The sequence below is a fragment of the Desmodus rotundus genome, chromosome 10 (genome assembly GCF_022682495.2).
Source record: "Desmodus rotundus isolate HL8 chromosome 10, HLdesRot8A.1, whole genome shotgun sequence".
Classification (NCBI taxonomy): Eukaryota; Metazoa; Chordata; class Mammalia; order Chiroptera; family Phyllostomidae; genus Desmodus; species Desmodus rotundus.
This window is the reverse complement of record NC_071396.1, coordinates 4,295,298-4,367,386: the sequence shown is the minus strand read 5'-3', so window position 1 is coordinate 4,367,386 and position 72,089 is coordinate 4,295,298. Positions and strand designations below refer to the sequence as shown.

General features: G+C 43.5%; 1 protein-coding gene across 2 annotated transcripts; it reads left to right on the top strand.

The window, feature by feature from the left end:
* The first annotated feature begins 56,634 nt into the window (after positions 1 to 56,634).
* RGS1 (regulator of G protein signaling 1) lies at positions 56,635 to 61,232 on the top strand. 2 transcript variants are annotated; one of them, XM_045184516.3, is made up of 5 exons: positions 56,635 to 56,802; positions 57,180 to 57,257; positions 57,696 to 57,757; positions 59,059 to 59,222; positions 59,967 to 61,232. In XM_045184516.3, exons 1-5 carry the CDS (start codon positions 56,666 to 56,668, stop codon positions 60,150 to 60,152), a joined length of 627 nt encoding a protein of 208 aa, XP_045040451.2. In that variant the 5' UTR covers positions 56,635 to 56,665; the 3' UTR covers positions 60,153 to 61,232. The 2 variants fall into 2 exon arrangements, with proteins under 2 accessions (XP_045040451.2, XP_024431869.2); XM_024576101.4 differs by having other exon boundaries at positions 57,177 to 57,257.
* Positions 61,233 to 72,089: the final 10,857 nt, after the last annotated feature.

Here is a 72,089-nt window from a genome sequence, read left to right as displayed (position 1 = left end):
TATTACAGCACCCAATGAGGAAAGCAGAATCAAGATGCTTAATTGCCGAGAATACACATTTTATTAAACTTCATGCATTTATTTTAACTGTATGGTTTCATGAAATGAATAAGCACAATTTTCCTCCATGCACCTATATAAATTTTCAAGCCAAACCACTGAACAGCACATGCATGGGGTTTTCTTTTTAATCTAGAAGAGCACTAACCTGTCTCTCTGTTACGAGAACAAAGGCAGGAGTGCCCAGAGGCTTCAGAGCAAGAGCTCCACAGCCTGGGAGTGCAGAGTGCTGGGAGCACCTCAGAGGGGCGTTTCACCCAGCAAGTGCTTGGGGCTCATGAATTGTCCAAGATACTACAAACAGCGTATGAGACTTGCACGATAAATTCCCAGCTTTGAAGTGAAAACTGCGTTTCAATACACAAACACGCGGGCAGCAGCGAACAAACCAAGCCTCCCACACAACAAAACTCTGCTAGGATCTTGACTGAACAGCACTAATCAATTGTTTTAATATTGAATTGTACAGTCCATGAATTCAATATTATTCAGGCCTTATTTAATTCCTTCAAATGTTATTTTATAATTTTTACGGCATTCTTGCATATATTTAAAGTTAGGTATCTGGATTTTTTGTATTGCTTTAAATAGAAATAAAAACTTGAGAACAAGTAGTAACTATTTCTGGTACATATAAATGTAACCTTTTTTTGTAGACTGGCTGTAGTCAGTAAGCGTGCTAAATTCTGTTATTAATTAATACTAATTATGTGTAAAATCTCTTCAGTGTTCCATGTATATGATTATATTTTCTGCAAATAGTATCAATTTTATTTTCTACTTTGCTAACATTTTTTTTTCTTAGTGTATTGCCTGGGGCCTCCAGTACACGAGGGAATAAAGGAGCAATGTGAATGAAGAGATTTTCAGTCTTTCCCCGTTACAGATAACATTCGCTCAGGTTCGGCAATTTTATTCTTCTTGGACGGCTACTTTGACGCTATTGACCCTTCGACTGTGTTTCTTCTGTTCTGTTAGTTTTCTTCCCGCTACTGTATCACCTTCGTCCTCCCACATTCTCTGGATTAATTTGCTGTTCTTGGCGATGTGCTGTCTGGCATTGAAAGGGAAGCTTACTTGACTTTTTACACTTCCTCTTTAAATACATACATATAGGACTCTCAATATAAATTTTCTATTAAGTATGGAAAATGAGTTGGAGATAATCAACTGTAATTATTCAGCCTGAAGTCCTCAGCATCTTCATTCTGAAATTAAATTCTCAAAGTTTTTATAATATTATATAGATTAAAGATATTTTTCTAGATCTGTACATGTTGCCTTTCCTAATCACCCATGTCTATTGTCTTATGTGTTTGATACTCTGTCGAAAAACACTCGGTGCACCTGCCACAATTCTAGCTCCGGGACACTCCCCAGCTCAGCCCTGTCTGCCCTTCCCCTCCTGTCTCCACCCTGCCCCACACTTCAAGGCCAACAGAATGCTCAATCCACCTGCTAGTCAGCTTCTGAAATCCCTTCCTGTCTGTGGAAACTTTCCTCACGATTGGCAGTGTGTGTGGGGGGGGGTGCTGTTGGTCTTTTAGGGTTTTTGTTTTGTGTTTCTCTGTGCCCTATTTAAGGAAGATCTGAATGTTTTAAAGAAAATAATAACCTCCATATCCACTTTCTGATGAATCCTCTTTGGTTACCAGGTTTATATTATAAAGTGACCCACGATTTCAATTTACAATAATGCCAGTTTTGCTTTAATGTTGTGGCTGCATTATTTGGATCCTGTTGAATGCTGAGATGAATTTTCTATTAATGCTAACTTCCCCTCATGGAGGTAAAACCAGATGAAATAAACCAATGGTTCTCGTGAAAAATGGTGAAATTACTATTTAGAGGGTGGCAACTTCACAGCCACGCTTTCAGCTTGAGCCAAGTTTAACTTGGTGTGTTCATGTCGATAGGCTGGTACTGAACTGACGGGTCCTCATGTTCAAGTCCCAGTAGGGACAGGATAGGAAGGGGTGAGTGAGTCAGCAGTGCACGCCCACCAGCTCCTCTGGAAAAAGCATTTATTAGCTGTTTGAGCTGCTATTAATCATCTCAGGAGACGGAAAGACTATGAATAAATGAATCCTTTCAGATGCCCTCAGAGAGCAGGTTACCAAAGACCTCGTCTGACCAAACGCTCCTAACAGAGTGATTAAAGAGGGAAGCACGTAGCACAACTCTAAATAAGGAGAATCGCCGTTTCTGGGAGTTTCTGGAGGCCTTAATTCCTTGGGAACAACCCAAATCTCTGGCCACACTACAATTTACCCAAGCGTCTTTCTCCAAACCTCACTGTTACCAGAAAATCACACCAACTTTTCTCGTCATTCTTGAGACAGACAAAAACTCTTACTCCACCGTGGTGCGACATTTCCTGGAGTAAACTGGCTGGTCACACGTTACTAGTAACAGTGCAAGTTCCCTGAGAGAGAAACCGGCGCCTGCCCACGTTGGAGGCATGTAAAATATACACAATGTATTGAATGATCTCATGGCAAATTAGTGTGCAGTGTTTTATAAACACTGGAAAATTAAAAAATGAAGTGTTATCAAGAAAATGTGTCATAATATCGGCAAGGACATGGGCAGTTTTAGAAGACAATACACAAGGCTATCCTCAAGGACAACAGGGTGGCTGGTGACCCATGGCGGTCATTTCAGGCTCTACGCGGTCACGTAACATTACTACATGTGTTAATGATCATTAAAAAGCAAACATTTCTGCAAAAACGATTGCCACAAACCCAGGGCAATGCAGCCATGAGGTCATTTACTAACAGATGGTCTATGAGGATCAGATAAATAGAAGTGGTTGTAAAAATTCTGTGAACATCTAAACGTTACCAAGAAATTAATTTTCCTCCTCCTCATTTTGAAAATGTTGAAACCTGCCAAAAAGTTGCAGAAAGAGTAAAAGAAACACCCATGTGGCCTCGGTCTGGCTTCCCCGTCAACCGCTGGCTGCCTCTGCATCTCGTTGTGAGCGTTTGTGAGCACGCAGGACCGTCTGCGAATTCCTTCCCGATGTCGCAACACTTCATCCCTGACCACGTCAGTATGGACGTCCTCAGAACAAAGGCATTCTCCTGGATGACCCCCCTTCATCTCACCCAGGAAAAACATAACCGAATCCAACGCCATTATCAAGCATTCGGTCCATTTTCAAATGTCCCCAGTTAACCAATCGTGTTCTTTTAGCCTGCCATTTCTTTTTTTTCTCGAGGCCACTGCCAAGAACCACACATTGCTCTCAGTTGCCATGCCTTTTTGTCACTGAGAAAGTGACACCTTTAAAGGTTCAGACCAGTTGTCTTCCCAAATGTTCTACAATTTGGATTTTTCAGATGGTTAGATCCAGTTTACACATTCTGAACACACACACTACACCGATGAAAGTGTGTCCTCGGTGCACCACCAATCGATGTCAGCTTCCTACGCCAGACATCCCCGCACCTGTCCCAGTCAGGCTCATCGCTGCCTCTGTGGGATGACACAGCTTTCCTTGGGGCAAAGCGCTCTCTGTCCTTCTCCAGCCACCCAGGGTTTCTATGGGGCCACTGATGGACTCAAATACCATCACATACCGCAAAAATTTTCTAGCCAGCACTTCTCCAGGCTTCATACATATATACGTATGTATATACACACACGTACATATATGCAAAGTTCCCTTAGTTTTCTGAAGCGCATTATAATCTTACCATAGTCGTGTATGTACCTCGTCGTGACGCTAAATTGCCACACCACGGACCTTCATTTCTCCACGTGTGGCTTTTATTGCTCACGGAGCCCATCAGAATCCAGAGCACTTCATAAACAGTGATTCTGTGGCCCGTGGTGAATGAGAGCATTAAAATTACCTGAGGAAATTACCTGTCCTGCAATTAACTGCCCCACTGTTTTCATGAATTCCTCCAAACCCTGGCAGGGTGGCTCGGTTGGACCACCATCCCATACACCAAAAGGCTGGGGGTTCGATTCCCGGTTAGGGCACATACCTAGGTTGCAGGTTTGATCCCTGGTTGGGGTGCATATGGAAGGCAAGTGATCACTGTTTGTCTTTCACATCAGTGTCTCTCTCTCTCTCTCTCTCAAATCAATAAACACAGCCTCATGTGAGGATTAAAAAAAAAAGAATTCATCCAAGAAAGTGTTTTCAATTTAACCCCAGTGGTATAACAAATCCCCAGAGACTTTTACTACCTCTACATGTAACTGTACTTTTTTAAATGTTTACATTGTCAAGGAAATTTTTTTGCAATTAAAAATAGAGAAAAAATTCAATTAAAAAATTTATTTCTTAAAACATAAGTCAATGGCCTTGAAACGTTCATAATAAAGATAATAAAAAATTGAGGCGATAAAGAATAGCATCAGTTATCTGCAGTAATGGTGTTCATTTTTAACGACTTCATATACAAACTTCCCGAAAACTCAAGGCCACGTAGCTCCACATATACTGCTTGCGCTTACACTTACCTCTGTGTTAGTGGAGGGCGTGTTTCCCAGCGGTAAATATTTCGTTCTGTCTGCAGGCTCATTAATCTCTGGCATCCATGTGCCTTGTCACAGATGAAAAGATGCAGAAATGTCCTGTTCCAGAGCTGCTCTGTCGTGGGTGCTTGTTGCTAGGAACACAGAGACACGCCAGGCTGCTGCGCACTCTTCTGTCCGTTTGATAGCTAAACATGGGTGAAGTTTCCTATGGGAAAAACATTACCAATAAATTCTTTTAAACTACAACCTGATTTGAAGTTGCTAAAGGATTGACTCCATCAATTTACAGCACAAATGATCTTGAAAATTTGCCTCCTGACATGCCAGAAATGTCTGTCCAAACTGACTCTCATTCTCAAGCATGGTTTCTGTCAAAAAAAAAACCCTACTGAAGCTGTCATGAAATATTAGATTAATCACACTTTTAACAGGAACAATCCTTCCTGCTTGGACATGTTTGTGGACTTAGCTAGGTTGGAGTGGATGTGGTCTTAGAAAACCTTAAGAAACACAACATTAAACACATTTCAAAAACAGACATTTTCAGAGATGTCTCTTCATGTTATTTTGTATTGAGACTCTTCAGAAAGGGAATAGAGGGTTCCCCACTTTTCCAAACTTCTGTGGGGGAACTTAGGACAAGGACAGGAGACATGGATCACAACAGCACCGTCCCCTTTGTACTCAGAAGTGATTCAAGAGGCAACGTTGTCGCAACGCTGAGTTGGAGGCAGACGGCCTGAAGTTTTCTCACTTCTGTCGGTAGTTAGCTGTGTGACCTCGGCAAGGTCTGGGCAAAGCATCTCTGCCCCCATGCCTCGGTTTCTGACTTGTAAAACAGAGATGAATTCATAAGGATGTTGTAAACATCGAATTAACAGACTCTTAGTGAAATTGTTTTATAAACTGAAACCCTCCCTAGAAGAGAAATGACCCACACTGGCTTTCCTCTGAGAGGGAACAGGGTAGAAAGAGGGGGCATTTATCACGGTTCAGAGGAAGAAGAAGCCACCCAAACCTTTATTTACTTCTTGATGCCCGCATGAGGGCTGGAACAAGGAATCCCTAGGGACCCTGGCCTCAGAGCCAGTCCGCTCCCACCTGCCTTTTTCCCACAGACCTTCATCGCAGAGTGAATGCACTGTGGCTATCTGGGGACAGGAGCGAGAGACCTTCCAGGAGGGACACAGGGCCCCCCCTAAGAGAAGCAGCCCACTGAAGACTGGGGACACAGCAAGAAGAGTCTGCCAGAGGCACTTTGGTCTCTCCGTGGAAACAAGTAATGGCCGCTGAAGGCTCAATGTGAGGCAAGATTCCGGAAAGACATCTCCCAAAGGTCAGAAAGCCGGGAGTGTGAATGGATGACAGAGAGTGCTGTGAGCAACGCGAAGAGCTGACAGTCAGGCTTTGGGACAGAAAAAGCTCCAGGGTGCAGAGTCAGCATGGCCGTAAAGCATAAGAGAACCTGAGCTCTTGCCAGAGCTCAGGTCCAAGTTCTACTGAAGACGGAGGCCTCATCCTGCCTTCCAAAGAGTTGAAGCCACATGACGATCTCAGTCTTATAAATCTGCAGCAGAGCAGAGATAGCTGAAATCAATCAAACAGTCAGTCTGACTCAGCTGCCTCTGCTAGAACTGGCCTTTTTTTTGGGGGGGGGGAGGTGTTAATAATGTTTACTGCAGTCTGTACTGTTCTTTTACTTACAACCTCTGTCATCGTATCAAGAATTATGAGACACCCAAGTGACCAAAAGGTGGTCTATGTTTAAGAGGACCGTCCATAGAAACAAGCCCCCCGAGAGCAGAGATGTTGGAATTATCACAGGGACTTCAAAATACTACACTAAATATTATTAACAATCTAGTGGAAATGGTATTTATTCAACATGTGAAAACAGATGATGAATTATAGCCAAAAGATGGAAACTAAAAAACCAAATGGGAATGCTAAGGAAAAACTTATATACTTATACAAAATGTGTATACCACTAATGTATAATATCAGAAACAAAAAGTTTCTCCAACGGGCCAATCTGAACCTCTAATGTGTTACACATTTAAAATGCTAGGATTCCCATCACCAGTTTGCAATTTAACAAGGCAAAACCTTAGGCGAGGAAACTAGTCTTAACAATGCAACTTGGAGCACAATGGAGCAGAGGCAAAGACAGCCTACTTTCCTCGCAACCCTGAAACTCTGTCACATGGAGATTTGCTTAGCCTACCTGCTGAAAGCCCACAGCTGCTTGCCCGTGTGAATGTGGGACCTAACTCTCTTGCAGAATTCTGAGATAGTCCTGTTTGATTCTGAACAATAGTTGCTCTATCCGTTCCTGAGTCAACAATCAATGTACCTATAGACAGAGGCCCCCAAAAATGAAGAATAACACAGGACTTGCTAGTTATAAAACTCTAAAAAGTCCCTGACCATAGAGGCAATGGAACTGGTAAGATCGGACCCAGTAGCAGAGTTGTTCCCACTTCCATGTAGCCAACAGGGGGAGCTCTCGGGTCAGGTGGGCAGTATGAGACTAGCTTAGAAGTCCCACTTCAGTTTGGTGATCGATTCAGCCTGATCAGGCTCATTAAAGTCAATACGTAGATCCAACAGAGCACTCTCACTTGTGTGAAAGTTATCATTAATCTCCTCGTTATTTTAATATCAGTTACAGTTAAAGTTTAACACACTACTTATATCCATATGTTATCATATATTGCTAATGAGTTCACTTAAATATCCAGTGTCCAGTTGGAATATAAATTAGTTACAACCTAAGGTCATGTTTTATTATTCTTCTGTGTCTACCAAAAGCCTTACAACAGCTTAGATATATGAGTTTGGTAATTTGATTGATGAATAATCAGCTGTTTTGTATTGGTTTTGCCCAGAAAAAAGTTCCCTCCATCTACTAGGGCCACCCATCCTATATCACCAGACCGATGCATCAGCTTGATCTCAGCTCTCTAGAAGAACGTAATTCAAAGAGGAAAGCTTTCCTAGGGAGAAAGCATGAGTATGTACTTAAAAATAATAAAACAAGGAGTATATGCAGCAGGAGGAAGACAGGGAGGTGGTGGAGGAGGAGGAAGAAGAAAATGAAGAGAAGACAAAGGAGGAATAGAAAGAGAGGGAAGAGAATGGAGAATAAGAAATATAGAAAGTACACAACATCAGAATTTTTTTTTTAAAAAAACAGTTTTATCCTGTAAATATGTAGGCATTCATTGTGTTATCCGCATGCATTGTCTCATTAAATCTCCACCACAAGTGGATGGGCAGGTAGCTGCTATTGCCCAGTTTCCTACACAGAGAGACCAAAGAAGGTCAGGAAAGATTAAGACCCTTGTCCAAGGACCACAGCAGGGGTTTCACTGTGGCCTGTCTTTCGTCAATGCCCACCTCTAGGCCCGCACTCTGTTCTGGGACCTGATGACAGAGGGCAGGAAACACGGTCTGGACGGGAGAAGCCAGGTGACTGAAGGTTAGGGGCTCCCACGCTGCGTCGTGTGGGTGGGTGAATGGCTGGCCTGGAGCTGAAGGTTCGTGTCAGAGATAAACAGTGGAGCCAGGTAAGTGGGACCAGATTCCAGCCGTTCTGGAGAACGGGACAAAAGGACTTCAGTTCCATTCAGGAGCGAAGGAGAATCTCAGACGAGCATGGGGAGAAAAAAGTAACTCTGGATTATTCTGTCCACTGGGTGGGAGATGAATCAGAGGCAGTAAAGATCTAACGATTAGAATAGCCAGAAGCAAGAGTAATAATTCATGTATGAGGTCATAAGAGCTTTTAACAGTCCGAATTAAAAGGAAAAGATAAATCTCAGCAACATTTCTCAGGAAAATTTTTTTTTCAAAATCCAGCACAGAATTTGGTTCTGAGTTGTTTGCAAAAAATATAGAAGTGAGAATCCAGGCCACATATACAACGGGCTTAGTTGTATGAATTTGGGCAAGTTATTCATGCAGAAATTTCTTCCTCCATAAATGAAGTTGTATTAGATAGTCTCTAATTTGTCTCCCTTCACTACAGCACTAGGCTGAAGAGTTAATTTGTCTCTGAGCTCCAGCTTACAACAATACAGGACCTTTAGTATCTATTTCTTTTAAGGCATTAAGATTAGATTTCATCCACTGCCCTGACCCTATGTTTGTAACACAGAAGATGCTCAGAGTTATTTCCTGAATTCAATGAAATCAAGAAATCATTAAAAAAAAAAAATGAACTCTCATCTCGCACCTGCAGCTGCTAAAGCCTAAGAACGGAAAGGAAGCTGTTCCAAGTGTATCCCTGTTCTTCCACCGGCCTGCTCAGCCTGCAGCCGGACCCTCCTGGGCACGGTCACCGGCCAGGGCGTCAGCACAGGCTGCCCAGGCCTCCCAGACCAGGGCCCTGGAGGTGGCCCACGCACCTGCGTTCCAACCACCCCGCACCAGTGATCCTTAGCTACAGGGCCGCTTGAGAAGAACTGCTCTCACACTATCCTGAAAATCAACTCAGTTACTTAGTTATTCCCCAGAATGTAATCCTCACTTAGAACCAAAGGTTTTGATTAAGCTATTTTCTTAATGCAAAAGTTCATAACAATTTCTGTGTAGTAGAATCAGGTGAGACATACAGTATGCCTATATCATACTGTAAAGTGGGTTTACAGTGTGATGCCGGAAAGAGGGCTTATTCTTGTGTTATTACTTTTTAATTATAGTACACGTGTTGTTTTCCATACGAACAACTGCAAACCTACTTTAGCCCACCCTGTATGAATAGGGGTGTGTGTGTGTGTGTGTGTGTGTGTGTGTGTGTGTGTGTTGGACACTTATCCCTGGAACTCTTCTACACGGGAAGTCACCTTACGGCCCTAGGCAGCAAAGTCCTCCCTTTTATTACAACACCTTCTGAACCTCCCAAAATACCTTTTAGTCTAAGAATGTCTCCAAGAAGCATTAAGACAGCAGAGCTGGGCGGGAAGGTCTTGCTCTTTATCTTCTTCCTAAGCAAGTTATTACACAGACAGAAATACCACCAAGATTGGCTTGATTCCTTGGTTTTTAAACAGGAGAGACAATCCTTTATAATGGCTTTGCTTTTCATCTCTTTCTGCCCCCTACAGCCTAGTTCTGTCGGTGTCTGCTGTGAAACTGCAGACAAGTTCCCCAGTCCCTCCAAGCCTCGGTCCATACCAGGGAGCCAGAGCAGATGCCGAGGTAGTAGCACCACGTCTGACGTGAAGGACGATCTCACAGAACTTCCATTCCCTCCTTCCACCTCTATCTAACCTATCCATCACGTCTATTCCCACGCCCCTCTCCGGAACCCCAGAGCTGACACAGACAATTGCGTCCCTGCAACGTGGATGTGGGGAGGTGTGTATCTCTAGGGTCTCTCACCTGCATGCCATGGGCTCCGCCCCAAGACCCACCCACAGGGAAAAGGAAGAGAAACCACTTCCCATGGCTGGAGTTGCCTCATTGCAGAAACTGCAGAACAATCGCAGTTCCCAGAGGAGGCACCTGCCAGCCTTGGAGGTGCTTTGCTTCCAAGACAGCAAGTAACCGCTCTGTTGGTGTGACAGTGTCCCTATTACTTGTCTGTCACCTAGTACTTTAACTGAAGGCTCACCTTTACCAAGCGAAGAGCAGGAATCCTTTCCACCCCACACTCCTATGTTCTCAACTTCCAGGTCCTTTAAAGGAGAAGAGGGAGGGGGTAGAGTGAGCAGCTCTTGACCAGACCAGCACTCCTTCTCAACAGAATGCATCCTGGCTCCCCTAGGTCAGGACCACTGTTCTTATCTGAACTTGAGAAGTCTGCCCTTTTCTCTCCTTGTCTCAGTGAGAACAGGTGGGATGGCAGAGATGACAATGGCCAAGCACTGCCACGGCAGGCACATGTGGGAGGGTGAGTCCAGCAATTCCCTGCTGAAATTCTGTCACAGTATGCCTCTGTGGCACTGCACACATTAAACTTCCTGTTCTGCAGTCCACCACTTTGTTCCTGCATCAGGCTTGTAGAGTGAAGAATTACAGAAAATCGAGGAGTAAAGAAATCAGTGCCAAAGCCTTGTGATACCCATACCATGTGGGAAATGCTCTTGTTAGAAGAATACACTACTGAGACCTTTAGTTCAGTTAATACACCCATTTTCCAAAGAGAGGAAGAGGCCATCGGTGCACACATGTGGGCCAGTGGTGGAGAGCAGGGTGGCCATGGTTTTATACTGATTGTGGGACATCCGTGGGCTTAAAAAGAATAGCTAGCGGCTTCTGGCCAAGATGGAGGAGTAGGTAGACACACTGTGCCTCCTTGCACAACCAAAAGAAGGACAACAACAATTTAAAAACAAAAAGACAACCAGAACTGACAGAAAATCCAACTGTATGGAAGTCCGACAACCAAGGAGATAAAGAAGAAACATTCATCCAGACCAGTAGGAGGGGCGGAGACAGGAGATGGGCAGCCAGGGCAGAGAGGACTCGCGGCAAGAGGGAGGCTAGTGGACCCAGAGAGGTGGCAGATTGTGGAACAGGGCAGGCCAGGCTGCGGCTAGTAGACCCTTGCATAAATGCGGCCCCACATTTACGCATAGATAAACAGAGAGGAATGGCAGGGGAGTGAAGCAGACCACGCAACCCAGGGCTCCAGCACAGGGAAATAAAGCCTCAAAGCTCTGACTGAAAACACCTATAGGGTTTGAGGCGGCAGCAGGAGAAACTCCCAGCCTCACAGGAGAGGTCATTGGAGAGACCTACTCGGGAATCAGCACCAGCACAAGCCCACCTACTCGGGCATCAGAACCAGAGGGACCCAATTTGATTGTGGGTAGCAGAGGGAGTGACTGAAACCGGCAGAAAGTGGAACAAACTCCATTGCTCCCTCTCGGCTCCTCCCCCACATACAGTGTCACAGCCCAGCAACCAGCATTACCCTGCCCTGGTGAACACCTAAGGCTCCATCCCTTTACGTAACAGGCACACCAAGACAAAAAAAATGGCCCAAATGAAAGAATAGATCAAAGCTCCAGAAAAAATACAATTAAGCAACAAAGAGATAGCCAACCTATCAGATGCACAGCTCAAAACACTGGTAATCAGGAAGCTCACAGAATTGGTTGAATTTGGTCACAAATTAGATGAAAAAATGAAGGCTATCCTAAGAGAAACAAAGGAAAATGTACAGGGAACCAATAGTGATGCAAAGGAAACTGGAACTCAACTCAACGGTGTGGACCAGAAGGAAGAAAAAAACATCCAACCAGAAAAGAATGAAGAAACAAGAATTCAAAAAAATGAGAGGCTTAGGAACCTCCAGGACACCTTTAAACGTTCTAACATCTGAATTATAGGCATACCAGAGGAGAAGAGAAAGAACAAAAAATTGAAAACTTATTTGAACAAATAATGAAGGAGAACTTCCCCAATCTGGCAAAGGAAATAGACTTCCAGGAAGTCCAGGAAGCTCAGAGAGTCCCAAAGAAGCTGGACCCAAGGAGGAACACACCAAGGCACATCATCATTACATTACCCAAGATTAAACAGAAGGAGAGTATCTTAGAAGCAGCAAGAGAAAAGGACACAGTTACCTACAAAGGAGTTCCCATAGGACTGTTAGCTGATTTCTCAAAAGAGACCTTACGGGCAAGAAGGGGCTGGAAAGAAGTATTTGAAGTCATGAAAGGCAAGGGCCTACATCCAAGATTACTGTATCCAGCAAATCTATCATTTAGAATGGAAGGGAAGATAAAGTGCTTCTCAGATAAGGTCAAGTTAAAGGAGTTCATCATCACCAAGCCCTTATTATATGAAATCTTAAAGGGATTTATCTAAGAAAAAGAAGATAAAAAATATGAACAGTAAAAATGACAGCAAACTCACAGTTATTAACAACCACACCTAAAACCAAAACAAAAGCAAACTAAGCAAACAACTAGAACGGGAATAGAACCACAGAAATGGAGATCACATGGAGGGTTATCAACAGGGGAGTGGGAGGGGCAGAGAGGGGGGAAAGGTACAGAGAATAAGTAGCATAAATGGTAGGTAGAAAATAGACAGGGGGAGGGTAAGAATAGTATAGGAAATGTAGAAGCCAAAGAACTTATAAGTATGACCCATGGACATAAACTATAGGGGGCGAATGTGGGAGGGAGGGGGGGCAGGATGGAGTGGAGTGGGGAGGGGGATGGGACAACTGTAATAGCATAATCAATAAATATATTTAAAAATTAAAAAAATATAAAATAAATAAATAAAACTCCCAAAAAATAAAAATAAAAAAGAAAGAATAGCGAGCTCTATTTTAGTTTCCAGCTAAGTGAAATACAAAAATAAAACCATATACATCTCTCCTTAGACAGTAATGCACAAGCTGACAGGTAAAGAATCAATTTGATGTGATCTAACTTTAAATTCTTTAAAGTTACAGAAGAAAACCATTCTCTTGATATGTATCCCTTCCAAATCTAGAGACTCCTTCTCACACCACAGCACAAGTAATCACACCTGTTTTCCCGCCATCCACAGGTCGGCAGGCAGTGGGGCTGTCAGGCCCTTGTCAGTGTGGGAAGTAATATCACACACTCCACATCAAACTAATCAAATCAATTTTCTTCCCTGCATGGCCCTTTCTTTCTCGTTTCATCCCAGTGCCTGCCACCCAGTCAAGTTTATTCATTATCATAAAAGAAGAAACTGCACCTGTTTCTGAATATTTTACTTATTCTGTAAGAATGAATCAATTTTGGCTACATGCGTACCAGGGCAAAGCAAAACATGTTCCACAATTCCAAAAATGGGCTAAATGGCAGGGTTGGGGCCAGTAGTATTTGAGCTAATTCTATTTGAGAACAATTTGGGCTTGATCAATTTACAGAGATTTTTTTTTCCTGTTTTCCTTCTCCAGGATTCCTGAAGATGTTCCTGGTTTCCGAGAACAAAGGAGTTTATTATTTCAGTCTGTGTTAGCACCTTGGAGACCAAAGAGATTTGTTTTGGTGTCCTTTATAAATACATTCAGTAACATTATACAAAGATTTACGTTAGATGCTCTTTGTTATGATGATTCCTGCTGATACACTTAAGAGCTAGGTGGATTCCCGTCAGTCTGTGAAATAGCGACTATGTTATTTGACTGCTATAAGCTATGCTCCCAGCTCAATCCTTAAAACTAAAGGGGGAGGGGAGTTACCCGTCTATAGATGGATGCATAGATAGATACTTATAGATACATCCATATAGATTTAGATATATAGATATTTGCCTCCATAAAAGAAGTAACTCATATTTTATTAACTCTTTTAATCATTAAGTGTCTAAGGTTGTGAATTTGCCCAAATATGCAAATACAATAATTTTTTAAGGCAGTTACAAAGGGATCATGTCTTTGGTTTCATGCAAGGTGCTTTATATTTGTTATATGTTTTGAAATTTCCCATCATTCTAAATCTAACCTTGTTACTCACAGTTGATGTAAAGCTGTGATATCACCCATCCCATTTCTTGTGGAAGAAAAGACCCCCAAATCAACAGGGCCAATGGTGAGCTCCCTAAGTTTAGGATCAGAGAAACAAGGACACATAGTCTGCCTCCATCATATGTCCTTGAACTCCAAGTCTTTGTTTATCATTTATAAACTGAGAGTAATAAAACTACCACATGATGTCTTAGTGAAGATTTAAAGAGACCATGAAAACAGGGGTTTGGCGTAGCTAGGGCTTCTCCCTGCCTTCCTCTCTCTCTCTGCTGGTTTCTTTACTGTCTTATTCTCTACTTCTGATGGAAAATTAACTAAAGAGTCAGAAAATGGTAAAACGGGAAGCAGTCTAAGCAACCTTGTATAACAGACAAAGAGAATATGCCCAAGGTGTTTAAAAATATAAACATAGCTAAGCAGTGGCAAATTTAGTATAAAAGAATTCTAAATCCAGTGTCATTCCTGTTATACTTATTGAAAGTACACAGCTACATCAAAAATTAATTTGTTACTCATCCTCTATGACCCCCATCCTACTCTAAGCTTAATCAAGATCTCTTAAACACCTCTGCACAGTACTTCACAAACTGTGATTGCACAGTCCTATAAGCCTCAAAAAGGCATATAGTAGCAGCCTGCAAATATGACCCATGTGTCCGCTGCCCCATTTCAGGCAACTGCTCCTGATGCAGAAAGGCTGGCCCTCTGTTGCTAGATACTTTTCAAGAACAGACACACATCTCAATAATAATGTGAACATTTTCTACTTCTTAAACATCAGGAAGCCAAACAAGCCCTCAGGGAGCACCTTCTATAATGAAGGACAAAGTGAGAAAACAAGCATTCGACAGCGTAAGACCAGCCACCCAAGGTCTGCACTCAGTACAGGGACGAGGGAGAGTGGACTACTCTTGTCCTCCTTCTCTCTCCACATGCTTTGGTTTCGACAGGGGCACAAAGTGAGCCTTGATGAGGCTGTCCCGTCACATTTCTCTTTGTCATCTTCGAATGTCATGGCTCGCCGTGGGAGCTGAACAAACACTTATCAATTGATTCCTTGGCAGTGGAATTAATTCCATCCACTTCCTATGCATACTTCCTTGCTCACTTCAGTCGAATATCCATCCAATAAACATGCACTGAGCACCTGCTATCTTTCAGGCCCTGTGCTGGAGAACATAAAGGAATAAAATTTTTTTTTAAAGCCCCTGCCTTCAAAGAACTCCAAATCGGAAGTCAGACATGGAGAGACAGCCCAATAACTCTCTTTGATGGCACGTAGAAGTTATGCTGGGGATGCCTCCTTTAAAGTGGCATTTGCTTGACTTGCTACATATGACATCTGACATTGCCACAAAGAGCTCAGGAGCTTAGGGAAAAAATGCAGCTGTCAGTAATGATTAACATGATGGCGAGACTCGGTGTGTGAGAACGGATGTAGGTGGTTTTATAAGGTTGTGTGGGACACGCATGCTGAGCAGGGACTACCAACGCCACTCGGCCCGACACTTCCTTCAGCAGGGCGCGGATGTGAACGAGCCTCGAGTGGAAGTCTCTGCTTCCGGAATACAAACTTAGGCTAGCCAGTGAAGCTCAGTATTACTCATTGCAGTGATCATTTGCTTTTTCTGATGCAACATCTAAAACTTGTACAAGACACAGCCAAGGCACTCAGATAGGTCACCCACATTAATTTAGGACATGTTTCTGTTGAATAAGGATGGGGGTTCTACCTGCTAAAATTTATAACAAAGTCAAAAGACTCTGGGATTAAACAAACAGAATCTCTTAGAATCTAAGATCAAAGCTTACAATCAGGTGACAGTTTTGAGGGAAATGTTTCAGCAAGTTTTCTTTACATTAAATACCGCCCCCCCTGAAAAAAATGATTCTAAATTAATCATTTATATTCTGGATACCCAGTACTTGCATGGTGCTGTTACGGGTACTGTAGAGATGAAAAGAAAGATACAATAAGCTTCACATCATCAACGATTTGCAATCAGACTGGGAGGGGAACTTTCAAGCATGTGAAAAAATAAAAGAACGAGCAAAACGTGGCAGCAGCAGAAATCCACGGCCAGGGGACTGGCGTTTGATAATCAGCCATCCACACGGTTGGGTAACAGCGACTCCGAGTGAGTGCACCCCAGAAATCGTGTTTGATGTGAGCCTTGAAAAGAGCAGCACTTGGGTAAAACGAAGAGTGGGGGTGAGAGAGGAGGAGAGGAGAGTGGAGCAAGGGCACGGGATTTGGGAAGCTTAGGGGAAGTTCGGGGAGAAGGGCTCGGACCCAGACGGCCGCCTGCACAGAGGTGCCCTGGGGATGCAGGTTGCAGTCAGATGCGCAAGAACTTGAATGCAGAGCCAAGGGGTTCAGACCACCTTCCACGGGTAATGTCGAGCCACTGAGTATTTTTCATCAGCACAGCAATGTGATATACCTGGAGAGCAGGACCAGGTAGGTGTGTGGGGAGAGAGGCGAGAGCCCCTTGCTGCTACTACTTTGGCATTTCTTCGAATAAATATATTATTTAAGTACCTACTTCAATCTGTATGTACGAAGGTATGAAGAAACTTTCCATCCATGTAGACTACATGCCACTGTATACTGAAAGATAGTTTTATTATCCTCACTGGCAGAACAGCATTACTTCTGGGACTTTTCTGGTTTCCAAGTTAAACATTGTTTCATACCTTGCAGAGAGCTTGGTCTCCTTGTGTTTCCCTCTGTGAGTCCTTGGACCTTCACACTCTTGGCACATGGGCCTAAACATGAAGAAGGCAGAGCCCATCACGCACCCCATAACTAGTGCCTCAGCACTCATTTCCAGGCCCACAGGGCACTGCCCTGCCTGCCCACACCAATGCTCGGCGTGCTGGTGTCAGGGTGGGCGGTGTGGCCTCTCTCACACTGTGTGGCTTCTCACATACATGTCATCCAAATACCAAACCAAGACGGTCGTGCCTGTGCGGGTGACTTTGTTTGTTCCACTTCCATCCTCGGAGGCCGCCTCCTTTGGCAGGAGTAAGACCGAGATTCACCTTGCTGATTTTAGAAAAGGTGCCATTGGAGCTGAGTGGCCCAGAAGTGCATTTTGATTTATTGCATTGATATTATAGCATCACATAGTAAGAGAGCCCAGGCAGGTGACTGGCTTGCCCACCTCTTCACCTGAATCTGAGTAGGACCAGCCATGCTTTCACTCTCAACTATTCAGTTTAATAAAGTCCATTCGACGGCCCCAGAATTGTTGCTACATGTCTAGTTAGAAACTAGCTGGGGCCATGTGCTGGGTTCGTATTTGCAGGGTCATAGGCCCTAGGTCACCCAAGGGCAAGGCTGAATGTCAGTATATGTCACCTTCTCTGACCTGGTTCTGAACTTAGTGATGGGCTCTGGGGTTATCTGTTCAGTTCTTACTTGTATCTGCTAAAAAAGCAGGTAGGCACCAGACCAGTCTTTCTTGGATTCAATATTAAATCACATGCCCACAACCTTTCAAGACTTAACACTTTTTAACATCGAACCATCTAAGAGAAACAAAATCTGTAAGTGATATAGCATCATAATTTGAAGTATTGACTTGCAATCTTTTTTAAAAAAACGTAAACCACTTTGATAGACTGAAGACCCTGAAAGAGCCCTGAACCCATTCCCCCATGCTCACACCAAACAAAAAACTTTCCAAAAAATAAAATTTACAAAAAACTCTGAGCAGAAAGATCAATACAGACTTTGCTAACACTGTGTTTCATCAAACATTTTAATCAACAATTCTTATTTGAGGCCATAAAAGTATACAGAAATGATCGTGATCAGAAACTTTAGTTCCCTAAGTGCTCTTCATAAATGACCTATAAAAGCACTCTGAGCTTCAGAACAGACCCCAATGTACATGGCAAATGTTGTGATAAACAAGCAGACCGATGTTATCAGCTCTGGCTGGATGATGCTGTGTCGGTTGTGGGGGATGCATTGGTGGCTTTGCGTACATCCACCCTGAAGACATAGGAGGAAACCCACACTGGCCTGAAAGCCAGCCTCCCCAACCCCCGCAGTCTAGGGGAGGGCCAGTGAGAAGCACTCCTGACAGCATGTGAGCTCCAAGGGCATTGACCCCTGCTGACCGTGTCTCCTTGTGCTGTTCTTGTTTTCCTCCCAAGGATTAAGTGCCAGCCATGTAATCCTGAGTATGTAGGAGAAGGGAAGCCATGTCTCCCTAAAACGAACCTCATCAACTGCTGTTCTCATCAACGGGAGCACCACACTAAAGCCTACAGTCAGCAGCATCAAAATATGGCCATAATAAACAGAAATCTGGTGGGGCAGGGCTGGCTACCTGGTGTATATCATCACCTACAGAAAACCTCGTGCGAGAGCTCGGGTCCAAAGCTCCGCAGACACCACCACTGACCACTAGGGCGGCATCAAATAGACAGTGTTCTAGATCTCAGTACTCCCTTCTGCAGGCACATTAAGAGTAATGTTATCTATATCTAACCAATAAAGAAACCAAATAAAATAACATATACCAAAACAACTGTAAAACAGCATGCACTTTAAAGCCTGTGCTGTTTTTTCATAATCAGTGTTAAAAAAAATTCTCACCTGAGAATATGTTTATTGATTTTAGAGAGAGAGGAAGGGAGAGAGAGAGAAACATCCATCAGTTACCTTCTATACGCACCCTGACTGGGGATGGAACCTGTAACCCAGTCTGTGCCCTGCCTGGGGATCAAGCCAGCAATCTCCTAGTGAACAGGACGATGCTCCAACCAACTGAGCCACCCGGCCAGGGCTAGACATCTAAGTGGATATTTCATTTACTTGCTCACTAAATGTTGCCAAACCTTACAGGATGCTAGGAAGGCTATGAGACACTCACTGCCTGTTGGAAATTAGACAAAGGCAGACACACAAGTGAACACAAATGCACACATGTGTGTCCCCACACACACATACACTTGTGTGGGTGCACTGTGTATGTGTTTACAGGCACTGCAACCAAGACCGGTGCCACAACAGAACTGGGCGGTGAAGGGGAGGGGTCTACTTAAGGAGCTTGAGGGAGTGAGGCAGAGTTTCTGAGGAAGTGACAGTTAAGCCAACATTCGAAAGACAGGAAAGAGTGAATCAAGCTGGGGGGCAGGAGGGGAGAGCTGCGTTCAGGGCATGAATGGGTGACTTTGCACTAGGAACATGTTGAACTTGACACCGAGGAAGCAGGATTCCACAGTGTGCCGACCACGACAACCAGCAGTCATCACAGAAAACAGAATCACGTCCCACCTCCTCATTTCCTCTGCTTTTTCCTCTCCTTACTCCCTAGGCACCAATCACCACTCCAGGTGTGTTTTTTGAGCTCTTATAGTGAGTCTAATGTTTTTAAAAGTATAACCATGTTCCCCAGAGATAACTGGCTAAAAACAAAAGTATGTTCTGGGCGCTGCCCTGGAATTAGTTACTCACAGAATCTTTGAGAGGCACTCTGGAATTTGCATTTATCACAGTTGCCTCAGGTGACTTTGGGGACGACAACTATGAAAACTGCTGAACTAGGCACTAAGCTAGAGTTAGGGTTAGGGTTAGGGTACCGGTATTGGTATTGCATGGGATATCGAAACAGACGCTCACATTCCCTGACCTCACAATACAGTCCAGGAGGTAAGGCAGATATAATTATAATTGAAAATATAATTAACACAGTATCTTGTTAGGATACACAACAAGACAGGTGTAACCCACGAAAGGCTGAAGAGTTTAGGTTTGCAGATCAAGGGAAAGGTCTTACAAGGTCTGCTGCTCAGCAGCAGTAACCAGCCGCCTCGCTAGGCTTCCCTGGAAAGTGCAAGCGAGGCCAAAGCGCTCTGAACCATGAGACTCACGAAGGCATGGGAGTCGGAACTCTCAGCTCAGAGACCGAGGGACACTGCAGAAGTTCCACAGGGTCTTGCCCAACATCTTCAACAACAGACAACTGGAAAGACATCAGGACACGGAGTGAAACAGAGATGGACGGAGCCCAGGAGTGCAGGGCCAGCACCTCCACCCACACCGTACAAATGGGCCCAGGAAAGGTGACCTGAGCCACTACATCTCGTAATCTGGAAAACCTCCTGTTCCAGCCAACATAAGCAGCCTTCACTTATTTACTGAGTGGAATGGCCCGCTCTTGAAGCGGTTAGCTTGGGAGGCAGGCAGGCTCCATCCTGCACCAGCAAAGCTCGAGTCCAGAACTGAGACACTTAACTACCGTTACCCACCCTGGCTTCCCGCGCAGCCGCCTCGACAGAGCAGGTTTGCTGAGACAATTTTTTATCTGGCTGCCAAATCCTTCTTTCTTGTCTTCATCTCTAAGGTCAGTCTGAACTTGGTTTGGACTGGATTTTTATGATTCCTAGAACTATAATGCTCTTCCCTGCGTGGATTCATCTTTCTGGACTGGACTTGGGGAACTCAGGTAACACTACCTTTCTGATGTTATAAGGGCAAGTAATACCAGCGAAGGACGCATTCACAGCAAGTGTGGAGTTGGAGAGAGGACAGGGCCCATGCTGCCTTCCTTCTCTTTCTCCGCATTTCTATTCTTGGTCCTCTAAATACAGATTAATTGCTCAAAATGTCACCTGCATTGGTTGAATCAGAAAGGCCAGTCCACAGCTGGTATTGGTATTTCTGGCAAAATTCATGCTCCCAGCAATGACTTTTTTCTTTTTTATCATCATATACTGGAAAGAGTTCTCATTTCTCAAAAATTCCAGCCATGAAAAAAATGAACAGTTTCATTCTGCCATCAGTAACCCTGAAAGTTCCCGCACAGAAATGCAGTATGAGCTATAAATCCACAAAATTCTACCAACTTCTAACTAAAATACAGCATTTTCCTAATTCCTCTTCATTCTATGTTCCTGGCAGTTAGTGGGAAGATGCTGGTAAAAACAGTGGTTTCCCCTATCAGAAACACGTTGACCTTTTGCCCTTTCTGAAGGTATTTTCCTCTTTAACATTTGAAGAACAGTAAGACTTCATTTTTCCTACTGAGTAACTGGTGGCTACATAGACAAACTACCAGCTGAAATTCTGGGAAGGAAAAGGAGGGTACATAAACTTCCCCTAGGAAATATTATTTGCATCACTCATTCACCCGGAATGACTTCACTACTCTTAAAGACTAATCTACCCCTTCTGGAGACATGGGCACTTCCGAAACATTAAGGTCACAAGTAACAAGCACACAGTGGGGGCAACACCGACCTTTCCAAGAAAATTAAAACCAAATACTTTTAGGACGTTGGCATGCAGAAGTAAACTGGATCTGGTTTTCAAAAGTCACCTGAAAACATCTCACCCATTGAGCAGAGAGTAAGCAGTAAAAAAAGGTTTGAAAGTGTGATCACAGAAAAACTGTCTAAACTCTGCATTTTGCTCAATGACATGAAAGTGAGAAACCCCCACATTTAGTTAAGAAAGAAAAAAAAGGCTTTCTACAAAGAATCAATCATTGCAACAAGGGTTTAGCAGATAATAGAGAATCGGGATAAAAAAAGGGAAGGATCGGTTGGAAAACTGGACAGGGTGCCACAACCCACTAATGATCTGAGAACCTTCCCATGTCAAATGCCATTGGTTAATCACTATTTCTTCTCTATCTTGATCTATCAGAGACATTTAATACACACAGATCTCATCCTTGTGAAAATTCCTACTTTCTCCCCTTGGGTCCAAGACATCCCACACTCCAGCCCTCCTGTCTCAGGGAAAAGCACCTAGGCAGGAGGAATAGCAGGTCCCAGAGCTCAGTGGCAGGACATAAAGTGGTGGGAGGTGATGAAGTACTAGATGGTGATGAAGGGACTGGCAGGGTGAAGTTCTGGATGCTCCTAGGGCCAGATAATGAGGACCTCGTAGACCAACCTAAGAGTTTGTGTTTTCCGAGTATTCTGTCACCTTTCCCCCGGATTCCCACAGCCTCCCATCTGATCTCTCTGCTTCATTTGTATACCCCTTTCTCCTTAAGTCTATTTTCCAAAGCACACCAGGATTCTTCTAAAAATAGAAATAAAAGCCTGTAATGTTCTTTCTAGTGGCTTCCATCTCACTCAGAATACTCAGAACACCCAAGCTCTGTAGGTTGGTCTACGGGTCCTCATCCCCGGGTCCTAATGACAACCAGCACTTCATCCCACCTTTCCCTCCATCACTGTCCGTCACTGCACCACCTCCTGCCACAGGGCTGGGGGACTGGTTGCTCCTCCTCTCGGGACACTCCTCCCTGAGACAGGCCCACAACTTGCATGCTGACTTCTTTCAGGTCCCTGTTCACCCCTGCCTCCTCGGGGAGGATGATACCCATACCTGCCTCTCCAACATCATCCTCTACTTTTCTTTTCTCTTCTCTCGTGCCTCAGATGTCACTGCCAGGGATTCCGTCATGTGTTTATCTGTCTGCTTGTTGTCTGCCCGCCACAGCCCCACTACAATGTGAGTTCCATGAGGGCAGGGACTTGTCCGTTCTGTTCTCTGCTACACTTCCTGTGTCTACAGCAATTCTTCAAACACAATGGGAACTAAAAATTAGTTTGTGAATACAACTGATTACAAATTGAGTATGTGTAAGTTATACTTAGTAAACAACAGTGGTTTATAAAATGGTGTAGTTAGCCTCGATAACTTCTCTTCATTTTATAAAGTCCTCAGCTGAGTCCCTACGGACCTGCTGGTGATAACGGATGAGGTTCCAGTGCTCATTTCTAGTGGTATGAACACTCTATCACGTACACCCAAACGCAAGTGAAGCTTACACCAGTAGTACCTAAACACTAACCAATTCATTTTGAACTATAAATTAATGAAATGTTATCAATAAATCTGAAAGCATATATAGTCAAAGTGATTAAGACACCAAGTAAATACCAAAAAAAAACACAAGAAAAGGCAAATGATCAGTACTCACACATGTGGTAATCAGCTTGTGATCACAAAACCATGGTAGGAAAAAATCAAGGCCAAATCATTGATTCACCTCCACATGACCAACCTACACAGTTTCCACAGAAAATAGAGAACCTACTGGGGCACCTACGGCCTTTGCTCTCGAGTTCTCAGAAGGTGGTATGAGGTCTGCTCACTAACCCTTTCAGTGAGTAAGCCCAAGAAGAACCATCTTGGGGGACTCGCTGAAGGACAAAATAATGGAGTCTGGCTTCCTTACACACCTTAAGTGGTGTCCAGGTGTCCTACAGAAGGTTACCCACAAACACCAAGTTAAGTCCCCTCGTGGTTCTGGGAACTACAAGACTCTCACCATGAGTCACCTTCATAAGAGTCCTATGGCATTTGCTTGTGGCCCAGGATCAGGGGAGTCATGAGGAAAGCCAGATGCTCAGCTTCCAAGACAAAATCCAGGGGATTTCTGCAGGACAATCCCCCGCTCTTGAGCAGCTTCAAGCACATTTAAAAATGTGGCCCATCTACAGAGGCACGCAAGTGCGTGCTAACTCAGATCTGTCACAAGAGACAGTAAAAGCCACGTGGATCATTCAGGCACTCTTCTAAGTTGTTCACTTCTGATTTCTCATTCTTATGGTTTAGGAAAGGATTCTTACACTCACGTATATGAAAATGAGGGTGTTTGCACGTTTTGAGAAGATTCAATTGTGGAAAAGCAGGTTGTGAAGTAGCATCAAGTACTTTCTCCCTTTTCTTTAAAACTTCCATTCATATTCCACGTGCTGAATGACAGCAAAGGCAGCATGGGCCCTGGGGGCCAGTACCAAGGAGCACTATTGGCCCTTGCAAACTCGTGAGCTGAAAATAGTATTAGAAAACAACTATTAGGGTGAAGATGCCAAATGATGTGGTTATGGAACATGTCTTCTAATCCCAGGAAGAAACAAAGACAAGACAAGAATGAAGTTCGGTAAGTGAATGGTAGAAAAATGCTCTGCAGGGTGGAATACGTGGTTGACTTATATGGGGTGGGCAAAGTAGGCTCACAGTTGCACTGTGACATTCTTCTGAATTAACAGAGCTACTGCAATAATCCCAACCTGCATGTCTTTTTCCATACAAACAACTACTTCTGCCCACCCCTGTATCCTAATAGCCTCTCGTCTTTTTTTAAATCCTAAAAATAATTCTATCTCACTTTGTTCTGATCCACTTTCTCTCAGTGGCCTCAAATAAGATCTACAACTCTTTCCCTTTACTTAATAAAGCCTGTACTTATATATGTAGATAACAAAAAGATATTCACTTATTTATTAAACAAATGTTTATTGAGAACCTTCTATGGGGCAAGAGATGTTCCAGGCACCAGGGAAAGAGCAGTGGACCAAAAGACAATGCTCTGTGGGAGTTACGTTCTAGCACAAAGAGACAGTAACAAGTGAATACGCAGAATGTCGGGTGATTATAATTGCTGTGAGCAGGAGTAAACCAGGGAAGGAGGATAGGGTGTGGAAGGGTGGCGATGTAAACAGTAGTGAGGGAGGCTTACTGAGAAGCAGAGGTGGAAGACAAATTGAGAAATAAAAGGGGAGCCCGTCACCCAGATAGCCAAAAAATGACCTTCTCAGGGAAGAAACAAGCTGTGCAAAGGAAACATGCCTGTTTGGTCAAGGAAAAATTGTGGGTAGAGGGAAGAACTCAATGAAGTTCGAGATTATAGGTCAGTCTGCTTAGAGGCCTGTAGGATATTATGACTTTGGCTTTGCTCTGAGTAAAGTTTAAGGTCAATGGGGGGTTTTGAGCAGATGAGTGAATAATCTACTCTTTTTTAAAGATCATTCTGGCTGTTATGTTGAGAAAAGACTAAAGGTGGAGTATGAGGGTTTTTTTTTTAAAAGGAAGACTATGTAAGAGGTTACTGCTATAATCCAAGCAAAGGATGATGATGCCTTAGATCAGGTCAGTGGCCCTAGAAGTGTCAAGAAAAACTCAGATTCTGAATATTTTGAAGGCAAAGCTAACAGGATGTGCTACAGACTGGAAGTGAGAGGCATCAAGATTGACTCTAAAGATTATGGCCTGAGCACCTAGAAAAATAGAGTCATTATGCTGATCAGAAAGAATTTTGCAAAAGCAACTAGTAGTGATGGGAAATATGGACATCCTAGCTTTGAGAGGCTCAGTAAACATTCACATTAAAGGGAAGGTAAGTTTTCGACATATGGATGGTATTAAAACGATGAGGATGAAGGAGAGTATTCAGGAATTCAACAGGAAGTAGAAAGATTTGACAACTGAGCTTTGGGCCCTTCCAAAATTAAGGAAGAAGATGAAGAGAACCAGCAATGGAAAATGAAAACAAATAGCCATTCAAATAAAAGGAAAATCAGGCTTGTCCTGGAAGACAAATGGAAAAAGATTTCTAGGAGGAAGTAATGAACAACTACTCTGATTTTACCCATCATGCAAGTAAGAGGAGGAGCTGAAACCTTGGTTTTTGTGACTTAAGATCTCAGTGATGTGGGCGAGGGCAGTTTCTGTAAATACCGAAAGCAAAAGCTTAACTCGGGATAAAATGGGAATTGAAGACAGCATAGTCGAGGAGGAGGGGTAATGAGATCAAGAGATCTAATATTTATTTAAATGGGGAAAATTCAGGACTCAATCCATATTTACACGCTTACTAGAAAGACCACACTAGCAGGGGGAGAATTCCAGAGAGAAGAGGACTGCTGGGGCAGTGTCCTGGAGAGAGAAGAGTTGGCTCTGAGCATCCACCCACATGGGCAATCCCTCCACGCCGCATGCACGAGAGAGAAAGGCTGTGGGCACAGAGGCTGGGTAGATGCAACAGTGGAAATTTGCAGAATTTCTCCTCTAATTGCCTCTATTTCCTCAGTAAAATGAGAAACAAGATTATCACCTGAGAGTACAGGTTCAAAGGACACGACTTGTAACATAACTCAGGGGAGGGGGAGAGAAGGGGCAGAGACCTGCCGGTCGCCTGCCATCTCTGCGTGGACACATGTCTGCCCAAGGGCTGGGCCAGGACCAGAGGACCGGCGTATGGCAGTCTCGGTCTGCAGCACAGCCCATGAGGGATGGGACGGACGTGGACTGTAGGACACCAAGAGGAAATGAAACTCAGGGCAGCTGAATCAGGTCAGGCCCACTTCTGCCTCTAGTTCTGTCTGGCTCAGCCACTGCCGCCAACAAGTTCCAGTTTTACAAATAAAATCGTCCTTGGTGTACTTAAGCTTGGTTATTGGGGTGGCGGGAACAGTACGGATACAGGAGTATGTGTCATGTTAGTTTCTAATGAAGAATCCCAACTTACAGGGTCTTTACATTTCTGTTGCAAAGTCATCGATGTCTTCTGCACAAAATATTTCTTCTTTGAAAATTGGCCTAAAGAGGACTATTTTTATATAAACTGGAATTTTATCAAATTGTAGTGAAAGTCTGAGGGTCTTACATGTTGCTTTTTGAATCAGAGTGAAACAAGTAGCATTTGGATGGGAACACAACACAAGGATGGGTTGTGAATGCTGCAGTCACATTCTGTAATGGAAACTGTATGTAGCTCATTATGGCACTTTCCCTATAATTAACTGCAGAGGTTGTATCTTTGACTCTACTATCAATCTCCCATGTGTAGTCATTCATGCAGCAAATATTTAAGTACCTCCTATGTATCAGGCACATAGTATACAACAGTGAAAATACAGACAAAGATCCTTGCCTTCGTAAAGCCCAGAGGGAGAACTATAGACAATACACAATTAACATGATAAATTAGAAAAAGTTTAATGGAAGGAGGTCATAAGCACATTGACAAAAACTGCATCAGAGTAAGAACAACCATGGGGAGACAGTTTGCAAAATGAATGGTGTAGTCATAGTGAGTCCCACTGAAAAACTAGCATGAAGGAGATGAAGGCATGAGTCCCAGAACTCTCTGGGGAAGAGAGAGCCAGGCAGAGGGAACAGCCAGTGCAAAGCCTCAGAGGAGAAAGAGTACCTAGAGTGTGTACAGCAGTGTGAGGGGTCAGCTTGAGGGTTATGAGTGAGAAGAATAGAAGAGGGACCACTTACATAATGGGTGGGGCCCAATACAACATTAAAATGTGGGGCTCCTTGTTCAAAATCATTAAGAATTTTTAAGACAGCTGGAGCAGAGCCTTAACCCCTACACCTTCCGAGCACAGGGCCCTGTGTGACTGTGCAGGTCACACATGCACGAAGCTGGCTTTGGCACGATATGAAGTCAGGTCAGAAGGTAAGAGAGGGAGGGAACGTATTTTGAAGGGCCTTCTAGGTCCTTGCAAGAATGTTAACTGGTACTCTGAGAGAAATGGCACATCACAGGAGGGTTTTAAGTGATCTAACTTACAGCATCTGTACAGAAATTAGTCTAGGGGCCCAAAGGAGACCCATAGAGACTATTGCGATAATCCCAGTGAAGGGTGATGGTGGCGTGGTCCAGAAATTGTGTGTGTGCAGAGTGGAGAAAAGTGCCACACTGGCTACATCTTGAAGACAAAACCCACAAGATTAGTCATGGGTTTTATGTAGGGAGAAAAATTTCAAGAGGCATGAAGCAAGACTCCAAGGTTTGGGGCCTGAGGAACAGAAAGAGGGGTGTTGCCATGAGCTTAGGTGAGGAAGTGCGGGAGAGAGAGATGGTGGGGTTGGGGGGGTGGGGGTCAGGAGTTCAGCTCTCACCATGGGGTCTGGGATTCCTCTTAGGCACTCACTGGGAGGGACATGAGGGTCACAGTTAGGACAGTGGTCAGGCTGGAGGTGCCAATAGAAAAGCCTTCATTCCTCAGTGCCACCAAAGTAAAGATCCAGTTCCCCAAAAGTTCTGGACTAACCAAGATTTGTCCATGATTAGCTGTCATATTAGCCTTGGCTAATGATATCTGTACTGTTACATTTACTTTTTACTCCATCTCTCTTTTCTGAAAAAGACTTTTTCCTCACGTAACAGCATGCCTTGGCTGAGGCTGAACACTAAGAAGTTTGAAATGTGACCAAGAAGAAGTTGGGGAAAACTTTCTAAACATCACAATTAGTTTTCTGTACCAGCGGTAGACGTTTACATTCAACTTTGAAACAGACTATTTTTCTTAAACCTCAAGAATGGCCCTTCTGTTGCATACATGCAAAAAAAATTCATCTATGACATCGATGGCATCATCATCCATCTGGACACAGATCACACACAGTCTGGTTGAGGAATGCTGCATGTTGCTTTTGTGTGTTGATGGGGAAGCCGCACTGTCCAAGGACGGAAAGAACCAGCAACGAACTGTGTCTGGGCTTTTGCTTGTACCTGGTGACACCGCTGCGGTTTTTGTCTACCTTGTAAAATGGGCTCTGTCCATCTTGGCTCTAGGACTTAGGGCTGGGTAATTCTTCTTTGGGGGAGGTTCTCCTGGACACTGTAGCCTGTTGACCGCCATCCCTGGCCTCTGACCTGTCCTCCCTGGTCACAGCAATCAAACACATCTCCAGAACTTGTTCGTGTCCCCTGGCTGGCAGACTCAGCCCCAGCTGTGAACCACCGATACAGAAGCTACTACTCGACAGATGCCAATAGAGAATCAAATCCATTTTCATAATATATTTTGTTATTCTTTCACTTTGGGAAACCACTTGGAAGTCATCAGCCAAGGGAAGACAACAAAGCTTTGTAGAAAGGATAAGGCAAAGCATCACATCTTCCCAAATTATTCAGTGACACTCTGCACACTTTGTCCTTTGATGAGGCAGGCAAACAATCAGTTATCTCTGTGTCATAGCCCTGTTACCCAGAGATGACATAGTTGACTAATCTCCTTCCTTCTTCGGAAATTCAACAGCCCAGAAACAGCAAGTCTCGGGCAACTTTTGGCTGCTTAGTGGGACGGGTGTCTCGCTCGGCTGGGTAACGGGCAGGAAGACCACAGAGTCTTACTGTGGAACTCTGTTTTGGGTTTTTTTTTTCCATTAATTCTTTTTTTTGAGGGAGGGGGGAAGAGAGAGAGAGAGCAGCATTGATTTGTTGTCCCACCTATTTTTATGCACATATTGGTTGATTCTTGTATGTGTCCTGATGAGGGACTGAACCCACAACCTTAGGGCACAGTGATGACACCCTAACCACCTGTGCTACCTGGCCAGGCCCTGCCGGTTTTAATCTGCTTACCAACAACAGCCTCACCTCCAACACACTTTGCCACTGATGTCTTTCAATGGAGTTACTTTTGATGATAGACATTTAAAAAGCTTTGTGCTAATCTCTTAGATTTCTATTTTGGGGGGTGGGGGGTACAATGGTTTGTAACTTTTGACTGGATCCTAAGGTTTTTTTCTTTTTGCACATTTGCCTATTACATTCCTATCTCTTGCTCTATGCTTGAAGCAAAGCTAAAGTTGTGTAGCCTTCATGCAGAGAGCATTTCTTATCAGGAACATGATGAGAATCTCTGTAGCCAAGTCTGTTTTCAAGGCTAGATGAGCAAGCCACTTATTTCAAACATTTGATACAAGATAATACCAATAACGTCACAGAATCCAATTAGTTTTTACAATTCCTTATGTTTACTCTTGATTACAATTGAACTTGGATCTTGTTTTGCTGACTTTCTTCCACAGAATATCAATGGCCTCAAAAATAAAGGGAAATTGGGCAGTTTGATATTTGAAAATACTTCTGAGCCAATGTTCCATTCAACAGATATTTTTAAACTCGGCTCCTCTCCATGTGTTATACTTTTTTCTGATCTCCTACACTTTTTAGTATTTCAGACAAGAATATCCAGGTGGTAGCATGTCTTTTAAAAAATAATGTAAATAGGGAAAAATATCTTTTTAATTTCTTCCCACGTTGTTTAAATGAAGAACCACGAAGACGAGAGGGAATGCAGTCTCTTCCTCTCCCCATAGGCAGGGTAGATGAAAAAACAAGCAGGCAGCATGGAGTGGGTTCTTTCTACTGTTAGTGAACGTAACCCGACATTGAGGTGAATGGATTTTTCTGCATTCTGCTAAGTAAAGCTGCATTCTTTTGAAAGTTCGCAACTTTTTAATTTGAATTTCTTGGTGCAGGCTAAAGGGCTTGTGAGAAACATTGTCCCTTTTAATTAAACAAAATAGAATGAAAAGCATTTGATAGCAACTGTCTGAAGAAGAGGATAAAAAAGGAAAGAAACGAGAAAAGCCACAGAACCCCAGCTGCACTTAGTTCCTGCTTAGTTCCTGTTCACTTGGGGCAGCGTGTGACGTAGGCTATGTATTCTAAATTCACATTTGAAAGACGTTCATTCAGAGAGGAAACTTGGGCATTACCTGCAGAGGGAAACAGCATTCATAGAACTGTTATTCAAAAAGATGCACCAAGAACTGTACTTCTTATTTAAATGAACCTTGCCTTAGCCATTATGAGGCAGGGGAGATGGTGCATTTTATGATGGGTAACTTCTGCTTTAAAATGTGAACACAGCTTCACAACAATTATTGGAATCTGAAAACAAATCAAGCGTCAAAGCCTGAGTAGCTGAGAGTCTGGGGTCTCACTGCTCCAAGCAGGGATGTTGGAAGAGGGGGCCTTGGCTTTGGGTGACTTCCCTGAGACTGGTATGGAGTCATCTTGCTCACCTCCAGCCCCACCTGGGGGTGAGATTTGAAGCAGTCTGTTTGCAGCTCCGGTATTATATCTGAGATCCCTGGGGCTACCAAGCTCTCTATTCAGCCTTCCCTGGTCACAGGTGCATTTCCCAGTTCCAGTCTCTGGGACTCCTCATGGTCTAAAGCTCCTTTGAAGTCTTCCTGTCTCCACCTGAGATCTAATTTAGTGCAATCAAGGATAATTCACTTATTACACCTGTGCCATTCTTCTAACCCAGAAGCTTATGTCCCAGAAATGTGAAAGTGATTTCTAGCTGCCATGGTTTCACAGCATTGACCGCTGTATGTCATGTACTACTGCTCATAATATTTAGACAGTTCCATAGCAACACGTCAAATACAACCTCCAGAGGTCTGCATTCCTCCAGCCGCGTGCGGAGGGCTGGAGGGATGCCTGCGGCTAGGAATCATGGTGCAGTGCACGGCATCTGGAATGCTCCCTTTATGGTAGGAACTGCAGGAACCTGGCACAGAAATGGCCTAGGACTCTGTGTTCAGAGCTCATGGCAATTTCTAGAAATGGCCCATTCGAGCCTGTTGTCTTTTGGCTTTATTTACAAGGCATCAAGAAATCCTCTTCTTCAATTCTGAAAATAGGCTGATAAACTTTGTCTGATTTATAGTTGATCTATTTTTTTTCCAGGGTAGAAACATAAATGACCACCTTTTTCTCACCTAAAATGTTTTATATGAAAATATTAGTGGACCTTACAGAGATGCAAATATTCTTTGCAAAATCTTGTTCTCTTTCCATATGCTTCTTCAAATTCAAAAGTTAATTTTTCATTTTGGTTTGCTTTTGAACCAGACAAGCAGAACTTACTTGTTAAAACTGTGCATTTGCATTAAAGCAGATTTTCTACAGTGTCCAGCACAGATGTCCCATTCTATTTATTTTCTCGCAGTTTCTCCAGAAGCAGCTTATCTGTGTGGCTCTGGGTCAGAGTCTCTCAGGACACTGTCACCAACTCTTTGCTGGGGCTACTGTCATCACTTTCCACATTATTGGTTTTGTCACCTAACGTTCAAGGGATCCTCCCCCTCTCTCCTTCCTTTTTGCCTTTAAAGTCTCCATACCATTGGTCACTAACGTATCACCGGCACCCCCTGGGTAAAGTTAATGGTGTTTAGTTTCTGCCTGGTTTCCTCGGAAAGCAGAGCTGTTGGTTGAAATGATCCCCATGTTTCATTGATCAGGAACAGGGTTTGGACTGGGTCCAGGAGTCAGTCTGAGACACAGGGACCCCTCAAAGTCCCAGGGCTTCATCATCATCAGGTTAGAGACAGTTTGGACGAGACTCAACATTCAGTTTTGGCATCCTCCAGGACGCTGGGTCTCGGGCTTGCATGCACATGCCAATCGCTCGGGCACCTTGTTAAGGTACAGATTTAATTCCCTAAGTCTGGGGTAAGCCTGAGACCCCGCACTGAGCACGGAGACTTTGAAGACATGTTGTTGACCACCTCTCTTGTCACTGTTAGCTGGTCTCACCTCTACCCCGTCCTCTTCTCCATCACCCTTGTGAGACAGCTCACTGTGTTTCCCATCTGCATTTCATTCCAAACTTCCACCTCTGTGTTGGTTCCTCTCAATTGTCACACAGGCTACTTATACCCAGGTTATGTCCCCTCATGTGGGGTAACTTGACTTCCTTTCACCTACTTCCTGTAGCATTTTATAGAATGCACAATATTTTATATAGTCACCCCATTTGATGCTCAAAGCAACCTGTGTGGCAGACGAGGTAAACATTGTCCCAACCTTACAAATTAGGATAGAGGCTCAGGAAGAGTAGATGACCTTCTCAAGGTCAGGGAGCTGGCAAGGGGCGGTGCTGAACTTCATATCTAACCCTCCATTTCTCAAACTTAACTCTGCCTTCCTGAGGCCACATAACGATCACACCATGAAACCCACTAACAATTCCAACATGTCTTCCAGACGTGTAGCCAGTTAGAACTGGAGTGGCTCAAGGATTATGAAATCTAACAGCCATCGCTTTATAGCTCCAGAGATTCACAGTCTAGGTGCCATGTCTAACCTCAGAACTAATTGTAGGTTGTAGGTTCAACCCGGCCTTGTGTCAACTGACTTCCAGATGTAGCAACTCCTGCTATACTTTCCCAGCTTACTCCCTTTGATGTCCCCTGGCGTTTTTGGCTTCCTATAAATTGTCCCAGTAGCAGGTCCAGCGGTAACCCCCGCCAGTCTCAAAGGTGCACCTCTGATGAGACAGATCCAATCGCCCGCTCTGCAATAGCTAGAGCACAGTAACCACACCTCTGGCCGGTGGTTTGCGTCACTCACTGAACCGGGAGCAACGCACCTGCAGTCTTTCCAAATGCCAGCCCTGCCAAAGTCCAGCCCCTCCGCACAGCCTTCCCTCCCTGTCCTCCCTGAGCCCTCCCAGCACTTGCAGCCTTGCATCACGACTTCACTCCCCACACCTCCCTGAGGTCAGTGTGACCTGTCATGCCATCCTGTTCCGAGTAACCCTTCCCACACATCCCCACACTACTCACAGTGCCTCTCTCACTGAGGACAGTTAGGATATGACAAGCTATTTCTTCTCCCTAAACCACTCCCATGTCTTATTAAACTACATAGGAAATTCCTGCTCAAGTCTTTCCTTCTCAGTTAAAATACTGCTTCGTCCATGAAACCCCTGCTGATGTCTCCAGGCGACTCGCAGGGGCGCTCTCCTGGGCTCCCAGAGCTTTCTGTGCATCTTCGCAATCACGTCCGCATACCTGTTTGCTCACACAGAATCCCGCCTCACAGACACATGCACCTGCCTCTTCAGGACTGAGCACAGTGCCCCGCCCACAGCGGGTACTTAGTGTTTGTTAAACGAATCAGAAAATGAAATGGATAGCTTGTAATAGTCACGGCACTCTGGCTCTTTCCAACTTGAATGAAGACAGAGTGAGAAGCTGTGAGAGGAAATCTTCAGGGAAGGGGGTCTTGGGTGTCATGGCTTGGACCTGATTCCTGCGGTAACTACTGTGAAGCAAGGTTGGAGACAGACCAAGTGAGAGTTTGCTTCGACGTCATTATCCCTTCAGCAGTCAAAGCCTCACCCCTGGAGATTCTTGTCTCCGGAATCTTCTAGACTAGGGCCACTACCTTCACATCCGGACTGCACCGCACAACCTCTACTCCTTTAGCTCGCCAGACTTCCCGAAACCTCTATTTTTCCATGTATCGTTCCCCCAGCAGATGTTCCGCCTCCTCCCCACAATGGACAGCCTTCCACGTGCAGCGCCGGGGCCATTCTCTGGTCCTGTCTAGAGGGGCCGGAGTCAATGTTTCCAAAGCCCTGTCTACAATTCTTTCCAGAATTCAAGCAATGGGACGGACACTCTTTGTCTATCTTCCTGCTGGACGGTGAACTACCTAACAGCATGTAAACCGACCTATTTCATGAGTGGTTTTCAAGCCCCAGCAATGTTCAGCACTCTCTGGGGAACAACGGTGGACCCCTATATTTAAAAGATGAAGGAGGGGAAGTGGAGGGAGAAACACAGAAGGCCACAGAGACACCTGTGTGGCTAGTGTTCTGGATGAGTACAGGTTAGAGCTAGGTCAGGCACAGCTAGGTCAAGTCTGTCTTCTTATTTCTTCCACAGACAAGGCAGTGGAAACACAAGGCGGCCCTGCAGCAGATACCCAGCCTCTGTCCCGTGGGAATCCACTTCCGAGGCCCTGAGGCCCAGCTGGCTGTCACACAGGCAGCAGCAACCCTTCTTAGGGGCAGCGTGCTCACACCCACCTCCAGGCTCCCCCAGGACCAGCCCCAGGACCCGCCCCAGGACCCAGAGCTCCAGTGCAGGCCTCAGAGGCAACTGTTCTCCGGTCGGGTCAATGTGGAGTCAGTCTGGGAGGCCCAACCTCTAATTCAGTCTTTTATCGCCTCTAACAGTTGTGTAAGCATGAAATTTCCTGTATTGGAACCCTTTTTGCTTAAAACACCTACAGTGACAGTTTCTGTTTCCTAGGGTGAGTGCTGTCAGATACAGTAATCAGGATGGGCGGGAGTGAGTGGGCGGGGAGGCTGAGGCCCGAGTGCTCCATCTGGAGACGCTCTGGACAGCCGAGAATGTACTCTTTGCTGTAGCAATGCCCCTGACCGCACACCCTCCTTTCTTACACCACTCACTAAAAAGGATTTGCAATTGAGAGCCCTGCCTCTGACCCTCCAGGATGAATCTGTGGCTGCTACAACCCAGGAGGGTCTTTCTCAAGGATCCGAAAGCCATCACCCTGCAATGTGGGGGGACAGGGTCCTGTAATCCAGGGTGGCCGCCCACAGGTGCAGCGGCCGCCTCGCTCACACAGGCCCACCCTCTATAGTCACTGGACAACATCTGCTTGCATGGCTTTAAGCAATGTCTGGCGTTGCCTGTCTTTGACAAGGGGGAGTCTCGCCCTTTTTTTTCTTCTACTCTTGTCAGATCCGCTTACTGTCCAGTACAATCATAGGGATGTACTGTCCTATGAAAACATCATATTGGTGTATTTTAAATTATGAAGATTATGAAATGCCATAAGCATTTGCTCTGGGTAGTTATGAAAGCCCATTTTCTTTACATCTTTTTGACACAGGAGCTCTTTTCCAGAATCCCAAGTGAATTAACGAGATTCTCTCCAGAAAATTTTTTTTTGTGAGTTTACCTAAAGTCTGACAAACTAGGTAAATGCCTCGAACCACTCAGTGTTGCGAACCAATCCTGTAAGTGTTAGCAATTTCTGGACTACTTATAGTTTCAGAATAAACCCTAATAACAGTGTCCCTTCAAATTCCATCTGCACAGCTATGATTGAGTGTGGGAGCCATAAAATATAAAGTAAACTGACCAAGTCCTTTTGGCTAATTGGTGGCAGAAAGCAATGTCCTTTGGGGTCTGAAGGGAAATTTCCTAGAGCAGAGACAGACTTTAAGAGATCCATTCTTTCTTTGGTCTTTGATTAAACAGAAATATTTCAAAGGAGCTTGAATTCTTTGAAACAAGTTTATTATACTCAACTTGTTACTAATCCTTGGAACTGTTTTCATGCAACTGTAGGGTTCTCTGCATTTGCAGGAAGTGAGTAATCAGTCAACCATGCAAAGCCCCATTATTTGGGCTCTGCTCTCTTGAGGGATGAAACAGTTGTTGAAGAGGGTGTTGCAGACACTTCAGATTATAAGCCGTACTTATAACTGTTTCTGACCCAAAAGACAGACACTGCTGACAGGTGCAGTTTTGGTTAAACTTCAAGAAGGTTTGAGAAATCCCCCTGTTGACTAAGAATCAATTCACTCAGTCCTAAAGAACTATCCTCTGGACATCCCCTTTGAATTTTTTTCCCCTGTAACAGGGTTCATGCAAGGAATTGTGATTCATAGAATATCCTTTCCTAAAAAAAGGAAAGCATCCCCATGGACCACTTGAAAATTCCCAGTATCAATAACCTTACTGCCATTTTTCTCTCTCGTTGTCCTAGTCATTTCTAATGAAGAACGCATGAAAAACGTGAACCACCTCTGAGCTGTGGCCTGAGAATCCATCAGCCTCATCGAATCCCAACTCATTAACTCCTGTTGATGCCTGGAAATCTTCTGCATTTCGTTTTTTTAAAAAAAGTTTATATTGCAATTGGCATTCAATATTGTATCAGTTCCAGGTGTACAGCCTAGTGGTTGGAAGTTACTAAACTTATGAAATAATACTCCCAATAAGTCTTGCCCCCACCTGACATAATGTATAGCTATTATAATATTAACTACGTTCTCTATGCTATACTTTACATCCCTATGACTGTTCCATGCCAATTTGTACTTCTTAATTTCTTCCCCTTTTTCAACCAGCTCCCCTCCCATCTGGCAGCTGTCAGTTAGTTCTCTGTGTCTATGAATTTACTTCTGTTTTGAACATCCATTTACTTTTATTTTTAGCTTCTACATATAAGTGAAATCATATGGTATTTGTCTTTCTTTGTGTGACTTATTTCACTTAGCATATTACCCTCCAGGACCATCCATATTGTTGTAAATGGTAAGATTTTATTCTTTTTTATGGCCAGGTAATAGTCCATTGTGTGTATGTACCATATCTTCTTTATCCAATCTTCTATTGATGGACACTTAGATTGCTTCCATGTCTTGGCTATTGTATATAAAATGTCTTCTTTTGTCTCTTGGTACAGCCTTTGCTTTAAAGTCAATTCTGTCTGGTATAGGTGTCATTGCCCCAGCATTCTCTGATTGCCATTTGCATGAAATATGTTTTCCACCCCCTTACTTTCAGTCTGTGTGTGTCTTTCAATCTATAGTGAATCTCTTGTCAGCAACATACATGGGGGTCTTGTTTTGTTATCCATTCAGCCACCCCATGTCCTTTGATTGAAGTATTTAATCCATTTGCATTTAAAGTAACTATTGGTAGGTATGTAGTTATCATCATTCTACTATTCATATTTTTGATATATTTTTTTCTTCATCTTAAATAAGTCCCTTTAACATTTCTTGTAATACAGGTTTGGTGGTGATGAACTCCTTTAGTTTTGGGTTTTTTTTTTTTTTTTTTTTTTGTCTGAGAAGCTCTTTATCTCTCCTATGATTCTAAATGATAGCCTTGCTTGGGTAGAGTAATCTTGTTTATAGGTCCATGTTTTTTACTACATTGCATATTTTGTGCCAATCTATTCTGACCTGCAAAGCTTCTGTTGAGAAATCAGCTGGAAGTCTTATGGGAGCTCCCTTATAGATAACTGCTTTTCTCTTGCTGCTTTTAAAATTCTCTTTGTCTAATCTTTGGCATTTTAATTATGATGTGTCAACGTGGGCTTCTTTGGGTTCATCTTGTTTGGGACTCTGCACTTCCTGGACTTGTGTATTTGTTTCCTGCCTAAACTGACCTAACAGATTCCTCCTGAAAACAGGCCAGGGTGATCAGACACACCTGGGAGATGGTGGCAGCCGAGAATCCCAACAGGTATTGAGGATGATTGGATATGGAAGGTGGGGGATTCTTGCTAAACTGACTTAGCAGAAGTCATGTGGAAGCTGGATTTTTCTAGGAAGTACACAGAAGGGCCTCAGAGAGGGTTCAGGAGCCTAACTAAGGTTTGGTCAAGCAAATAATCTTTGTTATTAGAATCTTCATTATTGAGCAAATTTTCTATGCCAAGAAATTTAGTTAAAATGGCTGATGGGATTGTCCCTGCTTTTTAAGAATATTTCACTGAGACTACTAACTGTATTAATAGGGTTAGAATACTATCTACTCTCACTCTTACTCTTACTACTTCCTCCTTAGAAAAGGCAACTTTTAACTTTGTTTAATGGCAACTGGAGAAAATGTGCATGTACCAAACAAAAGATGTGATAGTCCAAAACAGGAAGGAACAGAAGCAAAGCTGAGCTAGTGCCTTTCTGGATGCAATTCCTGTTTGAAAACCGCACATTAGGTTTTCCTCGCAGTCATGGCCTGAGATGGTAGCCATGGCAAAATGTGAGCATGAGAGGCAGAGGGCAGCCCAAGGGAGGCCCTGCATCCGAGGGCTGCCTGGGGGCTCGGAGGCCCGGGGTTATTGAGCAAATACCTCAGGGGCATTTGACCTGCCCTGCAGTAAGCGTGTAAAATGACTATAATGTCTCCAGGGGGCTTCTGGGAGATCTAGCAGTTTGGGGCTGCCAGGCTCCACTTAACGAAGGCCACACAGATGCTCACTAGTGTCTGAAATGCTGACAATATCCCTAATCTCTGTGCACAGTCTGCACAGAGCAATGACTCATCTGTGGGGTAGATGCCGGGCCTTGTCTAGTACAGCGAGTCTTCCGTTTTCCACGTGGTCAGCGACGGCACTACAGCTCCCTGTGGGGATGGAGAACGTGGGCCAATGTTTTGTGCAAGTACCCTTTTATCACCCCTTTTCCTGAGAAAGAGAAATAACCCAGTTTTTAAACCAACATAAACTTTGTTAGCTTATAGCTACTGGAAGGGTTTCGTTGCAAAATCGAAAAAGGAGTAGTTGCATGTTTATACTGTACGATAAATAAAAAAATGAAGCACTCCTGCAAAAGCATTCAGACGACCTTCTGTATACGTTCTTTGGCAGGAACTCGGTTTCCATTTCCCGGCCAGGCTTCACAGGCAACCCTCTTGCCATCTCCCCGTTTCCCCAGGACCCCACCATGGGAGTTCTCGTACGTAGCTCGTGAGCAACGCCAGAACGGGGCACGAATGGCCAGCTGGTACAAAAAGGCACCAGCTGGGAGCAGAGCTTCAAACACTTCTGGGGTTGCTCCCCAAACCCAGAGGACCTGAGCTGTCTCCCACACTGCCTGCATGTCCGTACTTCTGAAAAGACGTAGGAAAATGAGATATGCATTGTCGCTCCAGGGTTTCAGAGTGAACCTTGCACTGAAGTTTGAACTTTCTTTGCTGCGTAATGACTCACATGCCAGGAGATAAGACCCAGAGAGAAGCTGGAGATATAAGTTGAAAGGTCACAAATCCTACTTCACTTTATTTCAATGCAACAACTAATAAGAATATTTTATTAAGCAGTGAAAAGTAAGGGACAGATGCTGACCCACCAGGGGTGACTGGACCAGAGTGTGAATAAGAAGCATCAGCCAGAGCTATTTAAGTGAACCTGCCCTGAATGTTGAGAAAATACCAAAGAATTCTGGCATGAAATCACAAAGTAATGTGACAATCTGAAGGTAGTGGTTAGGACTCTAATTTTACTGTTTTTTTTAAAAAAAGACTTCACTTTCTAGAGCAGTTTTGGGGTCAGAACAACAATTAACTTGGAGCACATTCTCTATTGAGCAAAAAGCAAAAAAAAAAAAAAAAACACACAACAAAAACAACTCCGCCTTCCTTTCAATACGACTGATGAAGTGTCTGAACTTGAGTAAATGATGACAGCCATGTTCCAACCCGTAAAGACTCACTAACTCACTAGAGAAGGTAAAGCAACATTCTTTCCTTCACTCGAACCCTTTTACTGGAAAATGTTGACTCTCTCCCTCATATTCCTCAGAAGCCTTCAAATCACTTCCTAGTAACTAAACATTTTCACCAAAAAGAAAATGAATGAAAAGTAAAAAGCTTCTAGCATATCCTGTTGCTGCCCTACTTGTAGTTCCTCAGAAACTGGGAGCCTCCTCTGAGCCGCCTGACAGCAGCGTGGGGACTGGGGAGCGTCTGCGAGGAAGGAAGCCACGTTTTTTTCCTGAGCTCTCTGGGCCTGGACCCCCTGAGACTCACCTACACAAGCACCAAAGGGCGTCCCCCTAGCCTCTGCAATTCCTCTAGGCGGCCTTTCATTGCTACTTGTAATTCATGTGGTAATTTAGCCTCAACTTGAACTCATTTTCATAATGAATAGCCAAGCAAATCCCCTTTCAAGATGAGCTCAAGGGTCCAAAAATTGGGGACTGCGGAGAGTAGGCATTATTTGTGGCTAATAGTATAGCTTGAAAGTGAAGACCCTTCCCTAAGTTATGTCTCCTCTACCCATCAGAGTCACTGACTAAAACACACAGGGAAGGAAGGTTTTCATGGGAAACTACCCGGAGATGCACTGAGAGACAACCCAGTGGAATGGACAGGAAAAGACAGGTAGAGACAGCACGGGGATTACAAGTCAATCCTATTCAGTTCAATAGTGTCATGATACATGTTGGACTTTTCAGTCTGCATGTTCTCGGTCAGTGTTTCCAGCAGCATTTCTTCCTCAGCTAAAAGGCCCTACCTCCCAAGCACTCATTCCCACCCTCCACACTGACCCTCTGCAACTTGGCAGGGCTCTGTTCTCAAGAGCTGTGTGTGGCCCTGGCTTGGGGGTCACTCTGTGAACATTCAGCCGAGGCTTCTACTCCGAAGCCCCAATATTATGGAAAGTATGTGCACAGGAAGATAAAAAAGCCCAGGTCTCTCTCGAACAATGGATAACTAATTATAGTCACTAGCTTGCACGCCAGCATCTCCCCAAGTTTTGCCATCTATCTCTTTGGAGATTGGATGCCCAAGGTGCCACCACCCTGGAGAAGAACCTGATGAACCGTCAGCTGCAACACTTCCCTCACAGCAAATGTCACAGGGGAAGTTCACGAATGAGACTGGGAAGCAGACCAGCCTCTGCACACAGAGGGCTGACTGTGGGCACATTCTCTCTCACAGGCAGCTCGGAGGGTGGAGGCAGGGGAATCTGACCTCAGTTTACAGGACGAGAAGGTCAAGGGGAGGGCTCCAGAAGGGCCTGCCTCCACTTCCCTTGCAGGGTTTTGTAGCTGACTCAAAGCCAAGGCCTTTCCAAGGACACTGTGCATAAGCTGTAATTGGTAGAGAGAAATGCCTTGGGGAGGTGGTATTTTAATTACGTTCTCCAGGGTATCTACCCTTTTAGATATGAGGCCTTTCCCGACCTTCACTGCTGAACTACTAACACACCTTCTATCACTCTTCATCAAGGATACATCTCAGGGGAAGGTGTTTCTGCAGTGTTATCCTTATGAGTAATAAATCATGCAAAAAAATAAATTCCAGCTGTGAAATTATTGCTAATTCTAGCCATCCATTTTTTCCAAACTTCTGCACCAATGAAATTCTTGTACCTAGGAAACTCATCCGTCCTAATGTGGGTCCTCCGTGGACAATCGAATCAGAGTCCCTGGGTGCGAATCCTTGCTCTGCTCCGACGGAGGCCACAGACCACGGGGAGAAAGCGCGGGTGAGTGCGCAGTCACCGGGCCTGGACACCCCGTGGGAATTCTAGTCCTAAAACTTGCTAGCTGTGTAAACCCAGGCTCCTCACTTCACCTCCAAAAAGTACAGTCGCCTCATCTGCCAAGTGGAGATGAAGCTGTCCCTTCCCCCTGGGGTCACTGTGAAGAGAAACGCAGCCACAGGAGGCAGCACATAGTGAGTTTTCGTCTCAACACAGGTGTTTCTTAGATTTGTGACCTTGTGTGGGTTAAGAAATCTCAGACACTAGATTTTCCACTGTAAAATATAAGAATAATAATATCTGTTTCACAGTATTGTAGTGAAGATGAACTGATACATGTGAAAAAAAAGTGTGTTTATGCTCTGAAGATCTGAGAGTCGACTGTTTCATTTTTAAACCAGTGTGCCCTTCTAGCAAAACTATTTTGAGATTTTTTTTCGGAGAAGTGCAGTATATCAGAAGTGAAATGTAAGTGAAGTGGATTATGTTGAAATGTTTGCCGAATGATCTATCAAAAGAGAAACACGAGAAGGCATATGTAACATTCAGGTGCATTCATCTACCTGTTGCCTTAAAGGTAAATATAAGAACATGTGATTGCATCAGGGATGATGCTTGAGAATTTGATTGAATGTGTGTATTCTCCCATCACCGTGTTTTAGTATATCACGTGAAAAATAAGCAACCACTGATTCCTGGAAATGGCCACATTAATATGAACTAGTATACAGGGCATCCTGCATAGCTATTTTATATCTTTCTCATCTTTTTTTTTTTTTGAACCGATTTCCTGCACTGCAAAGAAACTGACACAGGAAGCTCATGAAACGAGATTTAATTTTTCAGTCCAGATGTATTACAGCTAAACATCAGAAAGCCCCTAGATTTCACAGAACTAAATGTTAGTATTTCTCTAATGGAAACCCCCATGCTCTGCAGGGCTCACATAAACGGCCTTGGAATCATATTGCGAAACTGCCTTGGTCTCATCCTTCTCACCTAGCTTATTGCCATCATGATGTCTTTTCACAATCCCCTTTTGATACAACACATTTGTCCTGCTAAGTGAGTGACCTTAAAACATTAACTTTGAAAAACAACACACTCTATGTTCATAGAAGCGTTATTTACAAGAGCCAAGTGCTGGAAATAGCCTAAGTGCCCATCAGTAAGTAAATGGATCAAAAAACTGTGGTGCATCTACACGATGGAATACTACACAGCAGAAAGAAAGAAGGAGCTCCTACCCTTTGTGACAACATGGATGGAACTGGAGAGCATTATGCTAAGTGAAATAAGCCAGGCAGCAAAAGACAAATACCATATGATCTCACCTATAAGAGGAATCTAATGAACAAAATAAACTAATGAGCAAAATAGAACCAGAGGCTTGGAAAGAAGGAACAGACTGACAGTGACCAGAGTGGGGGTGGGGGATGGGGAATAAGGGAGGAAAGAAGAAGAAGGGCCTAGTTAAAGAACAAGTGTAAATGACCCACGGTTGTGGACAATGTGGTGGGTGGGGATTGACTGTGACAGTGTGGGGTGGGATCCTCAGAGGAGGGCAGAGGGGGAAAAAGTGGGACAACTGTAAAGAAAAACAATTTAAGAAGCACTCTGTAAAGAACTCTCTGTACACTAAAACTTACAATATGTACTCAAAGTAATTATGCAATACATGCTTTTGAAACCCCTAGAGTGATTTTTGATTGGGAATATTCAATGAGGCATGCAAGTCACAAGCCAGTTCCTAAAAAATCTCGTACGTGACACACTGTCATTCTAATTTAGAAATGAAAGAACTAGTTTCTCAATCATCCTCAAGCATTAGGTGAAGACCCTAATGCACCACTACTTTACCCACAGAGGAGAATTTCTGGGAGGAGCACTGCCTAGGGAAAGAAAGTGAATGATGATGTCGATGGGGTGGGGTGCTTTCATCTTTGGAAGTTAATTTGATGGTGAGTGGTGGGTTCCACACATGGAAGGTCAGTCCCAATCCAAACTCCAAGTTGAGGAAGACAGAGATGTATAAAAGGAAGCTACAGGGGTAGCCTCCAGGACTACCCAAGGGGGCAAGGGCTTGATGTGGATTGCCAAGTTCTCTCTCTGTGGGGCTGAGAAAGTCTTCAGGGTGCACCATGCTCCTACACTTAAGAAAGTAGCCCCTCTGAGTCCTGGCAGCTTTACTGATACCAAGCAGGGATTTTGAGAAGCACTTAAATCCATGGAACAAGCATGAATTTTCAAGTTCAGGGCTATTCCAAGTTGGACATATTTAGTTAGAAAAAGTCATCTCTTTGAAAGTTGGTTATCTAATTTTTTAAAAGGGAATATTGACATTTCTCTTACAGGACAATGATAAGATTACATAGTGTACATAGTTTTACAACTATTACCTCCCATTATTATTTGCTATCATTATTACTTTTATGAGCAGAGTAAAATTACCTCTACACCAAATCCAAAGGGGGGAAAAATGGCATGAGTGTTGCCTGGAGTGCTACTTCTTTTGAATCCCTAGTATATATAACAGATGAAAAATTAATACAGAATTGTACCACGCATGCATAGCATGAAGTCTCCTGGTCATCGGTGTGTTCTAGATCATGTGACTTCCCGGAATTTGCCTTTCCAGATCAAACACTAAAGGATCACTGCACGAAGTCAGTCTCTGGAGTGCAATTTTCACTTTCAGATGCCCGGACTATACCAAACTTTCTGGTGTTGGTCAAACTACTGCAAACATAATGTGCTACCAATAGATGTATGCTGATTATATGAATGAATTTCTAGTTCTACCTGTGACACATCGAAACTTGAGAGTTACCATTTGACCAAAGGCATCTAGCAGAGAAAGCAGCACTTCCTTAACCATGTTCATGTTTTGACGATGGACATGTGGTCTGGAGGTTAGGACAAGTGGTAGAAAGTCACACTCCCAAGAGCTGTCCTGGGCTGTCAGTGACGCATTGGTTGACTTCAGACTAGTCATTTGACCAGAATGAGCCAATTTGTTCATTTATATTTCTTCTTCTACCTCCTTCTTCTTTTGTTGTGACCTTGAATACGTCACACAATCCCCTTGAACCTCCTCATCCTTATCTAAAATGGGAGTCACCATGGATTCCTCACAAACCGCTTTAAAGAGTAAATGACAGGATGTTCCCATTCAGACTCTCAATATGATCTGTACCCTGGGGGTGGGCGGGAGGTGTATAAGACAGTGAGTTGTAATGACCAGACACATCAGACTTGGGTTCTCAGACGTGGAAAGAAACTAAGCTAGGTATGAGGTGGGCTGACCTCTAGAACACTTGCTTACCTCCTTTTTTTACACGTGACAATGTATAGTTTTGCATTTGTTACGACATTGCAAGTGGTATGAGAGCAGTGAGCAGTGCTTCTTCTAAAATGATATCCATTTAGGAAAGGCGTGATTGCTGTTCAAAGCTGTAAGCCAGCAGTGTCTGCACGCCCTTCCCCCTGAGTCAATTCAGCTTGAAATCCCAGTCCACACCCGTAATTCCTCTAGACCCACACAATTTCAGGATGCTGTTTCTGAGTGGATTAGACTAGGTAGTGGTCCTGAAACAACAAGTCAGAACGTAAGAATGAAACAAATACTAAAAACATCATCTTTTTCTGTAAGCACTTCTTAAGTTTTCCTACTTAAATGTTTCATTTATTTTCCCCCCCGTTTTATTGAGATATAGTTGATATATAATGTTGTGTTAGTTATAGGTGTGCAACATAGTGATTTGCTGGGTGTATATATTATAAAATGATCACCACAGTAAGCTCAGTCAGCATCTATCACCTCAAAGTTACATGTGTTTTTTCTCGTGATATGAACTTTTAAGATCCCTTTTAGTATGTTTCAAATATACAATACACTGTCCTTAACTAGAGTCCCCATGGTGTACATGATGTCCCCAGGGCATACTTATCTTGTAACTGGAAGTTTATATCTTTGACCTTCTTCACCCACTTCCCCCAAACCCCTGCGCCCCCACTCCTCCCCCTCTGGCAACCACCAATCTGTTCTCTGTATCTGTAAGTTCGATTTTTTTGATTGTGTATGTAAGAGTATAGGCACTTGTCTTTTTCTGTCTGACTTATTTCACTTAGCATAAAGCCATCAAGATTCATCCACATTGTTGCAAACAGCATGATTTCCTTCTTTTCAACAGATGAATAATATTCATATATATTTCACATTTATCCATTCTTCCATCAATGAACACTTAGGTTGTTTCCATGTCTTGGCTATTGTAAATAAATGTGCAAAACTTATGGGGATGCAAAGGTCTTTGAAAAACACATTTTTAAAGATATCAGATTGTTGTAAAAGCAAAGAGGACCAGAGGAGCCAAAATTCAGAGAGGGAAGAGCCCTCCCCCGGTGGCAGGGGTCACCTGCCATTCCCTTCGCTGCACCCAGGCACAGGTTTTAGACTAGCCAGGGAAAAGTCCCCAGTGGAGAAGGGGCTAGCAGAGCTTTCTATGGCCTCATGGGCCGACACACAAGTTCAAATGCACAGGAGTCCCTGACACACAGACAATTTTGCACACAGGACGTCAACTTTATGCTTCTGCTGCTCAGAGGAGTGAGCACCTTGCATGAAATGCTGATTGAAGTCTCTATGTGCTGTGTTAAGCTGCCCCTCGTGGCTTTGTGGAAAAAAAGCTTATAATAATGAATGTAATCAGAAAAAATGGGGGAGGCTCTGCACCACCTCATCTGTGTCAGGAGCACAAGCTCCCCACAGGAAGGCTGGAGCCAGATCCCTCCATGGCTCCCCACGTGCCAGTCACCAGGGACTGGGCCTCCCACTCACAAATGGGGAGGAGGGGGAAGATGTGTGTTGATTTCCTTCTCCTTCATTGCTGGGTGGCAAGTGATGTTCAAAGATGATAAATCAAGTTATACTGGTAAAAGCTTTTGGAAGTAGTAAGAAATGAGTTATGTATATATTTATATATATAGGGTCTGGCAGAAGTTGAGGCCTACTTGAGTGTGGTTGGTAGGGTAATAATATGGGTATAATAATTTATTTATTTAATTAAAAATAAATTTAATAATTAATTTGAACATTTAACCTAAATGTCATATGGTATGCTTGAGTATGATACTGTTATGTTACAGAATTACATGCTTATGATTTTGTAATAAAACCTTTTTGTAATAAAAAGGGGGCATTATTTGTGCTGGACCCTGTATATAACCAAAATTGCATTGTAGAGGGAAAGGGGAGAAGTAAAAAAAGTAGGCTATATTAATTGCATAACTCATAGTAACATGCACCATTCAAAACAATAAAAGATCAAGTGTATAATAATATAAAGTTATAGTCATAGCCCTGGTTGGTTGTGGCTCAATTGGTTGCAGGTTCGATTCCCCATCAGGGCTCATGCCTGGTTTGCAGGTTCAATCCTTGGTCCCAGTGTGAAAGGAAGGCAACCAATGGATGGTTCTCTCTTACATCGATGTTTCTCTTTCTCCCTTCCTTTCTTTTCCTGCCTCTCTCTCCCTTCCTCTCTCTCTAAAAGCAATGAAAAAGCATCCTCGGGTGAGGATAAAAAGGTTTTTAAAGTCATAGGTATAAAGATAGCCTCCAAGACAAAAATGCAAACCTTCACATTGATTGAGAGGAATACAAACACAAACTAAGAGAGCAATAGCAAACGACTGCCCGGACTATGTATTTTAAAATAAGGAAAAGCAGCATGTAATGTGATGAGACCACTCAGTTGGCTCGTTTTCTTCTTCTCACAGGGAGGGGACAGTGGAACGGGCTGAGCAGGTGGGACTGTGTCTCTGTGGCTGTGTCAAGGCCCTAGGTCTGTCTGTACTTCTGCTCAGTCATCCTTAGCTTCTGGTGTCACCCTCTGAAACCTCATGGCAGCAAGATGGTTGCTCAGGCAAATGGCAAAAAGGGGAAGGGCAAACGGAAGAGGTCATACTCAAGTTCATAGCCTGCCTTCTTTGAAGGGGCCTGGAGGAGTAATAATAAGTATTATTTCTTGGGCGAACAAAATAAATACAATCTTCATGACCCTGATAGCTAGTGGGGCATGTGCCATGGTAAATCCTCCAAAAATACGCTAAGCTTAATCCTACATTGTCCACTTAACACATGTTGGAATTTCCTACTGATTTGTCTCTCTCCAGGGTAAGATTCGTCTCCAGATCCCCTGTACCTAGCGGAACGACTGGTAGACAGTGAGCACTCAGTGTTTGTTGAATAATGAAACATATTAGTGTAAGTCTGAGTCCTCAGCCCCTTAGTCAGCAAGCTTTTCTTAGTACCTCATATGTTCCAGGCATTGTTCCAATATTTGAGCAAAACAGACTCAATCTTATAATCACACAGAAAAGTATATTATAAGAAAGTTGCTTTGCTTGTGGAGTATGAGCGAAACACTATAGATCCTACCAAAACTCAGGAGGCGGAGCCCTCAGAAGCCCTAGCTTTCTAGTACCCGTTGCCTTGCTCTGTTCTTTCTTCTGATTTCACAAGGAAGCATTCACAAAAGCAAAGTTTTCACAGTGAAATAGGGTAGCTGTAGTCCACCTGCCAATGAAGTTAGGGGAGGAGAATGTATGGGTATAATAATTCAAAAGGTTTAGCAGGAAAAAACAAAGACCTAGGAAAAGGAGGAATATATCTGAGAAAGAACAAACAAATTTAGATAATGGCATGCTAATTACATGATGTAGGGCACAGTTTTAATCATTGATTAATATCGATTACTGTGACCGAGGTTGGCCGAGGTTAGAAGGGACTGCAATGTGATGTCACGTGGGGGCTCTAAGCTCAGCACAAGAAAACACCTGCGTCAGCACCCGCATCTCATGGCAGTTCTGTTTGTGGGCAGCCCTCGGCCTTCAGGAGCCTCTGTAGCTGCCCGTCCTCCTACCAATGCAGGGACTGATGCTTGCTTTGATAGTTGAGTATGGTTCCTGCCATAAAAAATACGAAACAAAAAAACCCCTCAACATTTCAAACCTCTTTCATAATTAGTTCTGACGTGATATACTGTGTAAAGCAACTTTTCTCACAAAAAGGGAAGTGAACCGGTGACCTTCACCCTGGAATTACTCCTTTGCCTGTGAAACTGTCCCAAAGTATGGGAAATTCTAAATAAAGGGGAAAAATCCTAAAGAACTTGATCACTTTTAGGTTTTCTCAGAAGCTTTTCATTTTCTATGCATGGGGAGTACCAATTCATTCAAAGTTACAAAGGGTGAATTATAAAATGCCACTCTCTGCCAAGTACTTGTTTTAAAGGATGTGATACCAGGATTGCATAGGACCACAGAATTCCTGATGCAACCACCATATTTGAAAGAGGTTTCTGCTTTCTCAACAATCAATTGTTGTTCCATAGTGACTGTGTAGTAGGACTGGGGCAGGGACAGGTCCATTTGAGACAGCATCATGAACAACACCAGTCACATGGCAGCACGGACAACTCTTGTCCCAGCCTGGCCGAGCCCCACTTCTTCCTCACACATGGCCCACCGCCTGCTGTACCTGAGTGCAGGCATCACTAACCACCTCGCTTTGGGGGAAGGCCTTACTTCAACCAAACGTGAGAAAAGAAACCCTGGGCTGGAAGAATGGAACAAACTCCCCCACACACCAGATGCTTGTAACACTTCTGTGCACTCTCCTGGGTGTGTTAAGATCTTCCTGCCTCAACTGAGAATCTGGTCAAAACAGAACCCCTGGGGGCAGGGGAGGAGAGCCAAGAGTCATAAACAGGACAACAAAACAAGATGAAGTAGAAGTTAAAACTTACAACAACAACAACAAGAAGACAAAATTTTCTCAAAGTAAAAGTTACCCAATTTTTACACATGCAGAAAAAAATTACAGAAATGCACAGGAGCTAATAAGTTTATAGCTTCTGATCTTCCATATGACCTGAGAGAATGGTAACATGAGATTCTAAGCTTGTTCTGAATAGGAGTCCCCAGCAAATGTTCTGCTTCTACAAATCCCATTGTAAACAACACACAACACAGAGGAGAAGAGAGCAGAGGGAAGAAGAAACTGGAAGAGGGGCTATTTCCACTTCGAGAGTCTGCTACCACAGCAATTGTGGGAAAGTGTTCACGGCTGGTGGCAGCGCGGTTCCTCAGTTTGGAGCTCTCTCTGATCTGATGCATATTCATAATCCACAAACATCCTGAGGCCTCACACAGGCCGAACGGCCCGTCGCAAGGATTGTCTGCTTCCAGAGTCCCCAGCGCACCTCCAGCTATCTGCCCGTATGCCTGAGCTGCTCAGTACTCAAAGTGGGGTTGCTGGCACTTCAAACCCTCCAAATCTTGTCTTCACGGGCTCTGCCACAGAGCTTCCCACCACCCTTCGTCCACACTGAAGGAACTGAGCTCTTTCCAGCCTGGTCACCGACCAACTCGGAAGTCAGGGCTGGGTGAGGCCTGCCACTGGGAGCAAAGAAGACTTCTGGTCAGGAGGAGCTAACGAGCAGATGGCAAGGAAATCAGGCTGGGGTTGGCAAGACAGCCTGTGACATTTCCACATTACGGACATCTGGACATGCATTTGTACCTTTGTTAAACATGTTAGTATAAAGAAATACACTGCCTGAGAGAGCAGGAGGCCCATGACCAATAAATGTTGATGGAGAAAGGAACAGCCTGAGAGATCAGCCCAGAGAATGCTAGGGCACAGGCCCAGAGGAGCCTGGGTTTGGAGCAGGTGGCTTGCCAAATTCCATGAGCTTTGGAAAGGAGCCTAAACAAAGGGCTCCAATGTAGAAATAAAAATAAAAAACATACCACCTATAAGAAATTCCACCTAAATCCTGATTTTTCTGGGTCTAGTTTAGATCACTGCAGGATCTCAAAAGCAGCTGTCCCAGCTGCAAGTTGCTGACTGATCCTCTTTGACTTCTACACAGAAGAGACTGGCAAGAAGTTGGCTGATTTGATCTAACTATAACTTTGAATGGGTCAAAGTTATAGCTTGGTAATGAACCCACACTCCTTTGAAATGTTCCTGGGATTCAATGGACTCAAAGCCTTTTGTCTAATTAAAAAATAAAACATAAGATAATACATCAAGCCTCTTGGAAAAGGACAGAGCAGACAGGAAACAGTGGTATATCACAGACATGGCTTGTACCCACAATGAAAGTAAAATCACCTTAAGAGTGACCACTAGCTCGTGACATACAGGTGCTTACTCAAGTAGGAGGAGCATGACTATTTCTAGAGTATGACGTTTATTATGAAGTAGGTATCCAGTAGGTCTGACATCAATACTGGGTTAAAGATATAAATATGTAAATAAACACCACAGCAAACCATTAGAAACGGCATGAAGAAAGAGAGTTAATGTCATCATGAGAAATAAGTGGCATGTCTTTGGGAAGATACTTCTAGGAAAATCACAGAATGGGGGAAAACAAAGCAAGTCAGTCACTGCTGTGAATGCCTTTGATAGTAAAAACAAAGGCAATTCACTGGAATCATCTTCCAGGTACATCCTGCTTTTCAAATGTCAGCTTGATGAGAGATCTTTATTAGTACCTGTTTCCTCCAACTGAAAGAAATTGACAATTTTCACTATGGAGGGAAAATAAGGCAGAAAGAGTGTACAGCATCAGTTTTGCAGGGAGCCATTGTAAGGACAGCGTACCCCAACAGTGAGAGTGTCCCCACCAAGCTCCTCCCCCGGAAACTACACTCAGCATCTCAGCATCCAGCCCCATGGCTGCGAACTGTGCCTGTGAACATCTGTGCTTGCTCTCGATTTATTTTGTGCATCTGTTAGCAACATGTGTCCTAAGAAGTCTCTTTGCTTTGCCCCATTTGGGCTTACCAAAGGTTTCCCAGAATGCTCCACTTTCATTTCAGAGAGCAGGAAAACCTTAAAACAGTCATTTATTGCAGTTGTTCCCTGATCTTTTAAATATACTTTCTTTTACATATTGCCTCTCCATGCTGACCTTTGCTTCTGCATGTTATGTCCTGGGTTATATAACAGAACATCCCAGTCTAGATGCAAATAATGCACCAATGGTCTCATAGCATAGTTTTCCACTTTTCAACCTGGGAATAAGACACTTGCTTCAGTACTTGCTAAATTTTATTTGCAAAGCATAGTCAAATAGAGTCTGACATGACTATTCTCTCTTGCTGAAATGATAATAAATCATGAAGTGATCATAAATGAAAATGATTTCCATAAGAAGAAGTACATCAGAGAGAATATTAATCAAAGGCGTCTTTAGGACTTTCAAGAATAACTTCAAAGATGGGCCTATTAATGGGAAATTCATCGGTACGATGAACTGTAGGTTGAATAGGTTTATAGAATCACAAGATCCCAGTTCACTGAAGGTTGATTTTCTTATAATCTCTTGAGTTATAGAAAGAGGGTGTTGGTGTTGACTATAAGTAGCTTAGAACAGCATGAGAAAAAGAAACTAGATTCTTATCTTGTTCAGTGTGCATCTACTGAGATCATTTCATTTCAGGAAGTTGAAAATATCTTCTCTTCCTAAAACCTATAAACTGATTTCTTCCTTTAGAAAATAAAATTATAAGTCTAAAATGTTTAATCCCTTTATTAATAATATAAAGTCAGCATCAATGTCCCCACAAATACTCTACCTGGACATGGAGAAAAGGCCTTCCAAATTCATCTTTGTTGAAGATTTTCAAATAAACACTATGAAATGTAGCTGAAACAGTGTTGGGTGGTTATGTTAATTTAAGAAGGTCTTTCAGAGCCTCTGTTAAACTCTGCAAAGCTTCCTTGTTATATATAGGGTCCATTTTCCCACAACTTTCATGCATATTTAGAGGTCTCTACTTGCTGAAGACCAATTTCCCTTATGGCGGGGTCTTGTGCTTTCCAAGGGGTGTTGATCTCCAAAGCAGAGGCAGGCAGAGAACAAATCCATCTTGATTTTCTAGTGAATGCCAACAGCACTCTGCCCCACACTCCAGAGGTAGTCACATCCTACACATCCCTCTCTGGTGGCATTCTTCACTGTGACTGCCTGCTCAAACACCCATGTGCCCTGTTCCCCTGGGAATCCCTTAGGACAGAGACCTGTTCATCTTCCTATTTGCAATACCTACATCTGACACATTGTAGGCCTGCAAATAAAGGTTGTTCAATCAAGACCTTTTGTTTCTATGGGTTAAAATTTCTGTTTCTACAATTGACTCTTATGGTATAAATACATTTTTATTAATGCTTTTAAGATACAATCTTGTGGGCAGAGGACCTGAAGAGACAATTTTCCAAAAAAAAAAAACCCCACACAGGTATATGAAGGATACTCAACTTCACAAACTACAAGGGAAATGCAAATCAAAACCACAATGAGATATTACTTCGCACCTGTTAGAATGGACATTATCAATAAGATAACAAATAACAAGTTTTGGAAAGCACATGGGGGAAAGGGAACCCTTGTGCACTGTGGGAGGGAATATAAATTGGTGCAGCTTCTATAGAAAACTGTATGAAGGTTCACCCCCCCCCAAAAAAAAAATGAAGAAGGAGCTACCATATAATCCAGCAATTCCTCTTTTAGATATATACCCAAATAATTTGAAAACACTTACTCATAAAGATATATGCACCCCTATGTTCACTGAAGCATTATTCATCATAGCCAACACATGAAAACAACCTAAGAGTCCTTTGACAGATGAACAGATAAAGAATATGTAGAATATACGTACAATGGAATACTATCCAGCCATAAAAAAGATGAAATAGTGCCATTTGCAACATCATGAAACGATCTTGAGAGTAGTATGTTAAGTAAAATAAGTCATATGGAAAAGGATAAGAACCATATGATTTCACTCATATGTGGGATATAAAACTCAAAGTAACAATTTGAGCAAATAACATACACAAACAAAAAACCAAACACATAGATGCAGACGATAGAATGGTGATTACCAGAGGGGACGGAGGGAAGGGGAAGACAAAGAGAGTGAAGGGGTTGAATGCGTGATGATGGAAGGAGAAGAGACCTCAGGTGGTGAGCACGCAAGAGTGTCCATCCGGATGCCGTGTTATAAAGTGGTCCACTTGAAATTTAATGTTATTAACCAATACTTCCCCAATAAATGGAATAAAAACATAAAAAATGCAAGCCAATAATTTTTTAAAGATACAATTTTGTACTCATTACTCTCCTTTCCCCCCAAATTCCTAATGTCCTCAACAAAATTTCAGCAGCATTATGAAGGCTCAACATCATTTTAATCAATATTAAGGATGAAAACATCATTCAGCAAAGCACTCCCAAATGGGATTCAGGCAGTTGGAGGGGTTAAAACCAAAATGTAAAATCAACTCAGCAAAGATTAAAATTTTCCCCATCCAATTAATAGCCACAAGCTGAAATGTTTCACTGAATCTCCTAGACATTTTAAAATATGACACTAAGATTTGGAGCAGGGAAACTATTCTGTATGATACTATAATGGCAGATACACGTCATTAATCATACAATTGTCAAAACCCATAGAATGTACAACACTGTGAGTCCTCATGTGAACTAAGGCCCTCGGGTGATGGTGCTGGGTCAGTGCAAGGTTATGACCGGTTGTGACAAACATCCCACACTGATGCGGGATGTGGATGGTGGGGGAGGCTGGGGTGGAGGGACTAGGTGGGAACTCTCTGTACTTTCTGCTCAATTTTGATATAAACCTAAAAACTGCTCTAAAAATAACATGCATTATTTTTCAATAAAATGATGACACTAAGACCACACGAAGTACCCCATTTCCTTAAAATTCTCGCCTAGTTACTTAAGCACAATTTCACAGAGGAAATGCACAAACCAGGTTATGTTTGTGAGAGCCACTGTCTCTTCTGTTGGCCTTTACCAAATCCTCTACAGTGTCAACCAAAGTCATTGATTCAGTAAAGTGACTATTTGATCATTAGTCTTTTCTTAATGGATTCCACAAAGTGGAGCCAGAATGGGACATTCTGTGTACAATGGAAAGGCCTTTGTTAATGCCTTGTCATGGGCTCATCAACCCCTGCAAATACAGCTTCCCTAGATTTGCCTAGCTCTGGTACAGACAGCTTTGCATGCCCTAGCAAGCAGTCTGTGCGAGAACAGCTGTTACTGTGCCATTGAGGTGGCTTCCACAGCCAAATGTGATACAGAATTTCAGACGGCCCTGCTCCACACGGAGCTGAATCCCTCTGCTGGGGCTTGGAAGCATGCAGTTGTGTTTGCTTGCAAATGCTTGAGCTCAAAAGTTTATACTGAGGTAGCAAAGTGTTGGAGGGTTACAGGCAGTAACAGGTGAATATTCATCTCAATGGCAGACCAGAGTTTCCCAATGTGGTGATAAGGATAATCATGTCTTGTTCCACACACAATGTTCCCTCCCTAACAAGGGTTCAGGTCTCAAAAATGTTAGGAAACTGCTGCGTACTCTACCCTCCTTTTAGACATTGACAAGTGTGTCTTCACATGTGAAAGGCTCTCAGAAGATCTGCATTGGTGAATTTAAGAACCCTGTTTACTTTTGACCCCACACTACCCAAACTCATGTGGCCACATCACCTTTGCTGCTGCGGCTATTGTACGCCCTGTCCTGCTTCTTACCAACCAAAGCGATTCAAGCTCCATACACCTACTTTTGAAATCATCAGTACACATGGATGACAGTAATAATGATGGGCCATTCCAAATAAACAGTAAATCATTTCTTCTCTAACCTACCCACAATTATCTAGAGGAATGAGAAGTTTCTAGATAAACAATCACGAGCAATGCTCAAGATTTTAACAAAAAAGTTAAATATGGACTGAATCACAAGAAATGCACAAATTCTTCATGTCAATGACTTTGAGCCCCATCAGTTCTGTTTGGGCCACCACATGGCCAGCTCACCTCACCAGTTGTCTTTCTCCAGGTGTCACGATGTCATCTTTCAAACATTAAATCGTGCTTGCAACTTGCAATACACGTGTTGTTCATGGCTGGGAAGGAGGTCAATTTTGAGATATTACAAATGTGATTCCTTTACATATTTTGTATCCTGAAGGTAGAACCAAGTGAGGAAAAGAAATGCTCTCTTGCCTTCTATCAGCTTTACGCAATACGAGCAGAAGCCTCTCTAAGTCAAAATCGTTTTGTCCTTTCATGTGCAAAACCCAAAGGAGGTTTTCGTTAAACCAGGCACTCTGTAAGTAAACCATGGTCCGTGTATCAGCTCTGTAAGCACTTACAGAGCCCTCTACCCTGATCTGTGACTGGTCATCTAATTCCTTGGGATTAAAAAAAAACCTTAATCTTAAATAATGGTGGACTTTAATCTCCAGAGACACTGCCAAAATTTGGAAGATGTGTACATTATCGGCCTGCCCAAATACACTCTTGTTTTACCATGAGTAGTTTTTCCTCTGATACAATGCAATTCTTTACTATCAGTATATTTACATTGTGTGTTAACTATACTTTTACTTGTTTACAGTTTTTTAAATTTTATTTTATTCTTATCCCAAGCAGAAATATACAAAAAAATAGTATAATAGGTTATTTACATCCCTAATAAATATGAAAATCCACACACCCCCAAAGTCATCTTATGTATTACCAGCAGAAGGCCTAGCACATACCTGGGAAAATCCTCACATGGGAATGTCTTGTCATAAAAATAAGGAAGAGACCGCAGGGGGGAAAGTTAAGATAACTCTCATAACTCTCCTTTACACCAGATACATGCACAAATAGTCAAACAAGAAAAGATTTGTTTACTTTACACTGCTTCCTGAAAGAAGAAAAAAAGAGCTCTTTTTAAAATGCTGTGATCGATGAATTTTATAGTCAAGGACTAGGCAAAGCATCAGGGGAATACATCTCCACTACTGAGTGTCTATGTGATACAATAAATGTGCCAAATGAGAGTTTTACTGAAATATGCACTTTTCATGAAGACACCAGCGTCCCCTGGAACCAAACACGGATGCGGCTAATGCTTTAAATGCGTGGTCTCTGTGTGTTTTTCTTTCTCTCTAATCAAGCCACCTAGTCTCACTTGGTTAAGTTTCAACCACAAGACATCACTGTATGCCTTTTTTTTTTTTTCAAGATAACGCGTCACAACCAGGCGCGAAAGGGGAACTTCCAGTGTCTGTGGCAGCAGCACTTGACAAACAGTCTCACCCAACAGCACGAGCCTGTCTGCCGTCACTATATAAAGCTGCGGGGACGGTGACTAGCGGACATTCACTCTGCGAGTGAGGGCCATGCGAGGAGCAGCCGTCTCCATGCCAAGGTCAGACAAAATGCCAGGACTGCTCGTCTCTGCTACACCCAAGGGACTGAAAGGAACTGACCATTCGCTTCTTGATGATAAAATTCAAAAAAGGAGGCCAAAGACCTTGTAAGTGCCTTCGGTGTCTCACTGGGTGAATTTTGACTGAGATTATCTTTCATGGCAGAGGGAGGGAGAGGAAATGGGAGAACACATGAGCACTTAGGGCACCCAGATGGGAACAATTACCTGTTGGGAGTTCTGCATATTTTCTGTTGCATTTTTAAAAAATTAATTGTGATTGGCAGTAAATTGGGTGGGTGTTTTTCCAGACTTAGTTTGGTTCAATCTTAATATAATGTGTTGCATCTGCTAGTTTTATCATTGCCTTGTGCCTTGGAGGAGTTTATTTCAGGCTGTTCTTAATTTTATTTTATTTTATTTTAATCAATGACATGTATTCTGTGAGGAAATAGGAATACTCACTTTTGTGTCTTTGGCAGCAGAATGGATGTGAAAGCATACCTGAGGTCTATGATCCCGCACCTGGAGTCTGGAATGAAGACGTCCAAGTCCAAGGACATGTACGTACACTAAACACTGAGCTGTCATGATAAACGTGCTCTGAGCATTCCCTCTATTCCGGCAAGCACTTAACACTGTGCATAGTGGACTCACTTATTTTATGTGAGAAGCCTAAGGAGATGAGCACATTAGTGCCAATGTCCATTAAACGCAGACATGTGGGGGCACATATTGGCTACTTATTATACTGTTGGAGCATCTGTCCTTGGATTTTTTCACATTTTATTGGCAGATACTGTCATATAGCAATTCTATAGGAAATGTTATTTCAGCAGGAATTCTAAAGGGAATTTTATTTTCTTATACATTTTAATAAAGTTTACTAGGACTAGAGTCTTAGTTTGTGAAATTATCAGAATGCAGCAGGCATTCTGAGTTCACTTGTGCTTATAAAAAATATACATTTTACTAATTTATACAAATCTCCTCCCCTGCAGACTCTCTCCTGATGAAGTAATGCAGTGGTCTCAATCTCTGGAAAAACTCCTTGCCACGCAAAGTAAGTAGAAATGAACTACTGAAGGTGTCTAGGTTTAGCTCAGCGCACTAGCAGATTGAACAGCTTCACTAAGACACAGGAGTCTGGAGAGCCGTGTGTGTAGAGCTGTATTCCACTTCTGCTGCAGCCACTGACAGTTTCAGCATGTTGTGCCTCACTGTCATGTAATGGCCACTTAGCACTCAACCCTGTCACAGAGAAAGTCGCTTCGACAATGAGACAATGAGATGTTTCCAGGGACGGAGCATTACAGGAGCAAAATTAAAAAGTATGCTGGGGTTCTGAGGTTTAAAGTCTTTCAAAGTAAACCAAACCTCTCCATATGTGAACAGCTGCTCTGAAATTTACCTAAAGGATGCATTTTTGTGAGTAGGAGTCATTCAGTCAGTTCATTGTTTTTTCATTCATACAACACTGACTCACCCATTCAGCCCACTGGCATGTGACAGGCATCTGAGAAGAGCCAAGGACTCAAACACCCACACACAGGGCCCTGAGGGCCGTTGAGACACACAGTATGTAACTGCATTATATGTAACATGACACATGTAACACCACAGATACGACAACAAAGGTTTTTGACACAGAGCCTCACAGTGCATTTCTGATGAGGGACGGTAAAGAACTCTGTCAGCTCCCCTATCCTCCCTGAGGCCCCTGCAATTCTATGGGATCAGGACTTGCCGAGAGTTGCACATGAAAAGTTTGTCTCCAGAGTGTGAGCCTCCTCTCTTCGCCCCACAAGCACCTTAAAGAGACTTGCCACAAAAGTAGTTTACAAACAAATAAGTGACACAGAAACGGCCCTTTTGAAAGTCTTAGTAACACTGGCAAATACAATCAGTATATCATATTCAGCTAATAATACACAGGCCTCACATTTTCTGACTGATAATAAATTGGTTGGAGAAATTATATTTGTTAGTGCTTAACATGGTATTAATGTCCTTTGTCAATGTTTGCTTCCCTAAGATACTCTATAAAAGAAGAGATTGCTTTGTAACCAGTAGGACAGAATTTTCAATTAATGGACAAAAGAAGCAAAGTTCAGTTTGTAGCCACCACTAAGCAGCTAAGGGACTATGAACAATTGCGTCTGGCCCCAGATAACCTGAAAGTGAAGGAATCTCTAAGGCCTTTCCACCTGTACAAACCATGACACAGCTACTTCACAAAGGCCCTTTCTCACCCTTGTACATAGAGAAGGCAATAGTATTTTCTTGCAAATGTCTTCTTCGACGTTACTCATTTATTGGCTCAATTAATATAAGTATCTCACCCCCTCACTCTCTTTTTTTTAGCCGGTCAAGATGTGTTTGGAAGTTTCCTGAAGTCTGAGTTCAGTGAGGAGAATATTGAGTTCTGGCTGGCTTGTGAAGACTATAAAAAAACGAAGTCTGATCTCCTGCACTGCAAAGCAGAGAAAATATACAAAGCATTCGTGCATTCGGACGCTGCTAAGCAAGTGAGTACCACGTTCATGACCACTAGCCCGTGTGCACACATGGCAAGGTGAAGGCCTTTTGGAGTCTCAAGACTGCACGGCCGAATGCGTAGGTGTATTCCCCTAGTTCAGTGCAGTGCCGATCTAACTTTCTGTATCGGTGACAAGACTGAACGAAAAACGGATTGTGCCAAACTAGCTAACGAGCTGGGGCCGCAGTAGAGAGAGTTCTGGCTTGCAGGTCAGAACTGCATACCAGGAAGTCCTTCATGAGCTAGCTTGTCTTACATGAGGACTTAAAAAAAAAAAAAAAAGAAAGAAAGATGAGTGTAATACATATGAGACAGCAGCACAAATATTTCCAGTTAGGAGTAGTGTCCACCTTCCCATTCAATATTTTTGGTGCAAGCAAATAGAGGGGAACAAAGCACCCCCTCCTCCTATGAATCTTAAATGTCCACATCGCTTTTTATCGATGTGCATGTCGCCTTGCCCGGGTATTTACATTTTTCACGGCTGCCTCTTTTGCATAGCCTGACTATATCATGGGCTACCTTGGCACAAAGGCTTTCTTGCAACATCTTTTTTTAACTCCTCCACACTTAGCAAAGGTCTGGTTTAGAATAGGCATTCAAGAGAGAACCGATTTAAGTGAGGTCTTAAAGGCACTATCTTGAAGTGCTTCAAAAAAAACAACAACATAGTAATGTCAAAATATGCAGTAAGTCGGAAGTGTATATTAACTAACAAGGATTTCCTTTTCAGATCAATATTGACTTTCGCACTCGAGAATCTACAGCCAAGAAGATTAAAGCTCCAACCCTCACGTGTTTTGATGAAGCCCAAAAAATTGTGTATACTCTTATGGAAAAGGATTCCTATCCCAGATTCCTCAAATCAAATATATATTTAAATCTTCTGAATGACCTTCAGACCAACAGTCTAAAGTGACCATTTCCTGGTGGGAGGGAATTACAGATGCCATCAAGTACAGAAGGAGAGCTCCCGGATGGCTCCCTGGGCGAGCAACTTGGCCTTTCTGGGTGACTAGACCGGCCCAGGGAAAGAACAAAGGACTCACAGTGGATTAACATGGAAGTTATCCAGGCACAGGGCTGAAGAAACTCGAGGTGAAAGTTGGGAGATGGAGGAAGGAAGGAGAACCTCTGGCACTGCTCTAAAATACAGTGCACCTAGGAACTGGAAAGCCCATCAGAACTGATGAGGCCTGGGCACGCGGACACTGTGCGCAGAGGTTTGGAACTGATTCAGACATCCTATAAGCTTCGAGGCCCACTGATGTGTATGCTGCATATTATTATATAGAGATTGTCTTAAGCTGCTGAAAGCTCTTAAACTTGGATGACTATTTGACAAGTATTTTTTTTCGAAACTGCCATTGCTATTATTGACACAAAGTGTTCTTGGTGGTGTTTCATTTGTTTGATTGCTTTGGTTTGAAAAAGATGAAGAAAAGAACAATGTATTTAATTAACTTAAGCTACTGCTCTTAAAACTGGGAAGTCAGACTATATCTGTAAATTAAATTATCAAGTTTAATTGATAATTTAAATACAAGTTTAAATACAAGCCAATAACAAATACAAGTTTTTGTATAGAAATATATAGAAACAGTTTCTGTTTAATTTTCCTTGCTATATTTTTAAACTGGCATTTACTCCTTCGATTTAACAAAAATTCAAGCAAGAGTCTTCTACTTTCTATCATTTCTTCAACATCTAAAACTATCATCAGGTTCATTTTTCGGAAATGAGACAACTCAAATGGTCCCTGAAAATGTGTGTGATCACAATTAGGAGTGTGATACATTTCATTGGGTCAGTTTACCTGGGTATAACCTAAAGAGCTTACTTATTATGTGTTCAGGAAAAATAAAATTTATGGGCATATTAAACTACTACGAGAACAAACTGCTAACATATTTTAATATGCACATAACTATTTTAAACTTGCCATTAAACATTAGTCATTAAAAAACTAAAATAAAGCTATCATCCGTTTAATCCTATATTTCATGTGTTGTGTATATGTATTAGAATTCATTAGTATTGTCTTTTGTCTTTGCTAGTAGAATGCATAAAATCAAACAAATATGCTCTCATATAATCAGGCTTCAAAGTGATGAGAAGTTGAAACCTTTAAAAAAGAAACAAAAAGTTATTTCAAGAAATAACCTAATTAACAACAGATATTTTACAGTGGTTGAAACCACCATGAAGTTATAAAACCCAGATGTATTTTCTCATATAAAGTTCATAGTGATCTGTGAAAGCTGAGACTGGGGAAGATTGAATCCCTGCTTCCCAAATTTAGCTAACTTTCAAAATTACCTAGAATGTTAACAGAACAGAATCCCCTTGCAGGGCCCCATCCCAGAATGAATGAGCCAGAGTCTTCCAGGGATGGGGGGGTAATATCTGCATTTGAAAGGAAAACCCCGGGTGATTCTGAAGATGACAGGGATGGGCTGCACACAATAAGTCTGGGACAGACAATCTGTACTCCTTCCACAACGTAACACTGCCCCCCACTGACAAGAAGCAGTTCCTAAATCACTCAGATCGGCAACAGTCCTAGGGCCACCTAAGTGGAAGAACTGGGGGGTCACCTACAGAGAGCAGAAAAATAATCATGATGATGCATAACCCAGAGGGCCCGAGAGCAAGGGCTGAGTCATCAGCCACCCACACACCACATGGAATGCTCTGGGTGCCCTCGATACAGCCTAGTTCCGTTGGCAGGCATACAGCAAGGGAAGGGGGCAGTGTGTAGGCCCTATTTAAGCAATGTTGTTCTTGAGTTTCCATGGGACAGAATTCTAGCTAGCTCCACCTTCAGCTTTACCCCAAGGCTTAGCAGGTCGTATTGTAACAGAAGCTTAGGGAAGGAGTCCAGTCTTTTCATCATAATTGTCGTCATCGTCAGATACTGCCCTCCCCCACTCATGCCATCCAAACCCCTCTTCTACAGTCAGTGTGGGCAGCTGACACACCACTTCCTTCTTTGCCTATTACCAACCCCCAACAGAGGCTGTCATGGCTTGGAAACTCTTAGGAGCTGTTTTCCTTCTTTCCAGCCTCTTCTCTTCCATCCCTCACCTTCTCAATCACATGTCATTTCCCATGATATACAAATTTCTCTTTCTGGAACCTGAAATGCTCCCAGTGAGACCTTCGTGGTACAAGTCCCATCACTCCCTCTGGGTGTCCTTCCGACCTTGACGTCACACTGGATTAATTACTTTTTCTTGAACGAGTCCTGGTCTTCACTATTTCCAGGCCTTCGGTTAATCGCTACCTAAAATTCTTTTCCCCACCTCTTTCCAGTTTCCAAAGTCCAATTATTCAAGACCCGGGGCGAGTAACTCTTCCACAAAGGCTTTCTAACCCCGGGCACCACGTGTAGTCATTGTCGACGTCCACTGCTGGTGAGCTGAGCCCACGCAAACACAAGGCACCCCGCTCCTATTTCTGGTACCACTGTTGCATTACACAGTCCAGGCCCTCCGGACAACATAACGTGAGAAGTCCAGCACTCACACTGGTCATAGAGTGAACGTTCTGGTCTTTGACTTAATAAGATGCCATGTTAAAGAGCCTCCAATTTTTGGACAAATGATCAAAACAAACACTTAAGACACCTCTTCATTTCCAAACAGAAAAAAGTCATCCTAGCTACATAGATTCAAGATACTACACAATAATACTTCAAAAGATCATTTTCTTTTCATTGGCATTGTTTGTTATGGTGCAACTATTTTTGTAAGAAATGTGGTTAGCTCTTGGGACATCTGCTGTTTAAAGAAATCTGATCCAACTGCTCCAGCGGAATTCTCAGTTCACGGGCTGTGTTCTGCTGCCATGCCAAAGCACTGGCCATTGATGATATGTATGATCGAAAACTCATTTATTAGAAAAAATAAAAACCATTTTACTTTTCTCAGACTTGCTTTACATTAGTTCTGATATGTGCATCAAAGAAAACCAGGACTCTAAGAAGGCAAAAATAAGGGTAGTGATATACCCCATGATGTCGAATAAAAAGTATGCATAAACACACTCAGCCACAAGGAATAAACTAAAGTTAACATTTCTTTCTTTCTGTGTGAAAACACAGGCTATATTATATCAGTAGGAATCCTTGAGGGTTTATTACTGAATATAAGAAATTCTGAAATATATAAAGGAAGAAATAAACAGTGATCTAAACTACCACAAATATAAATAATTACACTCAGAGATGTAGACTCAAGACAAGCATAAAACCATCTCTAGAAAACAAAAAACACCCATCTGCCACAGAAACAGTTCCATCCTCTCTGTTGAAACCAGTATCTTAAAAGCTAAAAATGCATCATCCTAATGGCAAAGCTGTGTGTCTCACTCCATGACAGACCTAAATGAAACTTTCCAACAAAGAAGTCTGTGGCAAAATGCACAGTCTTCTGTGGATCGGTCTGTACCCCTTTCCAAGACAGGAGACTAATCTGAAGTCCGGGATTCAGCCCAGGAGAGAGGCACCTTGGCTGTGGGACAGACACTTAAGCCACCACAGGGATCTGTGACACCTGACACCCACCTGACACCCACCTGACACCCACCTGACACCTGACAACAGACGACTGGGATGAATGCATGGGTCGGTGGGAAAGGAATTCCCGGTCCTTCTATGGAAGGAGGGGCCATTCAGTTGACAGTGGTTGGTCTATGTGACCAGTGGAATGTTCTAGAATGTTCTAGTGTTCATTCCTTGTCCTCAGACAATAAAAGAGAACTGGAGACCTGAAGTTAGCCAGTCACTCCCACTCCCTTGACACATTCTCTATCTCAAACATTCTTTACTCCACAAAATAGGTCAAGTTATTTTTATCTTTTATTTCTCAATAGAGAAAAAAAACAGGAATAATACCATGGGCTTCAATATTCTCCTACTTTCCTCAAAATCTCTGTTGCCATTCTAGTCAAATTAGAATTTTAGAGAAAATTCCAATCAAGTCGAGTGAAAAATGCGGTGGGTATGGTTTCAATGGATACAACCAACCGCTTTCCACTAGTCCTTTTATACTCTGTCTTGAAACCCTGCATTTGAATTAGCTATAAAATCCAATTGCATCCATAGTCTAGTGCTTTTTTTCTTAAATGTGCCAGTTAATTCTGTATTTACAAATGACCTATTATGATCAAGTCATAGGTAGAACATGTTTTCCTATCAATAAGTGCATAAGATACTGTCAGATTTTTGATATAGTTTTGACTAGAATGATTTCATTCATACCATCTATGGCTGTAAAGTGCCACTGTAGAGGGGGGGAGCTCAGAGGCTTTTTACTTCATCTACACAAATCTAGGCTCAACCATATACTCCCAGAAAAATGTCTAGACTATTGTTCCCTTAACACATTCACCAACAATGACACCCGCTATGTGCCACAAGCCATGTCAGGTGCTAAAGAGACACATGAATAAAATAGCCCTCAATTCCCAGAACACTCACAGTGATCTCAGAAAGAAAGGAGCAAATAGAACGACTATAAATTCTACCAAGCATTCTAAGAGAAGTGCAGGGACAGATAAGATTGTCTAACAGGTGACCTCCCACGCAGCTCTCCCCGGGTCTCTGGTGAAAAGCCAATGGGACTGATGGCCCTTCTTCCCTGTAAATGGGAGAGGTTGTGTGGTACCCACTTTCCAAATGCGTCCAGTGCTGGGCACCTTGTACAGTCTCTCTGGGCATTGAGTCACAGCACCTTACCTCCTGATAGCAGGTTCCCTGGGTCTCCATCACCACAGACTCAGGGGGGTGCTCTCCGCTCCCTTCCCAAGTTCCTAGTAAGCAGGAAGCCATGAGGGAAACTACCTTGGCCTCCTCCTCTTCCTGCTCCCATGGCGGTCGTGGGGTCCATGCCAGCCCACATGCCACCGCTGGGAATTCGGAGCTCTGAGAGCACAGAGGAAAACATAGTAATTCCCTCCTGGGGGGCGGCGGGATATGGCTTCAAAGACATGAAAGTGGCACAATAAAATGTGCATTGAATTCAAAGTAACCCAAGTGACGTTTTGCATTACTGTGTCACTAGACTAATTGCAAGCTCTGTAACTCACAAATAAATATAAATTCCGGCATGACTGGGCTCGAAGGAAAGAAAGGCTGGAAGAAGTCTGTCCTACTAATTCCAATAATGATTTCCTTATCCATTTCAGGGGCTGTGAGGGAGACAGCCTAGCACTCACCGACCTCGGGCCTCTCCCTAGATGCAGGGGGCCTGCATTCCTCAGCCCCTCTCCAAGGAGGGGCAGACACAGACCCTGCTATGAATATTTCTCTGCAGTCAGCACTGACAGGGATTTCCTTCTCCTCAGCCCCTTTCCTTGAACTCTGTATTTTACCCAGAAGTATTAGAGCCACGGCACTGAGTATGTTCAGCAAGCCTCAGGGATAGGCCCCGTCCCAGAGCTGACGATAGACACTGACCGTACACTGCCCAAAGCAAAGGATGCTGACATGGCAACGCCACAGGAAGAACTCGTTACCATACTCAGGAGAGTCCTGCAACCCAAACTGGCCTTGTGTGAGTGGAAAGTAAAAGCAGCTGAGATCTGGGGATCATGTGTTACAGTAACTAGGGAGTTCTAGCCTGATGAATGCAAAAGATACTGACATTTATTTCAGTTTCCTTGAAAAAAGAAGCAGTTCCTTATTTCATCTCTGAAGACACATATGGAGCCAGCCTGGAAAGGACTGGGGCAACTTCTTCGTCACAGCATCATGTTCTTTCGTTCCCACACTAGGCCAAGGTTATCTCCCTGACCCTGTGATGTTCTTCCAGATAGAGCTGCCTGGAAAAGAGGATGTAAGCTATGGATGAGAACAATATGTGAACAGCTTATTTCAGATGTAACCTACCAAAAGAAAATGCCAAAAACAACACAGAAAAGGGAGGTAAGGGCTGGGAAGCAGGAAAAGAAAATGTGATGGAAAATTCTGCAACTGATAAAAACCCAAAGTGAAAACAAGTCAGCCACGCATTTTCCACTCAGTCGCCTAGACTCCGCTCAGGCCTGCAGACCACACTGCTATAAATCCTTTGAGGTTTGAACCGGCCAAGCGTGAAGGAAATGTCAGGACTGCAAACAAACACAGCGCGGGGCTCTGGGAAGCAGGTCTGAGGCTAAGGTGGGATTGGGACCAGAAGTGTGAATTCAGTGCACACCAGGGAAACTAGAGGGCTGAACTTGCTGGGGCCAAAGACCTACTTGTGAAATAATTCATCCTGAAAGAAGAGGGGTCTGTCATGTGCAAGCTGGCCTAAAAACAGCAGCAGAGAGCTGGACGGACAGGCTACTTTATGTACCGCAGGTGCCTGACACTCTTCCTGCCCTTGACGTGGGTCTGAAAGAGAGAGCAATAAAAGAGTGATGAAGCCTAAATGCACAAACTGCCTGAACGTTCTGTGAACCTTCGAGGACACGCAGGGACAGTGGATTGCTCAAGATGGTGACTCACCCTCGGGGCACCAACAAGCCAGGGCACACTGAGCTGCAAGCAGACCACTGGGCACCCGGAAGCCAGGACAGGGGACTTCTGTCAATGTCCCCACCCCCGGCGGCCAACATTCATAGCAGCCTCGTACTTCCAAGAAGCGTGATGGTCTTGAATGGGGCTCTTGAAGCAAAATAATGTCTTCCTTCCCCATGCAGGTTGTGAGCATTTGAGAAATGAAGAAATTGAAGTAGAGGCCAAGATATTACTTATACAGCAAGGTCAGAGAACAGAACATGGGGAGAGAGTGAAATGGGCTGGCTGATTCACCCCAGAAATAGCCTGCAGTCACTAACAGCCAGTGCAGGGTCCACAGTCCTGGCCTTCTTACTCCATTCAAGTGGACCACCTATGAAGGGTCATTGCACCTCCAAGACTCCCGCTAAACTCATCAGAGACCCTGGTGCAACACCTGGTATCTGTTTAAGATTTGCACTCCATCCTCTTTCAAAGATGAAATTGTATCTGGTTATAAAATTAGCATATTATATAATAGAGTACGCTGCAGTAAAACAAGGTAAAACACTCACAGGGAACACCTGTTCACTGCTTACAACAGGTATTTGCCAAAGCTATGGTGCACACAGGGTCCTGGGTCAGGTGACCTGCCAGACGTGTGCTCTGCCTTCATCTGGTCACCATTCAATCTATTTACAGTGCGGTGTGTGCAGATAAGGTGGGAAAACAAGACTTCTCCCAGTAGTCAAGACTTGAACAGGCATCACTTCCCTGACGCCAGGTAGCACTGTGAGATACAGCTGTAGCCCCTCCTTTTTGATACATGGTAAGCCAAGGTTCAGCAAGGAAAACAACTCCCTCACCGAGTGGCAGCATTACCCTCTACTTAAAACACAATTGCTCTTTCACAGCGTCGGGAGACATACGTTAGTTTGGAAGGTACTATCACCCACACAGATGAGACATTTTCTCCATCATCATCAAAAAGCCTCTAAGGGATATCCATTTTATATTATTTCACCATCTGGGAAATCTTCTTTCTCTTGCTTCGCATCCTGTATTTTTTTTTTAATATCTGTAAATGTTCAATGTCTCTGGGGGACACTGGATGTTATCTGTTAAAGGAATCTTTTGAGCTTCCCAGACTAGAATAACAACTTGGTTGTTTGCTGACTCACCCTGTAGGTATTTCCATTATTACGAAACTGCTGCCCCACAGGAGGGTGCTCACCAAGTAATAATCAACTGTACAAATAAAGAACCAGAATTCCATTTTCAAAAGACTGGATGCTTACGTTAGGCTTTTGACAAAGACCCCTGCAGTGGCAGATGAATCATTAAATGGAGAAGACTTCCTTGACTTCCCAAGAGAAGGAAAAAGAATGGAAAGAAGGAGTAAAGAAGAGGGACAAGGAGAGAACTGCTTGTTTTGGCGCTGGGCTAAGGCAAAATCAAACTGATGCTGATCTGAGGGGTTTGGGGGTAACTTTTCACTCTGCTTGCTGCCCCAGAACCACCATTCCTTCCAAACCCAGCTCATATCTTTTCTTCCAACATAGCCCTCTTGGACAATCAAAACTGCACTTAATCCACCACCTTCTGAGTCCCTCTGAGACTTTCTCTCCCGGTCCTGCCCTAGGCCATGAACTCTGCAGGGACTTTTCTTGTGTCCCCTCTGTCATTAATTTAAGCTGATATTTTTTTTGAGTTTCTATCTCCTATGAGACACATCCATGTGTTGATGTTTAGAAATCTCCTCCACATGTAGCACAAGGTTTTCAATACCAATTGCTTACAAATATATTTTACTTTGACAATGTTCCTCCACACTCCGTCACACTTCGTGCCGTCTAGACGGGCACCACCAGACGGGCACCCACCCAGCTTTAGATATGCAGACAATGACAATGGCCCAGAGGAGGGCAGAGCTACCCTTCAAGCCGGGGTCCCTGGGTGACTTTGGGCAGTGGGGGGTGTCCACCCGCCCTATTACTTGAGGGAGATGCCCCACCATTGCCCTTGGAGTATCCTTGTTATAGCCTTCCCCCAGCTAGCACAGCACTGCATTTGTTGTTGTTATCGATTCATTTCAGGTGAACAACATTTAATTCCTCGGCCCTCGGGTCTGGTTGGGCTGGGCATGGGGTGGCCGAAGTCCCAGAACTGGCCTATCACCATTGACAATGGATGTCATCAAGCATTTACCACAGCGACATGGACAAATTTTATCTTTTTAAAATATCTTGTGTCATGATGTGAAAAGATAAGGAACTTTTAGAAACTTAAAGAGTTTCTAAACATGTCCCCAAAAGTCTTAAGCTTCTTCTTTAAAATGAGTGTTTCCACTTTTGCACTTCATATCCCTACATCATCCACCATCTTCAGTGACGTACATGTGGCCTCAGGCCAGACAATGCACATCCACACAAACAAAAATACGAGCTGGAAGCTATTTTCCCCCTTCAAATGGCCTCTTCATCCATCCTTTGATTTCCCCCCCGATTCTGCAGGAGCCAAATGCAGGGTTCCACTTTGCCTAAAACTGGAAACTGAAAGACCCCACAACACTCACTCCCCTTTCAGACAGGCTCCCTGGAAACCTCACAAGCAGGCGGACTCTGTGACTCCTCCTGTGGTCAGAATTCAGGCCCTTCCTTCCCCACTTCCTGCTTCTGATGCTTCAGTGCCTGTCTCTGTGACCACACTTTCTGTTTCTCTCCCTGGGTATCAGGTCATCAGGTTCCTGACGTAGGATGGGGCTGAGTGGTCACTGGGCTGTCTTCCAAACACGGACCACCACCCCCAGCCCTGAACTGGATTACTCTCTTTTCCAGTGATCAGAGCAAACTCATATCCCAGCCTCTATAACACAAGCATCACAGAAAAAAAATCCCAAATAAAGCAGTTCAAAATCATTACAGGAAAATGTGTGTAAAAAACCTTATTCATGTGCATCCCCCCAGCAGAATCCTTGCTTTTGGTTGTATTGTAAATGGAGTGTCATTGTCGAAATGATAGCCTAGGCTCCAAACCTGGAGAGTATCTACAGAAATCTCTGTGGGCCCCTGACCAGGCAGAGAGAGCATCACTCATTCAACGAGGACCCATTAAATGCCCACTCCACCCCACTGGGAGGAAGCCACACAGGGGAAAAGCTTTCTGTCTAGCTAAGTGCTCCCTCATCTGCTCTGCGGGAGGGAAACAAAGCCCCACACTGGGAGCCTGCTGTCTGCAATCACAAAATGCCAGGTCTGGCACTAACGTATCTGTCCCATTTGGAGATTACGAAGCCCCAGTGCAAAAAGAGTAAGGGTTTATCCATGGAAACCCAAGTAATAAGGTCACAGAGTCAAAAATCCACAAGTAGATACAAAAGTGGGGTCAACCTCAGACCTGAGAGTTTTATAAACCGCTGTGCTGTCTCCCTGACAGACACTGGGACATACTTGGTGTACAGTTAAGTTGGTAATGTTTCAGCAATACGTCAGCAACACTGTCCCAGTAATGCTTCAGTAAAATACCACCCCAGTAATGCTTCAGTAACACACCACCCCAGTAATGCTTCAGTAACACACCGCCCCAGTAATGCTTCAGTGATACACCGCCCCATTAATGCTTCAGTGATACACCACCCCAGTAATGCTTCAGTGATACACCGCCCCGTTAATGCTTCAGTAATACAATGCTGCAGGCTGCTCTCATTTCCATTAAATGCATTAGAGCAGAACAATTTACCATGTACAGAACTATAAATAAGTTGTAGATCTACAGCTTACACAGCTTCCCAAGGTAGAGCAGAAAGTGCCAAAAACACTTTATGAATATTTGGTCAAATAATGAGTTAAAGAGCTTCTACTGTGTGTCCAGCCAATGGCTCTTCTGCACACCAGCACCAGGTGCCTTGCTTTATCCTGACTCCACACAACAGCCACGCACAGCTGTGGATGGGCCGACCACCTACACACTCCCCACCACCTCATACTCTGTCAGTGTGGACGGGCAGGTATGACCCTCATTGCTGGCACAGGGCCAAAGGTGCTCGCTGCTGTGGAGGAAAGTGCTGCCAGGAATTTGAGTGTGTTGCAATGGACCAAATCGAGTGAGGAAAGGTCTTTTCCCTTAAAATGACCTGTGTCACCCACACACTCAGTGAAAACCTGCCCAGACCCTCTTTTGCAGTCTCTGTCCACCCAAAACACAGGCTTGGCACAGCGCTGACAGCAGCCCGTGGTCTAATTTATTTGACTGATAGTCATTGGACAGTAATGCCATCGATGGCAAAATGTCTTACTGATTTTTGCACCTGAGTTCCCTATTGTCTCCGATAAATAAGCATGTTTGTTAAGTGAATCTATCAATAAGCTTAAACAACAGTGTTTGCTATTATATTTTGCGTAGCAGATCTAGGGGTTAGGAAGAAAAACACTACACAGTCCCAATGGACAGCTGAAAGAGGAGAAAAGGAAAGACTTTTCCCTTTGGTTCAAGAAATTTCTCCTTTGTTCCACAGAACGGGAAATAGTGCCCTTTTACCTGCATAGCATATGTTTTTCTCGGTGAAAGCCGTATTTACAGTTGAATTACTTTTATCATGTATAATACATGTGTGCCCTTCTCACTAGGCAGTTTTCATGTTCAATACCTCATTGTTCTTTTTGAGAATTACAGTACATCTGACAGAGTCGGCATTTCTCTCGGAGGACACTGGCATCGAAGGGTCTCGGTGTCAGAAGGAACAGGGAGAGGAAGGATGTTCTATGGAAGAAAGGGGAGAAAGTCGCTGTAACAGCCTTCGGAGGAAGTGATAGCTGTAAATGCAGAAGCAAGAAACCAGGGAAAGCAGGTGGGGCAAGGAGAGGGTGGGGAGGGAGTATGGCATATCGAGTATCAGCTGTTCAGTTGAGGTCTGACCTGTTGTGATGTAAACCCCCATTTTACCCAGTTTTCCAGACACACCTACACACAGTTGCTTTTTGTCCTCAGCAACGTCTACTTATTTACCTAACAAGTGCTTGGTGTCGGCAGAAAAAACACATTTGTTCTTGTTGCTGATGAAGTGAAGGAGTGTCTGTTGAAGTGCTACAGAACCACGCCTACAAAGGCCATCGAGAGAGGATGCAGGGCGCAGTGGGGACCACAGGATTTGGGGTCTCCAACTCCCCATCATCCCCAGAACTCAGAGGAAGAGTGGTGTGGTTTCATAGAGTGGTCACTATGACAGTCACATTTTGGGGACACTTTTACCTAAGAGCTCGAGAAGGAAAGAAAGCCCGGGGCGAAGCGTGATTTCCACGCGGTTTCTGAAAACAGACTGTCTAATGTGAACTGGAATAAAATCATGGAGATCGATGCATAGCATTTTTATTAAGC

Excerpts from the sequence above, each read along its gene's own strand:
- RGS1 (XM_024576101.4), top strand. The coding sequence starts at position 56,666 with ATGCGAGGAGCAGCCGTCTCCATGCCAAGGTCAGACAAAATGCCAGGA. Across the intron at positions 56,803-57,176 it reads AAAAGGAGGCCAAAGACCTT|CAGAATGGATGTGAAAGCAT; the intron begins GTAAGTGCCTTC and ends TGTCTTTGGCAG. Across the intron at positions 57,258-57,695 it reads ACGTCCAAGTCCAAGGACAT|ACTCTCTCCTGATGAAGTAA; the intron begins GTACGTACACTA and ends CCTCCCCTGCAG.